The 72,089-nt window shown below is 45.2% G+C and overlaps 1 protein-coding gene across 1 annotated transcript; it reads right to left on the bottom strand.

Moving 5' to 3' along the window:
- Positions 1-47,028: 47,028 nt before the first annotated feature.
- BAMBI (BMP and activin membrane bound inhibitor) lies at positions 47,029-51,993 on the bottom strand. Its single transcript, XM_022580673.3, has 3 exons — positions 51,621-51,993; positions 48,155-48,442; positions 47,029-47,742 (listed from the first exon to the last, which is right to left on the bottom strand). The coding sequence occupies exons 1-3, from the start codon at positions 51,694-51,696 to the stop codon at positions 47,324-47,326; spliced, it is 783 nt and encodes a 260-aa protein (XP_022436381.2). The 5' UTR covers positions 51,697-51,993; the 3' UTR covers positions 47,029-47,323.
- Between the last annotated feature and the right edge of the window lie 20,096 nt (positions 51,994-72,089).

The raw sequence follows: 72,089 nt of genomic DNA, 5'->3' as shown, positions 1-72,089 counted from the left end.
TTGAGTTAATTTTTATATATGGTGTGAGTTAGGGTTCCAAATGAATTGTTTTGTATGTGGATATCCACTTGTACCGGTGCCACTTATAGGAGAGATAATTCTTTCCCCATTGGATGGCCTTGGCACCCTTGTTGGAAATCAATGAGCCATATATGTACGGTTTATTTCTGGACTCTTAATTCTGTTCCGTTGGTCTGTATGTCTATCTTTATGCCAGAACCACACTATTTTGATGACGGTAGTCCCTCCCTCTCTTCGGGGGATATATTCCAAGGCCCCCTGTGGATTCCTGAAGCTGTGGATACTACCAAACCCTCTATATGCTATGTTTTTTCTTATATATACATACCCAAGATAAAGTTTAATTTATAAATTAGGCACAGTAAGAGATTAACAAAAATAACTAATAATAAAATAGAATAATTAAACAATACACTATAATGAAAATTATGTGAATGTGGTCTCTCTCTTTCAATATCTTACTGTACATACTTAATGCTTTTTCCATCTTAACTAAACACTTACCACACACTGAGGCTATAACATTTGCAGCTTGAGGTGTGACAGCAAAACTAGCACAAATTTCCTTTTCCCTCTTCACAGTTTTACGGATAGGAGAATTTTTCTTATTGTAGATCTTAGCAAACTTAGCATATGATTTTTTTCTTTTCTTGCTAAATTGAGAGTGTTCACCTTCTCACCTAAAAGAAGCACTTTATGGCTTCCCTTTGGCACATCCAAATTGCCAGCATCACTACTCTTGTGCTTTGGGTCATTATTAAGTAAAATAAGGTTACTTGAACCCAAGCACTGTGGCTGCAACCGTTGATCTGATAACCAAGATGGCTACTAACGGGCTGGACGTGCTGGACAAAGGGATGATTCATGTCCTAGGCGGGATGGAGCTGGACTGCGCAAGATTTCATCACACTACTCAGAGCGGCATGGAATTTAAAACTTATGAATTGTTTATTTCTGGAATTTTCCATTTAATGTTTTCGGACCTCAGTTGACCATGGGTAACTGAAACCATGGAAAGCGAAACCATGGATAAGGGGGGACTACTGTACTATAACTTTGAAGCAAGATTTGAAATAGGGAAGTGTGAGTCCTCCAAATTTGTTCTTCTGTTTCACGATTGTTTGGGCTATTCAAGGTCTTTTACAATTCCATATGAATTTGAGAATTGGCTTTTCCATTTCCGAAAAAAAAAAAAGAGGCCATTAGAATTTTGGTAGGTATTGCATTAGATATCCAGATTGCTTTTGACATCTTAAGAGTACTAAGTCTTCCAACCCATGAATATAGGATGCATTTTCATTTATTTAGGTCTTCTTTAATTTTTTTAAGCAATATTTTATACTTTTCTAGTGTACAAGTCAGTCCCCTCCTTAGATTCCTCAGCATTTTATTCATTTGGATACTATTGTAATGAAATTATTTTTTTTACTTTCCTTTTTGGATTGTTCATTGCTGATGTACAGAAACACAACTCATTTCTGTGTGTAGATCTTGGACTATGTGACTTTGCTGAATTTATTTATAAGCTCTAGTAGGTTTTTTGTTGTTGCATCTTTGGGATTTTCTGTATATAAGATTTTTTATGTATTTGTCATCTGCAGATAAATATAATTTTACTTCTTCAATTCTGATTTGGATGTCTTCCTTTTTCTGGTCTAATTCTCTGGCTGCACATTGAGTGCAATGTTGAATTACAGAGGTGAAAGCAGGAAACCTTCTCTTGTTTTCTGATTTTAGAGGTAAATCTTTCAGTCTTTCACCATGAGTATGATGTTAACTGTTGGTGTTTCATAAATGTTCTTTATCAAGTTGAGGAAGTTCCCTTCTACAACTAGGTTTTTGACTGTTTTTGTCATGGAAATGTGTTGTATTTTGACAAACGCTATTTGCATCGATTGAGATGATCACGTGGGTTTTTTCCTTCAGTCTATTAATGTGGTATATTACACAGATTGATTTTCCTGTGTTGAACCAAACTTGCATTTCTAAGATAAATTCCATTTGGTCGTGGTAAATAATCTTTTTTAACATGTTGCTGAATTTGGTTTGCTAGTATTTTCTTGAGCGTTTTTTAATCTATATTCAAAAGGGATGTTGGTCTGTAGTTCTCTGTTTTTGTGATGTCTTTATTTGGATTTTGTATTAGTGTACTGTTGGCTATAGAGAATGAGCTAAGAAGTGTTTCCTCCTCTTCAATTCTTTGTTGTTAATTCTTCTTCAGATGTTTATTAGAATTCACCAGTGAAGCCATCTGGTCCTGGGCTTTTCTTTGTCCGGAGGTTTATGATTACTGAAGCTAATCAGTAATTAGCTTTTACTGATTAGCTAAAGGCTTGTCAATTTTACTGATCTTTTCAAAGAACCACGTTTTGGATCCATTGATCCTATTGTTTTTCTATTCTCTGTTTTGTTTGTCTCCACTCTAATCTTTATTATTTCATTCCTTTAGCCAGATTTGGGTCTAGTTTGTTCTTTCTCTAGTTCTTTGAGGTTTCGTTAGGCTACTGTTGAGATCTTTCTTCTTTCTAACGTAGATGTCTACAGTTAAAAATTTCCGTGCCCTGCTTTCACGGCATCTAATAAATGTTGGTATGATGTGCTTCCATATGCATTAATCTCAAAGTATTTTCTGATTTCTCTTGTGATTTCTGATCTGACTCATTGGTCCCTTAAGATTCTCTTGTTGAATTTTTACATATTTGTGAATTTTCTAATTTTCCTTCTGTTATTGATTTCTAGCTTCATTCCACTGTAGTTAGAGATGATAATTCTGTAAGATTTCAATCTTTTTAAATGTATGGAGACTCATTTGTGGCTTAATATATGGTCTCTCCTGGAGGATGTTTCACATGGACTTAAGAAGGCTATGTGTTTGCTGTTGTTGGGTATAGTGTTCTATGTATTTTTTTAGGTCTAACTGATGTATAGTTTGTCAAGTCTTCTATTTACTTATTGATTTTCTGCCTAGATATTCTATCCATTAATGAAAGTGAGCTACTGAAGTCTCCAACTATTACTATAGAACTGTAGAATCTATTTCTCCCATCAGTTTTGTCAAGGTTTGCTTCATATACTGGGGGCTCTGTTGTTTTGTACTTAAAATGTTTATAATTCCTGTATCTTCTTGATGAATTGAAACTTTTAGCAATATCTAATGGCCTTCTTGTCTCTTAAAACAGATTTTTACCTAAAGTCTATTTTGTTGGATATTAATATAGCTACCCCTGCTCTCTTTGGTTACAATTTCCATGGAATCTTTTTCCATCCTTCCATATTCAACCTATCTGTGATTTTGGATCTAAAGTTAATCTCTTGTAGACAACATGTAGTTAGAGCATGCTTTCTTATCCATTCTGCCAGTCTCTGCCTTTTACTTGGTGAGTTTAATCCATTTATACTCCAAGTGATTACTAAAAAGGAAGGACTTCTGCCATCTTTTGGTTTTCTATGTGCCATATATTTTTGTCCATCAGTTCCTCCAAAACTGGCTTCTTTTGTGTTTGGTTTATTTTTTCTAGTGCACCTTTTTGATTTCCACTTCATTTCCTTGTCTATATATTTTTTAGTTATTTTTTTAGTTACTACTGTATGAGGCATTCTAAATTTGTAACAATCTAGTTTGCATTGATACCAATTTAGCTTCAGTAACATACAAAAATTCTACTCCTATACAACTCTGTTCCTCTTGGGTTGTTATTGTCACCAATTACATATTTATACATTGTGTGTCCATTAACCTCACTTTGTTAGTGTTGTTCTATGCATTTCTCTTTTAAATAATATAGGAAATAAAAAGAGGAGTCATAAGCCAAAACTTCAATAATACTGTCCTTTTATTTACCTATACATTTACCCACCAGAGATATTCTTTTATTTATATAGCTTCAAATCTCTGTCTAGTGTCCTTTCATTTCAATCTGAAGGACTCCCTATAGCATTTCTTGTAAGACAGGGCTGGCAGCAATAAAATCTCTCAGCTTTCATCTGGGAGTGTATTAATTTCTCTTTCATTCTTTAAGGATATTTTGGGGGTACAGAATTCTTTATTGACATTCTTTTTCTTTCAACATTTTAAATATGTCATCTCACTGTCTTCTAGCCTGTGGCTTCCGATGAGAAATTGGGTGTTAATCTTATAGAGAACCCCCTGTATGTAATTAGTTACTTCTCTCTTGCTGCTTTCAAGATTCTCTCTGCCCTTGGAATTGACGGTTTGATTATAATTATCTTAGTGTGGATCTCTTTGAGTTTATCTTAAATGGAGTTCACTGAGCTTCTTGGATGTGTAGGTTCATTTCTTTCACCAAACATGTGAAGTTTTTGGCCATTATCACTTCAGATATTCATCTTGCCCCTTTCTCTCTCTTTTCTCCTTCTGGGAATACCATAATGTGTATGTTGGTACACTTGATGGTGTCCCAGAAGTTGCCTACCCTTTTCATTTTTCTTCATTCTTTTTCTTTCTCTTCTGATTATATAATTTCAATTGTTTTATCTTCAAATTTTCTAATGATCTATTCTGCCAATTCAAATCCCCTGTTGAACACTTCTAGTGAGTTTTCATTCCAGCTATTGTATTTTTCAGCTTCAGAATTTCTATTTGGTTCTGCTTTATAATTTTCATCTCGTTATTGATAGTCTCTATTTGTTCATACATTGTTCTCCTGGCTTCCTTTAGTTTTTTGGTCATTTTTAAGAGAGTTTAGTTAGAGTCCTTTTCTAGTAAGTCCAATATCTGAGCCTCCTCAGTGAAAGTTTCTGTCAATTCTTTTTTTCCTATGAATGGGCCATACTTTCCTGTTTCTGTGTATGCTCTGTAATTTTTTTTTAAAATCTGGACATTTTGAATAGTATAATGTGGTAACTCTGGAAATCAGATTCTCTCTCCCCAAGATTTGCTGTCACTGATTGCTGATAGCTGCAATTATCCATTTGCTTAGTGACTTTTCCAAACTATTATTGTAAAGATTGTGATCTTTGTCATATGTTGTCACTAAAGTCTCTGTTTCATTATCTCAGAAGCCAACCAGTGACATGACAGAGAGTTCCTTAAATACTTGGAGCCCAAAAGAAAAATCCTACTTCCCTGGTCTTTGCCATGTGGCTCTAGGCAAGGACATTCCTTGCCTAGCTAGGACACTCCTCTAACACTGTCAGGACATCTATAATTCTTCCTCAGCCTTCACCTCTTGATTTCATGGACCCCACTGATCCACCATAGGTGCAAGCATAGGGCCCTCTCAGATCTTTTCTGAGCACACACCCAGCCCTATGCATATATGTTTCACTCCAGCTTCCCCAGGTATATATGAGAATCCTTCCAAACCCTTATTCCTCCAAGAAATTTCCTCCTCAGTCTCTGCTTTTCTAGGCTTTTGTGTCCGTCTGGTGCTTGCTCCATCCACCATCCCTTACTCCAAGTGGCTATAGGTAGTATATGTCTTTTAAACTTTTTTTTTAACTAAACATTGTGAAATTCATTCATACTGTTGCATGTAGCCAGAGTTCAATTTTTCAGTAAATTCTGCTGCTGTCCAGAAAACCACTGTAGCCCCAGGTGGACAAAACAAAGGCCAGCCTCTGTGCCAGTCCATCAGAGAACTCCCAGACAGGTCAAAACACACAACCACATTACTGTAAGAACAAGTCTGCATTAGGTTCCTGGCACCAGCAAGTCACACCAGGAAAAAGAGCCGCTGTCCCCATGGCTGTCACCATTCTGGGAAACAGAGGATGTTAGGCAGATGAGCAAAAACAGGACAGTGCTTTCTTACTAAAATTCATCTGCCTTTTTCTTCATTAAACACTCCTTTGGTTGTTATAAATTTTTATCAGATTCCACAGCTCTGAAAAAGGTTTTCATATGCATAAATATACATTTTTAAAATAATAGCTTACTAAAGTAATAAACAAAACATTGACTCCTCTCCTGGAGCCTCTTTATGCTAATGCAGAGCATTTGGCTTTCCTGAGCACATGTCTATAGAATTTTTTTTAAGTGTAATTAATTGAATCTTCACCACCCACATCATTTCATGTGATTATCCAAAACATATGGCTTTCTTTTGCAGGCAAAATAAGGATCTTCCAAAGATGTGGAGCATTCTGGGACATTCTAGGTTTTCCAGTCATGGAAAAACTAGGATATTGTTATCAGACTTGGGGGTAAACAATCATAATAAAAGATGACCCTTAATCACGTTGGAGCACATGAGCCGCTATGAGCAAGTGGATTTACCTATATCTATCTACAAACATGGCTGATTTTGGAACCAGGCTGCAGGTTCTTATAGTACAAAATTCCAATCAACAAGCTTAACCTAAGTAAAGATGACAGTTCAGACAGAAGGGGTTAAATTTATCATTATACTTCTAGCCAAACATGCATCAACTGTGTATTCATTTGAACAGAAACCATATTGCACTCAGGAAGAAGTCAGCCTCATGGGTGTAGGCATATGTAGCCTGAAAATCATCACAAGAACGGCTCAGTAACTGTCCTGCTGCAAAGTGTGAGGACAGAGCCCTCTCAGAGGCACAGAAAGTGGTTTAAGAATAAGAGAGCTGCTTCTGCCCATTGTCTCAAGAATGCTGAGCTCCTGAGGAAAGGAAGGAGGAAGCAGTAGGATCAGGTGGTTTTCAAACCTGAGCCACAAGGCATGAGCTCGTTCTGCCCTTGTCTGGCTCCTTTCTCTGCCCTCAGATGTTTGCTCTCGCCCAGTTGGAACTGTGTATTCAGTTGCAGGTAGAATGAGTAGAGAACACTGAGGAGGGTTTTTTTAACTCTTGTTTCTCTAGGTTTCCATCTCTAAAGTGATTCAACCGAGGGATTTCTTACTTAGAATCAGCTCTCCCCACAAGAGTCTAAAAGAGACGTATAGAAATCTGCCATTCCCAAATCATGCCAGTTCAAGCTTCACTTAGGCTGTTGGCCCACTGTCATTCTCTGCCAGCTTTCAAGGTGACTGAACAACTGCTTTTCCTTAGCTAAAGCCCGACCTCAGCCACACTCTGACTCCCAGACAGAGAACAAACCACAGAGACCCCCATCCTTTTGGGCAAGGTCCATCGCAGTGAATGGCCCATGACAGACAAAAACTACCTGTGTCTGTCACAGGTATTACTTTATAGTGGACCATAGGTATTACCAACAGACTTGGAAGGAACCCACAGACTGACTTCCATTGATAACATCGTGCGAGGCAATCAAAGGATTAGCAAGAAGGAGGCAGCGTGACCCAAGCCCAGAATCCGGGGCCACCCAGCAGAAGGGATATCTTTAGGCAGGAGCCCAGAAGAGAGAGTCACTGCTGGAGGTGTCGCCTGGAACAGAGGAAGGACAGAAAACATTCTGTCTTCTCTCAACTCTTTACCCCCAAGCTCATGCCAGCATCTCCTATTGGCCACAACAGCCGGAAGTCAGCTAAGGGAACCTGGGACATGCAGTTCACTGCAACGCAGAGCACAAGGGAAGGGTGGAAAGTAGATGTGACTATTTCAACAAGCAAAGGACTAGCATAGACATGTAGAGCATTCATACATCTGTCGGGGGTGGGGGGTGGTTCCCAGATAGAAAACTCAGTTACAGGACTGATTCCACACAGGACCTCGGGAAACCTGCCACTTCTTCAGCAGCCATGGCTTGTACAAACTTACCTTTCCAAACCCTCTTCAAACCAGGCAGCTCACATATTTGTCCCCTAGACATGGAATGAATTTTTCCTGGGTTAGATCCTTTCCTCCAGCCTGGAATATCATTCTTGCTCTCCCTTCTTCCTTAAATCCAACGCACCTTTGAAAAAATGAAATAAAACATTGTTTGATGCAGGGAAAAGCAGACAAAAGGAATTAGTAAAGATAAAATCAGACATAAATTTTAAAGGAAAAAATCATAGAGCTAGTAAATATATCAAAGAGTTGGTCATAGGGGAAAAAATCCCTTTTTTCTATACCTGTTGGGTATGAATGTATTACGTATTCAAAAATTAAATTACCTATCATGAAATCAAGAGAGATAGGTAGATAGATGATATGGATAGATGATAGACAGAGAGAGAGAGAGAGAGAGAGAGAGAGATGACAGATAGACAGACAGGATAGTTGTAGAGCTGGGACCCAAGCCTGGCTTAGCTCCCTTGAAGGAGGTCCATAATAAAAGAAGAGACAGTCCTGTCTTATTCTTAAACACGCGCTTCTACCATCTCGGCTTGCTAGCACAAACCCATTTTTTCAGGGGGAATGGTCTCTTGAGGCCCCAACAAATGGGGTGGCCGGGCCAGCTTCCAACCACTTCTTTCTTTCTCTCACACCCACATCCAATCTGTCAGGAAATCATTTCTTCTGTACTTTCAGAATATAAGAGAATCCGACCACTTCCCACCACCTCCATCACAGCGTCGCTGGGCCACTGTCTTCATCTCTCACCTGGATCATCGTCATCCTAACCAATCTTTCTCTTGGCACCATCCACCTCTTGTTAACTGAGTATACTAGTCAGGGTTCTCCAGAGAAACAGAACTGATACAATAGACGTAGGTTCACAGCAGGAGCAGAGTATCATGAGGGATTTGACTCAGGCCAATGTGGAGCCTGAGGAGTCCTGTGATCGTCCATCTACACTCTGGAAGCCCAGGAAAGCAGCTGGTGTAGTTCCAGTCCAAACCCAAAGAGCCTCTGAGAGCCGGAGGAGGTTGCCAGCTCAGCTCAAGCAGGGAGAGTCAATTCACCCTTCCTCTGTCTTTCTGTTCTATTCAGGCCCTCAAGGGATTGGATGATGCCTGTCTGTATTGGCGAGAACAGTCTTCTTACTCAGGCTGCTGATTCAAACGCTCTCCTCTTCTTCAAACGCCCTCACAGACACACCCAGAAATCACGTCGTACCAGGTCTATGGGCATCCCTTAGCCAGTCAAACTGACATATAAAATCCACTGCCACACCAAGCGAATAGTAATCATAATATATTTTTCCCATAGTAGTAGATGCCAGGGAAAACCTCTCCCAGTCTCTTGTCCAGTATAATAATAGGATAACATGACAAAAGAACAAATGGTCCTTTTGATTATTCACCCTGAAGTGTCTTTATAAGCTGATGTCAGATATGGCCTTTTTGGCCGGTAGAGGCAGGATCATTTCTGTCTTGTCTCTACAGTCAGATTCTAAACAGCTTGGTAAGAGGCATTGTATCTCAGACCTTGTGCAAAACTCTAGGATTTGATATTGGGCTCAGGATATCACAGGAGATTCAACCATGGCATTTCTTTGCATTTAAAGTTGGATTGGCTTTTCTCTGACATCTGTCCTCAGACTTCTTGCTGTAGGAGACCTCACAAGCAATACAAAGGTTATAGCCACATAATGATAATTTTTATATAAATTTCTAGGGTTTTCTGGTGTTGAAAGTCAAGAAATATGGGTTCCTGCCCCAAAACTTTGAGAAATAAATGTTGCTGTTTAAACTTAAAAAAAAAAAAAAAAGAAGAGGACTTCCCTTGTGGTGCCGTTGTTAAGAATCCGCCTGCCAATGCAGGGGATTCGGATTCAAGCCCTGGTCCAGGAAGATCCCACGTGCCACAGAGCAACTAAGCCTGTGTGCCGCAACCACTGAGCCTGCGCTCTAGAGCCTGCGAGCCACAACTACTGAAGCCCACGTGCCACAACTACTGAAGCCCGCACGCCTAGAGCCCGTGCTCCGCAACAAGAGAAGACACCGCAGTGAGAAGCCCGCGCACTGCAACAAAGAGTAGCCCCCGTTCGCTGCAACGAAGACCCAATGCAGCCAAAAATAAAATGTAAATAAATAAATAGATTTATTTTTTTAAAAGAATTATAACAAAAATGAAAGTAAAAGGAAGGAAGAAATACGGGTTCCACTGGCTCCTTCATGTCAATGATTTATCTGCCCCCTCCTCCCATCTTAAATACAACAGAACAGCCCAGATCCTAAGCACAGTTCTCATGCTTTAAGGAGAGTCTTGAGAAGCGAGAAGGGGGCTGGAAGAGTTTGAATCGGCTTTCAAGCCTACAGAGTAAAGAGCAGTTTGACCATTTGCTTTTATTCTGGGTCTGAGTCCGCTGCATAATTGAACTCTGACCCCAGGACTGGCAACCAGAGTCCCTGCCCACCCCCAGCCCTCCCCAGAATATTCCAGCGCTGCTCCCACACACACACACACACACACACACGCACACACACACACACACACACACACACACAACAAGCAGGAAGAGCCCAGCTGGGAGGCCCTGTGCTGGGGGGGCAGGGCGCAGCAGCTCACACCCCAGTACAAAATCCATTGTTCTCTTTAGAAGAGAAAATCAGGCAAACTGGAGGAAAACTGGCCTTCAAGAGGCCTCAGGCAGGCAGCTCTTAAGAAACAATTACCTCCCACACTGTGGAGGCACATTTTTTTCTTTCTACTCTTTGGCAAGAGAGCCTTTAAGAAAAGTGACTTACTGTTGCCTAACAGGATTAAATTCTTAACTGAAGCATTTTCGTCTAATCCATCCACTACTTTCTAATCCCCTGTGAGTCAGAATGTAAGGAAAAGTTTCTATCTTGACTCAAAACCCACATTCTTAGAAGTCCTCACACCCTGGCACGCTTCAGACCCTCCTTGCTCAACAGGGCGACCCCACTGGCCTCTCCAGCTGGAGGCCTCGGGAACATTCACAAAGGCACTGGCTCCCCCAGTCTCTCTGCTCTCTACCACCCGACCTTGCCTTGGGCCTTGACGTTTCTCTTTTCTTTTCATTTTATTTTTAATGCACACACATCAGAGATGTTCCTTCTTGAGGCAAATAACATTCTAGGGGTCTTTAAAGGAAAAGGCCCCCTGGAGGAGGCTCCTTGTAGGTTCACTCCATGTTTCATTCTATGATACAGATTTTATTTTGAAGGTCTTAACCAGAAACATAAAGCAACATCAACTCATTCAAAATTCCCTATTATTAGAAATGGAGCCAAAACTGTATTGAAGTCAGAATTAAAATATCTAGATTTTTAAGCCCAGTTCTCCTACCTACCAGCTGAGTCACTTAATATATCTGAACCTCAGTTTTCTCATCCATAAGAAGGGGCTAATCATACCCACACAGGAATCTTCACAGATGGGGAAGATGACCACACTAGCTTCTGTATATGAAAGCATCTCATAAGCTGCAGTGCGCTCTACAAATACAAGGTACTCATATTTTCCACTCTGAATTCTGCTCTTGTCTAAATTGTGTGGCGTCCCCTTCGCTTGATGTAAACACAGACTGTTATTCTAGTGTGATCTTCTGCAGGGTCTACCCACCCATAGCAATCCCAGTTATCACAGATCTTCTGGGCCACCCTGCCGACCTCCAAAAAAATAATATTAATGTTATTGAATCCTAGATTATCAAGCGTTTTCTGTTTGGCAGGTGTTACTGCTGTGTTGGTATAATGTTAGACTATTAGGCAACATAAGTGCTTTACAGAAGTATTTATTTCTCTTGCAGAGCAGAAATTTGCACAATTAATTCACTGGAGAGATTCACATTGATATACACTACGATTCTTCCCCTTGAAATATTGCCATTGCAAAGCAAAAAAGTGAAATCGATCCCTACTAATTGAGAAGCATTTTGGAGCCCCATTGAGGCAATGCGAGGGAAGAGAAATTTGTTCTGAATTTCACAAGTGTTGCTAGAGACAGAGTTCCCGGCCTTGTCTGTGCTGTACTGAGCCCTTCTATTCCACAGGACACTCAGGGGCCCCGGTGGCTCCCAGCCTCAGACTGAAAGCACACAGACCCGTGAACCTTTCTGTAGCAACTTTTCACCAAGCCACTTACAGTGCTTGAGAACAAGAAAAAGCACGGTGACAAATGGCAAAAGCCAGGCCACCAGGCCAGCAGGTGGTGTGTCCTGAGGTGTTGGGGCCCGGGTATTCTTGCCCTCCTCCCTCTGGTTGGATCAGAGAACATTCTGGCTGACTTATGGCTGCATTTATCAAAGGACAAGATCCAGAACATCCCAGCCACACTCGTCATTCTTGCGCTCCTCTGTTGTGGAAAGACAGGCTTGCAAGTTGTACTCATGACAGGTGGAGGGCTGTGGCCGCGTGTGTCTTGCAGAAGTGGTTAATCCACGTATGGAAAGAAAGTCCTTCCTCTTCTCTGCCAAACCAAGACAATAAAGCAGCTCTCCTTGATCACCTTTACGAAAATATCTCTCCAAACAGCTTAATCCCAACTGTGACCTTTATGAAAGATAAAGGCGTAGGGAGAAAACCTTTGATAATTCAGATGCTCTGGAGAGAAGCCATTTTACGGGAAAGGCAGGTCCCATGTCCTTTCTAGAGCCTCCTATAGGTTAATAAAAGTTGCTCTGTCGAGGCCTGTGGGAAACCTGTTCTGATGTCGAGGTGACATAAATCACACGTAGCCTTGCCATCCCGTGCCTGTGCTTGGTGTTTCTCAGAACCTGTGTGTTCTCTTTGATCATCCTTCCCTCAACGATGGGCAACTCATAGTTATCTTAGCAAAGGCTGTCAAATATGCAAATGTAAGCTTCAGTCCCACATCTTTTCAACCTGATTCATCCCCAAACCTGGCTTTGGGAGGTTTAAATTAATGAGGTTTTATTGTCTTCCAACCAGTGAGCGCCAGGAATCCAGTCTATGTGCCGAGTATTTACTGTCAGATGGTAAAGCGCCACATGAATCATTGATCCGTGTGTCCTAAGGCATGTTCTACTTTGTAGGCTACATGAAATTACTAATCCCTACATCTTTTAAAGGCATAAAATTTAAAACCCACAGATTATTAATACCAGATTCTTGTTTATTGTTTCATTATTTCTGAAATTGTGCTCTGGAGTGAAGGTTTCCAAATATATGTGTATGACTGTGCCACCCTGGGAAAAAAAGACAAAAGTGAAATGGTCCTCTCACAACAATATGTGGCACAAGAAAAATCATTTCCTACGGAATCAACCCCTGTAACGATTATCCCCTGATGCCTGTTTTGCCTGCAGAGCTGGTAACTACCATCCTTCGCCATCCTTGCCGGCACATTCTTTGCTTGATCGCCCAAATCCTGCAAACAGTTACCGTCCACAGATGTTTCTTTTGAACTGCTTTTTATGATTGTTTTACCTGAGCCCATTTTTACCACAATATATTCTGTTCCCTTATGCAGAAAAGATGCCAAATGCCTGTGGACCTTTCTGCGTAGGAGCAGAGGAGGGGGAGAGGGAGGGGGTCTGTCTTGTCCCCTGTGAAATATGCAGATGCGGATAAAAGCCCGTCCCAGAAAACAGGGGCAAGTTTGCCTACGGAGAATTTTTATTTTTGATTCAAAGTCTACCATAAAACAGAAGGAACAGGCCTCTCCACATAGGGTCAAGCCTGAAGTAGAACAGGTGACAGCAGCGTCTTTTGGTCTACTTTGTAGAATTCTCAAATGTCCAAAGTCCAAAACTCCCAATTTAATGTCTTAATCTATTTTTTTCCTACCATCATTTAAAAGCATTTTTGTTGTTCATTTTGTTTTGCGCTGGGGGGAGGAGAGAAAAAGAGTTGTACTCTATCAGTCTTAAAATTAGACATAGACATAAAATTCAATTTCAAATTTTCTGCTGTCTAGTAATCTACAAAAATTCCTTTGTTTAAATTTCTGCCTCATCACAGGCGTTAATGCCACCATGTTCTAATCTTAACTTTCTCTTACGCCAAGTATTTAATGACCTAAGGTACAGCACTGCACAATTCCTTCTTGGCTAGCATCTGCATCCAGCCATTACATCTGTCGTTACCAGACTGTCAATGTCCGTCGATAAGGGCTCCCACTGAATAGCTGCTACAGGTCTCGGGAATAATTCAGGTTGTGGCTTGTGTCAGGGTTGGCAACACAAGTCAGTGGAGATAAACCCCCAACTAGATTTGATCAACAGGTAGTTTCGAACCTCATTTTCAAGCACCCAGACAATCTCACCCATCTCTTGTCTGCGCATAAACTGGAATTAAACCCACAAAACAACTTTTTAAGAAGATTAAAAGGAAGGTAGGAGGCTAAAATCTTAAATAAGGCTTCTTGCAAACCAGGATACCATGTAACTACCAAAAACATTATCCCATATGGAGAAAAGTGGAAGGATTTATGTATTGCCTCATCAAAGTTGAGAATATGGATTACTATTCCGTAGAGTCCATTGTACCTTACAAAGAGAGCATATCACTCGTTTGCATATAAAGTTCGCTAAGTCAAAATGGTCCCCTTAATAATGAATTAATAACATATGAAGATGTTTTACATGGGAAAAAAATTAATTCTTCAAGCATCAAAGGGAAAACTATAAGTGCAGAAATGTGGCCAAGTTCATCAACTTGAAAAGTTAATGAACGTTTGGTGGATTGTATTAACTTCATCTGTGCCCCTCCTCCAGAACGAGTTATAAACATTAACGGCTCTGCAGCTAAGGAACCAATCCAGCCTCTTAGTCATCAAGAAGGTGCGGGGGATGCGAGGGCGTGTTCTTTCTTCCAAGCTACCGGAGTAAAGTGATTTCACACCCTGAAAAATCCTCCAGCATTTTGAGGGGAAATGCCTGAGCCAAAGGAAAAGAAAGATATTTTTTAATTAAGAAGTCGATGTAACAGCGAAATGCCTTTGGTCCAGCTTCTCTCCCAGTCGCTAGGCGACGTGGGGAAATGCGTGAGGGCTCAGCTACCTTGAATAATAACCCAAATCCCTCAGCGAGCGAGCTCCTCCTGGGTGGGCTTGCCTAGAGCCCCTCTCCCCTCCGCAGGAATGCACGTTGACCCCTCGCGGCTCACCTAGGGGAGTCGTCTGCAGCCAGGGACGTCCGCAGGGGCGCCTTTCGCCGGGCGCTAGAGGGGCGGCGCGGAGGAGGGGCTTGGAGAAAGGCACCCGGGGCGGGATGCGCTTGGCTGGGACGCTGGGGAGAAGCCGGGCCTTGTTCGCTCCGTCACGTTTCGGAGGGATCTCGCCCCGGCCCCCTTCCCGCTGCTGGGATGGGACGTCTTCATCTAGCCTGGCTGGGGGCGAGGCGGGATCTCACCCAGGGCGGGGGACGCAGAGGTCGCGCCCTGGAAGGGGAGGCCCCGCTGTGTCTTCCAGATGCTGCGACGACCAGCCTGGGAAGTTTCCTTCTAAACTAGCCTTCCCCCGCCCCGCCCCTGGTACTCAGAGTGAAGGGAACCCATTAACTGAAAACGCAGCCCCAGCTGCTGCCGGCCTCCGGCGCCGGCAGACGCAGCCTGGCCTTGGGAAGCCCGGCCGGCTCCGGGGCGCTGGGCCCGTTTCAGGAGCTTGTCTACACAGCTCCCAGCAGCGGCTCTCATTACAAGGAGAGAGCCACGCAGACAGACAACCCTTTCCCTTACACACGGCAATTTGGGAGCATCTGTTGCTCTCTGCTCCTTTTTTTTAATCATTTGGACTGTAAAGTAATTCGAGGGAGAGACATTCCAAAAAGAAAAAGATCTGCAGCCGAGCTTTACTAATTCTAACGTAAGCACACATCTCATTTCAGGCTCTCCCAAAAACCCTGGGCAGGTACGATTTCAATAATCAAAGCGCTTTGCAGACCTTTTCGGAGGCTCACTCTGGCCCCTGGATTGTTGCTTTTGAACAGAGCTCACCGGTGCCACAAAGGGTGGGCTCCATCCCCCTGCCATCTCCAGGCTGCTTCTCTTCTGGCTCACAGCCCTGGTGTGCTCTGACCCACCCCGTCCCATCCCCCAAAGCACTGCATGAGCAAAGGAAAATAGTGTTTTGGGGGAAGAGTAAGGAGTGGTAATTATATTCCTAATCACATGTAATTTAAGAGAAAATGAGTAGCTGTGAGAGGCCATCGAGCTCTTGCCTCAGTGTAATCCCACAGTCTGGGACCACAGGCACCCCACCGTCACCTGGGTCTTCCAAAGCCACCCTCAGCTCAGCAGCCAAACGGTTAATTACCAGAGAGGCGCTACTCCCCAGCGTCTGCAGGCCTGACTGGGGAAACTGTCATTAGACAAGAAGGGCGACCTTTCCCCAGACCCGAGCCTTCCTCCCCAAGTGCGGAAGCCACCAGGGATGGAGGGAAGCACAAGGGTAGCAAACACAGATGCACACCCACTTTGGGCTAACGGTCTGTTCTAAGGACTTTAGCTGTGGAACACGAGTGGTTTGCACAATCCAGTCGGTGAACAAATGGATAATGCACTGAGCACCTAGTCACACGGCAACACCCTGCAAAGCAGTCATCTACGTTAGTTCACCTGGGAAGCAAGTGGAGTCCCTCGGCGGAGCTGCCGGAAGACCAGATGGGATGATGCAGGAAACCTGGACCACTGCCCTCTGCTAAGCAGCCTAGTAAGCGTTCCATGTTAACACTTCAGGGTCAGTGAGTCTAAGTTGTGTGTCCAGTGACTTCTACTTAGTATTTACAACAATATTATGAAGAAGATTCTATTCTTGTTCACATTTTACAGAAAAGAAAACTGAGATTTAGAGAGATTTGAAAAGGTGCCAAGGTCCACTTAGAAGTGGGATTGGAACTCAGGAAACTTGGCTCAGAGGCCTATTATGAAATCAAAACATTATTGCAAACTATTACATATAGGATGGATAAACAACAAGGTCCTCATGTACAGCACAGGGGGCTATATTCAATATCCTGGGATAAACCATCATGGAAAAGAATATGAAAAAGAATATATATATATATATATATATTTATAACAATTACTTTGCTGTACAGCAGAAATTAACACAACTTTGTAAACAACTATACCTGAATAAAATAAATTTTTTTAGGGACTTCCCTGGTGGCGCAGTGGTTAAGAATCCGCCTGCCAATGCAGGGGACACGGGTTTGATCCCTGGTCCGGGAAGATCCCACATGCCGCAGAGCAACTAAGCCCGTGTGCCACAACTACTGAGCCTGAGCTCTAGAGCCTGCGAGCCACAGCTAGAGAAAGGCCGTGCGCAGCAACGAAGACCCAATGCAGCCAAAAATAAATAAATAAAACTTAAAAGATAAAATAAAACAAATGTTTAGAAAAATCAAAACATTACTCTCTTTCTTTCTCTCCCTCCCTGATCCTGCCTCTTTCTTACCTTCTACGTATAAATATACGTATAATGTCAAACATCTTTAAATGAGAAACCTCACACAAACGACCTTGTTGTTATTGGAACCTAAGGATTATTACTTTCTCTCAAAGAAATTCTCTTTTCTGAACTCATGGAGCATTTACTATCTCTCACATTACATATATATGTGTGTGTGTGCGTGTGTGTGTGTGTATACATAGAGATTTATACAGCTATAAATCATCCATAGATTTTTTTTTATTACGAATCACATTTTATCTGTATGTGTCTTAATCTCCAAAATCGTGTCTGACCCCCTGGAGCAGCGTCATGTCTGTCCCTCTTGGTACACAGCCCCACACCTGGTACTTCATGTGCAGTAGGCGTGTGTGTTAATTAAATTCAAAACAAATCGATAAATATGCATCGAATGCCAGTGGAAGGCACACTCACCATTTTCTTTTCATCCAAGGAATTGTAACAGGCCCAGAAATAAAAAATAAAGAGAACTTCCCACATTTTTCGCACTTGGAACCCATGCCAGATGCCCTTAAATAAATATCATTCTTTACTTAAATGATGATAATCTTTTAGATATGGGGGGACATGTGATACGGAGGGGACGCAATATTCTGATGGGCACATACCATGAATAAGACACCATCCTCTGCTCAAGGAGCTCAGAGTCCAATGGCAGAGACGAGCACTGACGACACAACGTAGTTGGTTGACAGAGACCGAACAGAATGCCCTGAAAGTACAGGAGAGGGTCCCCTCTGCACTAAGAAGCTTGGCAGAGGAGGGGAAATTTTAATAGGGTCTTGAAGGCTCTATAAGAGCTGGCCTGGTAGAGCAGGAGAGAAGAGCATTCCAAACGGAGGCAACAGCATGAACACACAGGGAGAGTAATACTGACGAAGCACTCTCATATTCATCATTTCGTTGAGCAACGGACAAACATCATTATCCCCCATCTTACAACGCGGGAAGCCGAGGGCCAGAGCACTTCACTTCCCTGAACATTAGTAGTAGCAGGCCATTAAACAGCAAGCGCAGTGTTCCTTTCTCTAAGATAGACGTGAGCCTCTGATCAAAAGGAGGAAACGTTGTTCCTGAGAGGACCATCTTAAATGTTCCAAAGTCGGAATCTGTCAGTGCTGGAAGGGACAGAGGATGTTCATAATTTAATGGGGCTTAACCATGTTATGGCTGCAGGTAGCGGGGGAAGCGTCTCTGGCTGGATGTGACAGCTGCCTATCTCTATACCCAGGTGTCAGGAAGGAAAGGAGGACGACTTCATCCGCTGCGCTTTCAGGATTCCCCGGAAGGGTCTACACTTTGAAACAAAAGGTGGTTTTAAGTCCATGCCTTTCTTGGTTTTGGCCTCGGTCCAGCCAATAACAAGTTGACGTTACCCATCCCTCGCTCCCTCCTCAGCACCTGTGGGCGCTTCTTCATTTCTTCATTAATCATCCTCATTCAATGCTTTCAAGAGCTGGATAGATAGATACAGCGCACATTTTTTATCAATCGATGCAAAAATGAATTAAGCCCTTTATCACACGCCAGTGACACCGGAGTGGGTTTGATCTGGGTTCCACTAAATCAAAAGTAACTTGATTAAATGACCCTTTGGCCGTCAAACAGTGATTCCTCGTTCCAAAAAAAAAGCTAGCTCAAAAAAGTGTTGTTCTTCTCAGTTGATACCTCAGGAGGAAAATTCCATCGCTCTTCCCCAAATTCCAAGACTTTTTGCTTAAAATTTTACTTTCTGGGCATCAGAAAATTATAGCAAGGGTCTCTCTCATTTTAGCTTTATTGAACTGTGAAACTTGCTCCAAAGCTAAGTTTTGCCATTAAAAGATGCCACTGTCCCCTGCACACAGAGTAAACAGACCCTCCCGCATTGCTGGGAACCTGTCGTACAGACTTTACCGCTGTTCCAACCAAACGTCTCCAGACGGGGTCTAAGAACTTGCTCCCAAGATTAGAGAATGAGTTGAAATAAAATGTTTCAATTGCTCATCCACCAGTGAACCCATTTTGCGATAGGCAAGGCCAATCCACTTTTCTTCAGACGTAGAAAACCAGTATTGTGGTCCACATACTTCCGAGTTGCGCTTCCTCTCTTCGAATTTAAAAAAGCAATTCTCGTGTTCTTCTAGAGGAGACTAACATCAACTTCATACAGCAGCTAGAAACGTGATAAATCCACCAGGGCCACAGCGATTCCTGCCTAAACTAACAATTCATTTCATTGCTACAGTTCACTGCTGTTGTCATCACGTTCATGCCTCTAATTACCTGCCATCTGTTTCACGTTTGAAGTTTACAACACTTGCCCACTTTGGCTGTGCTAGTTTACCTCTAACGCCAAACACATGTTTATGTTTACCACATACCAGTTTTGCCTTCTTGGACTTAAAATTATGTCAATTTATAACCCCATTAATGGAAAACTTATGAGAAGGATTCGGCTCCTTTAATAAAACTAGAAAGAACAACCATTTGGATGCTGTTAAGTACAAGTCCATACCAAAGGCCAAATGCTTCAATTAGCTGTGCCCTGCTCAGATAAGTGGGCTTCTAGAAACACTATCTTGGCTGCTGTGTCCAGAGTCTTGGGCTGGAGAAGCCTGAGGATCTTCCATTTGCCGGGACTCCACGCTCAAACCCCCGTCTTCCGTGGCAAGATAAAGAATGATCAAAGTGAATCTGGGTGTGCTTTGTTCAAAATTCCCATTTGAACTGGCATCCTTGAACTTGGCATTTTTAAGGTCAAGTTTGTGAACAAAAAAGGTTTTCAACTTGGAGAATGAAAGCTGGCAACAGCTTCCCCATATATGGCTCCCTAACATGGGGTGCGTACATGTCTGGACATCTATATCTACTGCTGAATGGTTTCCAAAGAAAACTACAGATAAGAACATTATTTGGATCTTGGACCAGTTCTAAAGGGTTTCAGCTCTAATAAAAAAATTTTGAAAAAAAAAAAAAAACAACTTTGGGAACTCTAAGGGATTAAATTCTGCTTCCTTCCATTTAAAGGAGAAACTACACTTTCCCTTCAACCTACTTTGTGAATTGCAATCCTTTTGCTGAGGACCTGGTATCCTGCTCTCTTTTAAAGCCCTGCATCTATAGTAACAGGAAACCTGATCTTCAAAACCAGTAAATAAACAAGAGGTCTGATGACCTTTTGATGATCTTTCTGAATAGCATTCCTTTAAAACAAAAAATGGCCTTCTGTCTAGAGTAAACAAGGGGGCGACTGCTGGCCTAGAAGTCTGGATGATAAGAGCGGTAGAATCTTGAGGGAAATGCACTTTGCAGACTTCTTCAGCATGCAAAGATGAATAAGTATTGCATCTTCTGTCACTGCCTCTCCTGGACGGGCAATGGGGCCCAGGAGCATAAGAATTTTACAATAAAAATCACAGACATCGAATGAGATCAGAGTTTGTCCACTCATATTATTCTAAGAAAGTACTGGCCAAAAAGCCACTCTGGGTCTGTTGGAATTTTATGGTCCAAAGCGTTTTCCTCTCACCTCATGGCCCACTCCACCGACACAGAATCTGAGTAGCATCTCCATCCTGGGATGGATGGTGGGCCTGCCCATCTCCCCGCTCCTAGAGGACTCTGCCATTCCTCTTATGTGGGAAGCACACTTCTCTGGGTCCTGTTCACCTTGCCTACCTATGTAGAGCCAGCTCCCAGTCAGTCCCGAATAAAGATGTCCTGGGTAGCACAGTGCAAAAGGCTGGAGGGACGAGATGGAGGGGACGGGCCCCTCTTCATGCACTCGGCAGCTTGGGCCATGGGAAGGCGCACCCAGGCTCATAATTCATGCTTGCAAAGCAGTAACATTTCCTTTCATCTGGGATCCTTTCCTTACACCTTGGGGTTTTAAGTAGGAACCAGAAGATCCTTCAGGAGCCCATAGCCCTCTTAGAAATTCTGCCTAGACCTGAGAGACCCTCTTGGGCTGTGGGCCACTCAGCAGAATTCCAGTCCAGTACAAGTTTGAGCCTCACAATACTTTATGAGACACCGTATAGCACTGGAACCCCCTATAGCACCTCGAAAGCGCCCTTCCCCACCTTCCACTCTCAGTGAAGGTGCATTCACACACACACACACACACACACACACACACACATCATTCTTTAGAACCAGATCTCCCACCCAGCTACCTGCAGACTCCTGCCAGGGGGTGTAAACGGGTGAAGCTAGCCCTACGTCGCATTCCTCTCTTAGAATGGAAAGCTACGCCTCAGCTCCAGAGAACAGGGCCTTGCAAAATGGACCCAGAGATGGCAGGTCTCACACATTTCAAAGAAACGCTGGAAATTTGAATTTGTACATAAAATCTCCTGAGTTTAAACGTTTGCTGAAAAATACCAAGCGCTGTGCAAGGCAAACAAAAGTTACCAGGAAGCTGGCGGCTGGGCCTTGGCCTGTCAGTTTTCCACTTTTGCTTTCAAACCTGGAGGCGTTTTCTGGGAGAATCACACCTTTCAATCTCTCTCTGTTTCTTAATAATAACTATTGCTGTTTATAACCTACAGATGACGGATGTGATGCTTTCACATGCGTGATTTCATTTGAACCTGACAACAACCCTACAAGTCAGTTGTTTTCTTTCTTACTGTCATTTTCAGATTAGAAAACTGTGGCCCTACAGGCACAGGACATAGTGGTGGCCCCCAGACTCAGCTGGGCCTCGGGCAGACTTACCAGTTACTAACTGGGTGACGGTGGCCAGTGTCCTCTGTGTCCTGATTTCTAACATGGGGCTACCGTACGAAGTAGCACAGCATGGCTCATAAATGATAATGAATGGTGGCTATGATGATGGGACCAACCCCAAGGTCACAGAGCGGGGTCTGGTGGACCTGGGACTCAGGACTAGGTCTTCTAGCATCAAAGCCTTACCCTTCAAACGCGGGCCCACTGGCAGAGGCCGGAGAGGTGAGCAGCAACATTGCATCCTGCCAGGGTTGGTGCCAGCAGCTAACAAAATTCCTTAAGAGTGAAGATTTGCCCACTACTTACTGTCTTAGTCTATTCTGGCTGCTATAAGAAAAGACCATAAACTAGGTGGCTTAGAAACAACAAACATTTACCTCTCACGGTTCTAGAAGCTGGGAAGCCTGGGATCATGGTGTCGGCAGATTTGGTGTCTGCGGAATGCTCACTTCCCAGACTCCAGTGGTCTTTTTGCTGTAACCTCATGTGGCAGAAAGGGGCAGGGGAGCTTTCTCGGGCCTCTTTTATGAGGGTATGAATTATGTCTGTGAGGACCCTGCCCTCATGACCTAATCACTTCCCAAAGGGCTCCCCCCTCCTAATCACCTTGAGGGTTAGGATTTCAACATATGAAATGGGGGAACACAAATCTCCTTTCCACATAATTACCAATTGTGTAAATTGAAATTTGTATCCATTTCTTCTAGATCTATTACATTTTACATAGAAAGATATGTATAATAATACACTGATCATTGAAAAACAGCTTTCCAAACAGCTTATACAACATGTAACCATGTTGCTTTTTTTAAGTGTGTGTGTGTGTGTGTGTACCGGTGTGTACATAAAAAAGATCTGGAAGGACAAGTATCAAAGTGTTAACAGCAATTGTCTCTGGGTATTGAGATTACAGTGTTTTTTTCTAATTTTCTTCTTTTTATGTATCTGTAATTCCTAATTTTGCTCAAATGCTCATGTAATACTTTTGTAATAAGAAAAAAGTTACTTTATCTATTGAGAAATGTCTCTAGCATGGAATTTCTGCCCAGCGAAACGCCTCAGGTTGGAGTTGTTTACAGGCACCGTGAGATTTTTAGAGTTTGCAAAAACTTCACTGTTGGTGCCAACTAAAGCCCTATCCCATGACACTTAAAAGGAAGTAGAACACAGCACCCACTAGGAAGACTTAAAACTCCTCATTTGAGACTCCCCAAAAGATCCACTTCTAGAAACAGATTTTGTAATGGAGGGAGCTTCTCATAGAGAAGATTTGCTGCGAGCATCTTTGTGCTTGCATCAAGCATGAAAGCAGCCTGCCCACAAGACACGGTGGCCGTTCCCTTCCACATCTGTCTCTGTGTCCCAAATGACAAAAACAGCCCCCGGAATCAGGGATCCGGATATGGAGCTTGGCTTCTTCTGTAAGGATTCGCTCACTGGGGACTCTGAGATTGCCTTCAGGGTGTCTTTCAATAAAAAGAACGTGTGACAACATTAGCGAAGACGTGTCCTGAGCCCCCAGCTCCAAGGTGATGGGTTTGGGGTCCCTTTGGGGAAAGAACCAAGCTTCTCTGAAGGTCCCCAGCCCAAGCTTGTTGCTCAGAGATTCCCATCCTCAGGGTAGTTCCTCCTGCTGGATAAAGGCCTCCAGAAGGAGGACCCCATCCTCAGGGCAGTTCCTCCTGCTGGATAAAGGCCTCCAGAAGGAGGACCCCATCCTCAGGGTAGTTCCTCCTGCTGGATAAAGGCCTCCAGAAGGAGGACCCCATCCTCAGGGCAGTTCCTCCTGCTGGATAAAGGCCTCCAGAAGGAGGACCCCATCCTCAGGGTAGTTCCTCCTGCTGGATAAAGGCCTCCAGAAAGAGGACCAAGTTTACCCGCTCTGCTCATCCATCCACCCGTCCAGCAAACCTCGTCGCCTCTGGACACCTTCTATCACTAGCGCCACAGCCTTGACACCATCTCTGCCCTCCCGTCCCCACTCTGCACATCCTAGATCTAGAGCAGCTTCTTCTTGCCTTTTCTGAACCCCCCTGGGTCTCTTTGCCCTCATCAGAATTCCAGCTCTCAGCTAACTTTCAAAGAAGAAAATAATGAACTTGTTCATTCTGAAACCGCCAATGACCAATGCGGGTTTACTTGTTCTAGGGAAATTTGCTCTTAGAGGGAGAAAAAAATGGGAAACTAGAGAGAGCCAGGCCTAACCCTAAGAAAGAGGGGCTGAGGTTGTGCGTGTGGGTATCTCGGGTGGGAGGAGGAAGCTTTTGCCCACCTGCGTGGTCCAGGACCCTTGAACGCAAGCCACAGTGGGTGCTCGAGGTGCCCTGCCCTGGACACGGCCACTTCACGCTCGTGCTGCAAAGCCAGCTGCCGAGAGGAGGCTGAGGGCCCTTCTCGCTGCCAGGAGCTACAGCACACTTAGCAAGGCCTTTTCCGTCCACTCCGGGGGACAGCACGATGCAGGAAGAGCCACCAGGCTGGAAGCAGAAGGCTGCTGCTGACCCGCTTCTGCACCAAGTCAGCGACCCCGCGGGAGCGCGATGGTCTCGACCCTAGACCTCCACCGCAAGGCGGAGTCCCCAGACTCTTGGCTTCTATAGCAAAATTTTAAAAAGAAAGCTTTTTGGGAAAACTTTTATTTTGTGTCGAAAAAGATACTTTTAAAAAATCATCTAATAAAAGAAAGTATTTTATACCAAAAAGAGGAAAGAACAAAATCTCAGAGTCCAGATTGGTTCTTTGAATTGAATAAATGTAGTTGCTTGGGAAAACCCACTATGGCCTGAATATTGCTCTTTAGTTGGGAAAGGTAGACACTCTGGCCTGGAATGACCCCCGAGGGCCCTTCCAGCTTTGTACCCAAGAGAAAGGAAAATGAAAAAGAAAAGAGAGAACCTTTAGGGCAGAGTCAGAGCAGTTCCTTCGAAGCCCAGGAGGATGCTTTAGAGCTCAGGAAAATTTCAGGCTCTCCATTTCTGCAAAGGCTCTGCAATCCAGTAAGACTTTAAGAGGAAGGATTTAAACATCCATCTGTTTGCCTTTGGGGGCTCAGAGCCAGAGCACAGCTTCAAGCTGATGGGCCCATGATATTATACCGTATTCATTAGGCAATAAAGGATAAGCTAGATGACTATACGTTAGAGGGTTACTCCAGCCTCTCATTTATACAGCTTTTAGGAAACTCACTTTATATGCCCTCAGCTGGAATGGCTCCTCCAAAGCCATCCCCCAGACTGAATAATTGTTCATTAAATGTCTGCAGGAAGGCTTCCATCTGTAGTCACATCGCCATGCACATCTGTGGGAAAATATCTCTGCTCTTTCATTACATCTAAAATGTGATCACCCGATATGAAAACACAAAGAATGGTTACATTTTAAAGGTGAACTACAAAACTAAATTGAGAGTTGACTTAATCCCATTTTTATGGGCTGATTAATGTCCCGAGTAACCAGGCTGGGGAAGAAAGTTAATGCCTATTTCCTTTCATGGAATGCACCAGGCTTCTTGGCTTTTATCATGACAGCACGTCGCTGCCACTGTGAATTTGATACAAACAAGATTCAAAGCCATTGTCAGAACTTTCCTTGTGCCAAATGGAGCCCGAATGAATCACTCACCAAAATTCCTACCAGTCAAAGCTTCAATCCTTAAGGGAAATAAAAAGTAAAATAAATCAGAGATTGAGACATCTTCGCAAGAGGCTAAAGAAGTATGTTGGCTAATGTGTATCTTTGTGAGAGCTTGAAATCTGAATTAACGGTGAAAAGACGAATAAATTCTGCCTCCATAGTAATAATAATAATTGCTTGTCCAGTAGCTATTCTGTTCAAGGAACTGGGCCAAGCGCGTTGTGCTTTTCCTCGTTTAACCTCCTGAGATAGTGGGTACGAGCCCTGAGGAGGGTAAGCAACTTGTCCAAGGAGCAGAGCTAAGCCTGCCGGTGCACAAGCCCACGCGGGTCCCCTCCCGCTGGCCCCTGGGCTGTGTTGTCTCCACCTACCTGGGTCAGCTTAGCTTACCTGCCCTTGAGCAGCGGTTCAAAGAAGGCATCCTTTCACTCCTTCATTGATTCATCAGCCAAGAAGTAGAATTCTTCAGAGCTCCTTCCAGAGGCAACATAGCCAACAGCAACTTTCCTCCACACCCTTGTCCCCTGGCCCCCAAACTTGAAACATGGGGTTTTTTATTCCACCTTGAGGAAGCACGTCCATAACCAGCAGGCCACACTCATGCCCGTTTTGAAAAGTATCAGTTATCACCGTAGTATCACCAAAACTTCTTTATAGCTCTACGTGTTGAAGAACTCTTTCTCATAAACTATTTCATTGGATAAATTACCTCGAGCAGACGGTGGAAGCAAGGCGATGAATTATTCGGGTGGGGATTGGTTTGGGTGAGTGGCCCTTATACAGAGTACCCAGGCACACAGGGCACAGGAATGGCTCAGCCGGGTTGTTACGGAATTCAGTATGGTCACAGGTTACCGTCACTTGACTGTATAGCATTTTGGTTTCCAGGAGCTCCTACATTAGGCTAAATTGGGAAGGAGGTACCTACCATCTTCCAACATACCGGCCTTTGAACTCTGACCTTTTTTCTCCTCAGGTCAGTATCTCCAATATCTATCCCACCCCAACTCCTTCCTCTACCCTCCAGTCCCCTTAAAACTCACTTTCAAGAAAGAAGAACCTATTTGCACTAAAGTATAATAACTGGCAATAGACCAAAATGTTAGCTCTTGCCCCAGAATTTTTAATAGAAGTTCAGTGTCTTAATCTAGAGGAGTAATTTCTAAAGATCAACAGCCAGTAGGGTAGGGGAACAGAGAGGAGAGAGCAGCAGAGCTTCTGCAATTACCAGACACACAGCTGCTGACAGCACGTTCCAGTACCAGCCGGCACTCTGCCTCTGATCAGGGGAAGCACATCTGGCACCATGCAGAACCTCCAGGGAAGACCTAGCCAGGAGCCAGTCCACGGGCTCTGTCCACATCTCCACCTGCCCTGGAACTGAAGGGACCCAGAGAGCAGGGCTGCTTCAGGCTCACAGGGATCCAGCATCCCTGTTGACCAGGATTTGGGGCAAAAATAGACACAGACCACTGATGCTACCTGCCACTTCCACCCCAATTGGTTGTCTTACAACAGTGGCAAATGAGAAGAGGTTACATCAACTTTTTTAAATGAATGGTACCGTTAAAAAGAATAATAGTCCATAATATCTAGCATGTATTTAACATTTGCTATGTGCCAGGCATTGTTCTAAGCATGTGTAATTCATTTAATCCTCTCAACAGCCCTTTGGTGTAGGTGTCATTATTGTCCACATTTTATAGATGATGAAACGGAAGATCAGAGAGGTTAGGTGACTCTCCCAAAGACACACAGAAAGTGACAGCTGAGATTCAAAGGAAATGTAACTGAGTTCCAGTCCTAGCAATTCCACTAAGTAGCTGTGTGACCCTGGACCACTCACTCAACCTCTCTGGGCCTACGAGAAAAGGGCATTGGACTGGTTTACCTCTCGCCATGCTTAGCTCTACAATTTGATGAATCTAAGATCCTTTGAGAAGTCCTTCACAACACCCTTGAGAGCTGGAAGGTAATTCATTCTCTTGGTAGGAGGTGTGAACCAGATCCTCCTGTTTTAAAGCCCAGTGGAATCCCAGGCATGAAATGCATTCTATAAATGTCCAGTTGTTATCGCTATTACTACTGCTTTAATGGGAAACACCAGCACTGACTTCCCCTGCCCCCTGCAGGGCCCTGTCGTTTCCCTGGATCCTTTCTCATTCACCACTTAGATGATATCAAGGGCAAAGATGTTATTATTTGTGTAGAGCGTCTGGCTTTGGGCTCTCTCCCCTCCCCAAATGACCTCCACCTGCCAGCTCCAGTGGTGGATGATTTGTTCCCATACTTACTGCTCTTTCCATCCTAGGCTTGTAAAGAGGAAGACAGCGCCATGCCCTTCCAGCTCACACTCAACCGTCCGATTCATTTTCTCTTAAGTTTTTCTTCCCTCTTTTTCAAGCAGCATCTCTGCTTGAAGAGTTGTACCCTTTGGCCACCCGTGAAGATCCCATGCCCAAATGCCTCTTTTATGACTTTTATATAATCCAGGTGAATTGGGGTCTAACTAAACTGAATGCGAAGCACACTGTGTCCCATGTCAGTCCTGCATTTGTCCCACTGGGGCTCTCTCTGCTGGCCTCCCGCCATTTCTGCACCAGGTCTGACCAGAATGAAGTCCCCCTTAGGAGCCCCATCCAGCAGCAGTTAGAATCTGGAATTTATTCTGCCATAGTGATGGTTAATTGCATGTGTCGGCTGACTGGGTCACAGGGTGCCCAGATATTCGGTTGAACATTATTTCTGGATGTGTCTGTGAGGGTGTTTCCAGATGAGATTAGCATTTGAATTGGTGGACTGAGTAAAGTAGATCATCTTCCTCAATGTGGAAGGTGAATTTGCTCTCTCTCTGCCTGACTGCTGAGCTGGGTCATTGGTCTTCTCCTGCCTTTGGACTGGAACTCACACCATCATTGCCCTTGGTTCTCCAGCTTATAGACGGGAGCTTGTAGGACTTCTCAGTCTCCATAATCGTGTGAGCCAATTCCTATAATAAGTATAAATATTTTTCCTATTGGTCCTGTTTCTCTGGAGAACCCTGACCTATACAGCACGCATGACCCATAGGCTGTATACATCCGAGTGTGCCCTAAACCAGCCAACGGCGCCCAGGTGGCTCACGCTCAAGTTAGCTGTCCGTCCCTCTAAGGACTGGAAACCTGATCCCACCCCCCAAACCAAAATCATAATTTTGTATTTCACTTTTTGAAGAACCACCAAAACTGTTTTCCATGATGGCTGCGCCACCTTACATTCCCACCAAACATGCACTAAGATTCCAGTTCCTCCACAATCCTCCCCAAAAGTTACTTTCCACTTTTTCGTTGTTTTTTATTTTAATAATAACCATCCTAATGAGTGTGAAGAGATATCTCATTACGGTTTTGATTTGCATTTCCCTGTTGGTTAGTGACATCGAGCATCTTTTCATGTGCTCATTGGCCATTGAACACTTCATTTCTCACTTACCTGAAGTGTTAAAGCATCTGAATTTGTCCTGAGAAGAAATTTTTTTTTTTTACATCTTTATTGGAGTGTAATTGCTTTACAATGGTGTGTTAGTTTCTGCTTTATAACAAAGTGAATTAGTTATACATATACACATATCCCCATATCTCTTCCCTCTTGCGTCTCCCTCCCTCCCACCCTCCCTATCCCACCCCTCTAGGTGGTCACAAAGCACCGAGCTGATCTCCCTGTGCTATGCGGCTGCTTCCCACTAGCTATCTATTTTACGTTTGGTAGTGTATATATGTCCATGGCACTCTTTCACTTTGTCACAGCTTACCCTTCCCCCTCCCCACTGAGAAGACATTTTATTTTAAAGTTCAGAGTTAGAACGAATTTAATACACCATTCTCCCTGGGCCTGCATTTTTAAGTCATAAATAACAATCATTAAGAAACAGAATAAGATATACGGAAGGACTGAGAAACTCCATAATGAGTCTTCCCTTGCCATCAATCAATGAGATCTATGTATTCATTCAACAAATATTGACCTATTGAGAATTATGTGCCAGGTTATACTGTAGGTCATAGAATGATCACAGGTGTGATCAAACTGAATAAAGTTCTGTCCTCATGGAGCTTTTGTTGTAGCAGACAAACAATAAAGACAAAGAAAAGCATGTCAGTGACCGAGAGTGGGAAGCTAATCCAAATGCTGTTTCCCCTTTCGTGGAAATGCAGCCTCCAAGGTGGCCCCACTGATCCCTGACGCCTGAAATCCGTGTCCCTGTGGAATCCCCTCCCCTTGAGTGTAGACTGGACCTGGTGACTTGCTTCTAACAAACACAATACAACAAAGTGATGGGATATCACTTCTGAGCTTAGGTAACCAAAGGACTGTGGCTTCTGTTATGGGCATCTCTTTTGTTCTCTCAGCTGGCTCACTCAGGGAAGCCAGCTGCCTGCTGTGAGCTGCCTGATGGAGAGGCCCGCATGGCAAGGAACTGATGTCACAGCCACTCTGGTGAACTTGGAAACAGCAACTCCCCAACTTGAACCTTGCACTGACCGCAGCCCTGGCCAACACCTGGACAGCAGACGCGGGAGAGACTGTGAACCACAGGGACCCAGCTAAGCTGTCCTCATTACTCTTCCTGACCTAGAAGAAATGGTGAGATAATACATGTTTATGGCTTTAAACTGCTAAGTTTGTGGGTAATTTGTCCCTCAGCACAAGATAACTAATACACTTCTAATGCTCATAAAGCTATAGGGTATCTGATGTCACCCTTGAAAACTGGGTAAAAATAAACTGTATTCTTATATCCATCTAGAAAAGGATTGGAACCACACAGAAATAGCCAAGGAATAGTCTAATCTCTCCATGAATCCAGTACCTGGTGCCCTGCTCCAGGACTGGGAAGGAACAAAGCAAACCCACCTGCTAACACCCTCATCCTGAAGGAGACTGGTTGAAGCACAATGAACTGGGTGCTGTTACACATGAAGCTCTCATATGGAATTTCATCACAGAATAAAACTCCTTGGGGTGACGTTTCAAGGTCTATGAGACCAAGATTCATGCCCAGCAACCTCTCTCCAACTGCCAGGTACAGGTCCCCACGGTCTCCCTCACTACAGGGCTAGCAGCTCCCATGGGGCCTCGTGCACTGTCATTGGTACCACACCTGACACCTGGCCGCTGCCTCCTCACAGACCACTGAGTTCATCTTGGTCTCATTCTTCACTGCCCACAACATGGGAGCAGGGCTCACAAAACCCTGGGGCAAGGGTCCCAGGGAGCAGAGTTTCAGTGTCTTCTGCTTCTCCTCTAAAGCAGCTATCTCCAAATTAGGGGCTGGGGCACACAGGATGGCAGGAAGGAAAGCAGGGAGGAGTAGCATGATTTCTATTTTATTTTATTTTTAGCTTCACTAATATATACAACGTATAGATTGACGGTAGTCATGTGTATAATTTAGAAACAATTGCAGGATATTCATCCTTCTGGGTCCTCTGGATTCATCTTATTCGGAAACCTCTGGGCTTCCTAGATCTGCACATCTGTTTCTTTTCCCAGTTTAGGGACGTTTTCAGCTGTCTTTTTTTTTCAATAAGTTCTCTGCCCCTTCCTGTGCCTCTTCTCCTGTGAATATTGGTCCACTTGATGGTGTTCCATATGTCCCTTAACCTATTTCGCTTTTTCACTCTTTTTTTTTTCTTTCTGCTCCTCTGATTAGATGAATCCCACTGTCCTGTCTTGAAATCCACTGATCCTTTCTTCTGCTTGACCTAGTCTGCTGTGGAACCCTTCTATCGAATTTTTCAGTTTGGTTATTATACTCTTCAGCTTCGTGATTTCTATTGGGTACTTTCTTACATTTTCTATCTCTTTGTTGAAATTCTCACTTTGTTCATGCATTGTTCTCCTGTCCTCAGTAAGCATCTTTATGACCATTATTTTGAAGTCTTTATTGGGTAAATCACTTATCACCATTTCATTAAGGTCTGTTTCTGGAGTTTTATCTTGTCCTTTTTGGGGAACATATTCCTCTGTTTCTTCATTTTCCTTGCCTCTCTGTGTTGGTTTCTGTACATTAGATAAAGCAGCCATGTCTCCCTCTCTTGACAGGGTAATCTCATGTGGGAGATGAACCTCATTGTTCAGCCCAGCCTGAGCTCTTGGTTGTCTCTCAAACCTTTGTGATTGTCCAACCTGCCTGCTTTGTTCCCCGTAGTTGGGGAAGTGCCAAGACCCATTTCATTGTGGGCCTTTTCTCATTCACCTGATGTGTACAAATCACCTAGTTTCTGGACTTCTTTCAGAGGTAATTATTCCATGGGTAGGTGTAGATTCAGTGTGTCCATAGGAAGAAGTGAGTTCAGGAGCTTCCTATGTCATCCTCTTGCATTTTTTCAAGTCCACACGCCCAACATTCACCAATATAGGACATATTCTGGGCCATAAAACAAATTTTAACAAATTTTTAAAATTGAACTTATACAAAATATGTTCTTAGACAATAATGGACTTAAATAAGAAATGAAGTAAAATATATACTGGTAAAAATCCCCCAATATTTGGAAATTAAATAACACATTTCTGTATAACCCATGGATCAGTGAAGAAATCACAAGAAAAATTAGTAAATAGCCTTAATTAAATGGAAATGAAAACACAATATATAAAAATTCATGAGATACAGCTAAAGCAGTGTTTAGAGAGAAATTTATAGAATTAAATGCTTACATTAGAAAAAACATTCTTAAATCAATTACATAGGCTTCCACCTTAAGAAGACAGAAAAGGAGAGCAAACTAAATCCAACACAAGCAGAATGAAGGAAATAATAAAAGTTAGAGAATTAATGTAATGTAAAATTTTAAATAATAGAGAAAACCAAGGAAGCCAAAGCCACTTTTATATCAATAAAACTGATAAACCTCTAATCAAATTTAATGAGAGAAAAGAGAAGGAAGACACAAATTACTAATATGAAGAACAAGAGAGAACTTACTACATATCCTACAAAAGTTAATGGGATAGTAAGGTAATGTTACAAATAACCCTATGCCCATAAATTCAACTTGGATGAAATGGACAAATTCCTTGAAAGACATCAACTCCAAAGATTACTCAAGAAGAAATCGGTGATTTGAACAGTCCCATATCTATTTAAGCAATTGAATTCTTAGCCTTTCAATTAAAAACAAAAAACAACAAAAAACCTCCAAGTCCAAATTGCTTCACTGGAATATTTTACAGAACATTCTTAAGGGAGATAAATACCAATTCTACACAAACTCTTTCAAAGCAGCACTTCCCAACTCATTCCCATCTCTCAGCATTACCCAGATACCCAAACCAGACAAAAATATTGCAAGGAAAAATAACTACATACCAATATACATTATGAACATAAATGCAAAATCCTCAACCAAATACTAGCAAATTTAATTCAGTAACATAAAAATGACAACGTATTTGAATAAGTGGAGTTTATCCTGAGCTTTATGCAAAGCTGACTCAAAATTCAAAAAGCAATGTAGTTCATCATATCAGCAGACTAAAGAAGAAAAACCACATGATTATCTCCATAGATGCAGAGAAAGCCTTGATAGGACTCAACATCCATTCAGGATAAAAACTTGCTGCAATTTAGGGATTGAAGGGACTTTCCTCAGTTTCATAAAGTACATTCTTCAAAACTACAGCTACTATCATACTTAATAGTGAAAAACTTAATGCTTTCCCCCCTGAGATTGGGAACAGGGCGAGGATGTCTGCTTCCATCACTCCTACCCAACATTATAATGGAGGCCTTAGTCAGGGAAATTAGGCAAGAAAAAGAAAAAAGGTAATACAGATTATAAAAGAAGAAATAAAACTGCCTTACTCTGGGGTGACATGACTATCTCTGTAGAAAGTCACAAGGAATCTATTAAAAAACATTACTAGACCAAATATGTGAGGTTAATAAGGTCACAGAATACAAAGATAACAATCTAAAAAAACAACTCTGTTTCCGTATATTTGTCATGAACAATTGGAAATTGCATTTTTTAAGTGTATAGGAGTCCTAAAACAAATACGTTTGAGAATCACCGCTCTAAAGAATGCCACTCACTAGAGGTCATCGTTGCTAACTGCGCTCTTCAGGGTGAGAAATGTTTGACCCTCTTCCGCTTCATAAACTCCATCCACGTTTGGAAGAGGGTGAAACCTTTTCCAAAAACAGTTCTCTCCTGGTTCTCCGGAGCAGACTCTCAAACCATCTGTGATCTAAAGGCATTTTCTTCCCAACTTATATCACAGGCTGATATTTCATAAAATATAATCAAAATAAATGGCTGAAAGTAAATTAAAACCAAAGATATACAAAATGAAGCCCCATTTTTTTTTTATTAGATTCAACAAACACAAAATGACTCCATCAAATTGTTAAAGAAGTTTCTAGACGCTTACTCCCATTCTGTGCTCATCTCATTATGAAGATGCAAAACACTTCACGGACCAGCTCCAGCCACGGACCACACTTCAAGTCACCTGGTCCTACAGTTTTGCCAGTGCAGCCAAGGAAAATGAAAGGAGGTATAAAAAATGGCGAGGAACCCAAGAGTCTAGAAGGGCCGGCGTCTAACTTCGCTGCAAATCAATATACACCCTGGGGAGAGAGTCTTTGTTGGCACCCCTGCATCTCTTTACACCGAAGTCTGATCTCTCAAAGCTCTAGACGCCAGATTTAATTGCTGCTTGGGAGCCCCCGTGGGACCCTGGGGCTTGTTTTATTAAATGTTAATCTGTTCCTTTTGTTTCCTTTTTCCACGCCCAAGAAAAAAATTTAATTTCCTCCTAGTCTTCTAATATTCCTGTATGTTTTCCTTCTTCCCCCTCATTCTTTTTGTTTGTTTGTTTTCATTTCATCTCTCTCTCTCTCTCTCTCTCTCTCTCTCTCTCTCTGGGTGTACACGCAACCATGGGATACAGAAAACCAAGATGAGGCAGGTCTGCGTACGGAGCACATGAAGTCTTTTTGAAAATGGTTGTTCTCATTCTCCATCCAGAGCACCTTTGAATGTGTCGAAATAACCAACCAAGAATTTTCTCTCTCTCCCTCTCTTATACATTTAATTTAAGCAAAACTTGGAAAAGTTAAACATTGACCTTTTATATGCTAGGCATGCTGGTGACCCTTTGTCTGCTAGACTCCATGTAACCTAACATCTTATCTTTCTGATTCTAGCATTTTATCAGCACCTGACAAATCTTTTCATACTGCTTCACTTTAGTTCTGAAATATCAAATATTCATCCTTCTGTGAGAGGCTAAATGTCACTGGACTTTTTGATTATTCTGGCACGGAGTGCTACTCTTCCATGAGTTGAATTGTGTAAAAAGTTACCTATGTTGTGATCACTGACTGTAATCTGAAAGGAAATACTTTTCAGATAGCGTTATAAGTAAAGTGAAGGAAGATGTCAAAGCACAACCGTGAAGAAAGCTGTTTGAGTCTCTTGCTGAAAAAGACACCGTCCAGATATAATTACAGTGTCTGAGTGCTACTGAGGCTTTAGAAATACAATTTACATGAAGTCTGACATTATATGACTTTGCAAAATATATCCTGATACTATTCACTGAAATTGTACCAGGAACCCCCTGTTCTTAGCTAAGAATTAAAAATCAAGACTAGTAATAAATTCAACACATCTTTTTTTCCCTGCGAGTGTGTCTATGTTTCCAAGGGGGGAAAACAATCTTTCAGGAAGGTTCACTAATATAAACTACAAAGGTCACTCAAATCAACAGATTTCTGCCTCTTTTGGCTACAAGGGTGGTTTGTAAGAAATAACCAGAAGTAACAGAGGGGATGAGCCTTTACTTTTACTGCCTCTCTCTGCTCCTCCCAAAGGCCAGAAAAAGGCAAGTTAAGAGGGGCCTCTCCTTATCTCCAGAGTGAGGGGTCATCAGAGAGAAGAATGAAAATACTTTCCCCACTGCTGCCAGAACAACACATAAAACACGGGCTCTTCCCTCAAGGAATCAAACCTCGAAAGACGAGAAGAAATTTCTCATCCCCCAAACCCCAGAAATAGGCCAGGCAGACAATTCCTTCCTGGCTCCACTGGGAGGGATGAGGTGAGACTTGGCAGAAATAATGTGATCTGGGTTTCATGAGGTTTTGCCTTCCTGAAAGGTAGAGACCCTGTTTCACACAAAGTGCCATTGTCCAGCTTCCATTCAGAAATAAAACGTTGTGAACCTGATTTTATTTTTCTCACAGTCCCTCAGGACCTATTATTAGGGGAATGTGGCCGGGAACGCAGTCCTAGGCAGAAACCCCTGTTCCCGGCGTCCGCCTTGGGCAAGCCATCTAGTCAGTTTCTTCCAGCAGTGGGGTAGGCAGAAAAAGACCCCAATTTGCAATATTTAAATATTAAACACTTAGGTGTAGGTGAACAAGAAACATAAATATTTCTTCTTCTTGTTCTAACCATGACACAGCCTACTAGTCTTAACATTTCAGCTAACCACAGAAAATTTTCAAAAACAAAAGACAGTGTCATTGCTATATAACATTTGCCTTAAGTAGCGGAAAAGTACAAAGGCTAAGGTGATTTTTAAGCAGAATTCTGAGGTTTTTGTTTTGTTGCGTCTTTTTCTTTCCTTCCTTTTTCCTTTGTTTTTTTTTTTTTTTGGTTGTTGTTGTTACTGAACTTGTTTTGTTTTGTTTCATTTTTATTCAGGACATTAAGAGAAGTCAGCATGTTTGGTTCAGACTGCACTCAACACCGCCGCTACCACTTTTTTTTGTTTTGTTTTGTTTTTTGCGGTACGCGGGCCTCTCACTGCTGTGGCCTCTCCCGTTGCGGAGCACAGGCTCCGGACGTGCAGGCTCAGCGGCCACGGCTCACGGGCCCAGTCGCTCCGCGGCATGTGGGATCCTCCCGGACCGGGGCACGAACCCGCGTCCCCTGCATCGGCAGGCGGACTCTCAACCACTGCGCCACCAGGGAAGCCCGCCGCTACCACTTTTGATAATTACACTGTTCGCACTTTTCTCTCTACCCACCTTGGCCCAGATCCTAAGCCTGAGGTTTTCTGTAAATGTAAATTCAATCAGAAACAGAACTTCAAACAGGTAATGCTCGTATTGGCGGAAAAAAGGAAAGATGGCCCTAACCTTGTAACTGCTGTGTAAACCATGTTCTGTCTCCTTAAAGCAAATTTTATGGTTTCATTATAAATATTAGAGAGAGGAGAAATGATTCAAAGCCGATATTGAAAGAGTAATAGAACAAAAAGTATAAAAGAAATAAAAATACAGAAACACGAGAATCTTTCTCTTTATTTCAAAATAGTACCTTAACAGTGATTTTTATTTTATACTGCCTTTCCCAAGGAGCTCAGAAGGCCTTGCTAGCCGTGCAGAATTCCCACAGCATACTTCTAAGGTGGGAAGGAAACAGTGTTATTGTGACTCTCATTTTACAAATGAAAAAAAAGAAGCTGAAAGATGGCATGATTGACTCAGTCTCACTAGTCAGTGTGGAATTTTTGAACAAATGGCTTCTTTTTCAAAAACTAAGAACCGACTTCATCATAGTTGCACCATAGTGAACAGGGGCCAAGAGAAAGATGTTAGCAGAGAAACAGCAGTAGCTGTGGTAGCTTTTATCGATCCCTGCGCTGTGCAGGGATCATCGTGCTACCCAAGGAACGGGCCAGAGCACGCAGGAAGGCTCTGCAGCCCCTCTCCACGGGCTGCCAAGGCTGCGGTGCGTCCTCAACCAGCCTGCGGCCAGCACCGCCCAGACCCCACCTTGGCACAGGGCATCAAGGATCCTGCGGCAGAAGCCCGTGGGCTTTCTGGGGTGCACATCCCCACTAGGCCTGGCCAGGGCGGGGTGCTCACCCCCTCTGACAGCCTGGGCTTGAACCACCCTGCCAGGGGAGCCAGGGGCTGACAGCCTGACCAGCTGCCTCTGTGGGCCAACAGTTTGGCCAGAAAACCTGTAACATCTCATCCGACCAGATCCAGCTGGTGGTTCCTGGGCCTATGAATTCAGGTAGCCTCCAGCCACGGGGAGCAGGCACGCTTGGGAAGGCGCAGGTCTCCTCGTTTCTCCCGGCTCTGCCGGGAGCGCCCCCTTGGCTCCTTAGAGAAGCCTCCCCGGTGGGTGTGGAAGACTTATTTCTCCTTCTCACGGGCAACTTAACAGGCTGGAGGGGACTGGAAATGTCACTGCAGAGAACCAAAGAGTGGCTGAGCCTAAATTGTTCTGCCTGCAGCAAGAATTAGAGCAATTATAACAGATTTCAGTGCAAACCGTCAGACCGGGGCCCAGAAAAAACGGACATCCGCTTTTGTGATGAGCTCAGGGGCCACCAGAGAAACTGCCAGTGTGCCCTCACTCCCAGTGGTGCAGGTCGCCTCCTTCAACCACCGTCTTGGCCGTGAGGACTCCAGCTTACTTACCTCTGACCCCCTAAGTGCACAGGGTCCATCCTACATTATCATTGGGTAAGGAACGCCCACCAGGAAATGTAGGGTTAGATGTGTCTAGGTGAGGTTAATGAACATGTGATTCTTGAGTGTGAAGCCAAGTTTGTATCTAAGCAAGAGTCCAGTGTTCCCAGGCCCAGGCAGGCAGGGTGACTCAGGCCTGGTCCAGCGCTGGTTGGCCAGCTTGACATCATGGCACCAGGGCTGACACAGAGCGCATCCCAGTTAAAGCCGAAGTGAAAGGTCTGTGTCCAATCATATTACTGGAAGACAAACAGGCTAGGCAGAAAAGCCAAACCTAGAGACACGCTCACAGGAGAAACATGACATTAAGTCAGAGCAAAAGGGCTCGAAACCGGCCTGATGCAGAACCCAGAGAGATGGCCTGAGCTGTGGAGTGTCACAGACAAGACACCCCAAGCCTAGGGGGAGAGATGGGGGCCTGACGTTAATCACTAACAATGCAAGCCACATCCAAGCGGGTCTGAAGAAACAAGGGGCAAAAGACCTAGGATGGGGGGAACGGTTCCAGAGCTAAAGAGAGACGTGCTGCACCTGCCATCCGCCTCTGACACGCAGGCGGTCCAGGAAGAGGCTGGCACTGCTTGAAGGCGCTGTGTCGACCGACATGGGACCCACAGACAGAGCCCTGGGCTGGGGAAGCCCCGCTGATCTGTCAACTTCTTAAGTGACGTGCCCACGAGGCTGGCCTACAGGAACACTCAGAGACACAGGACGACCGGTGTCACCACATTCCTCATAAGGAAAAATAAATGACAAATTGGTGGATTTATGATTGGTTCTCCTATTATCAAAGCTGCAGTGTGTTTTTTTTAAATAAATTTATTTATTTATTTTTGGCTGCGTTGGGTCTTTGTTGCTGAGCGCAAGCTTTCTCTAGTTGTGGCGGGCGGGGGCTACTCTTCGTTGCGGTGCGCGGGCTTCTCATTGCAGTGGCTTCTCTTGTTGTGGAGCACGGGCTCTAGGCGCGCGGGCTTCAGTAGTTGTGGCTCGTGGGCTCAGTAGTTGTGGCTCGTGGGCTCTAGAGCTCAGGAGCAGTAGTTGTGGCGCACGGGCTTAGTTGCTTCACCGCATGTGGGATCTTCCCGGACCAGGGCTCAAACCCGTGTCCCCTGCGCTGGGAGGCGGATTCTTAACCACTGCACCACCAGGGAAGTCCCTGCAGTGTGGTTTTAGGCCAACAGATTCCGTAGAAGCACAGATTCTCATGAGAGCAGTCCTCACTGAGCTTATGGAACCCAGGAATGGTCCGGAACAAAATCTTAATATGCCTCTCGCCTTCCTGTGGAGGTGACTCTCACCAGCTCGGCACACGGACCCCCGAGTGGCAAAACAGGGGGCCAGGCCATGTGCTTGTGCTACCTGGGCTCGAAGCTGTGGACTGTGGCTGGCCCCTCTGTCACTAGGTCAGCCAGGCAAACTAGAACACTCGGGAGGTGTGTATTCATTAACAGAATGTGCAAAAACAGGCATTTGTTGTCAGGGAGCAGATAACATGCCCTCCCTGATCGTGGAGAGTGTTACACAATCTGCTCTGTGCTGATGTAGACATCATAATGGTTCCTAATAAGTAAACTTTTCCTACAAGGGATATTGTAGTTTCCATATTTTTTTCAATTAAAATGAAGTACTTTCCTACTGTCTTGAGCAAACTATAAACATGGAAGGTTAACCTGGACAAATTAAAGACACACATATAAAAACGACGGCACGTCACTGGATCTTTGAAACTATCCAGTCTGTCTCTTGGTCTGTAAAGTGGGCATGTGGACCCCCGGGCACCTGTGCGTCTGTTCTAAGCATTGTGAGCGTTTATGAAGGAACAACGTCTCGTCGTAATGGCTAACATTTACAACTCCACAAAGGATTGAGCTAAACCTTTATTTTCATTATCTTGTTAATCTTCCCAACAGCCCAAAGTGCTGAGAACGTTATTATCTTCGCGTGCCAGTGAGGAAACAGGGGTTAGTTAGGCTGAGGCCCCACCACAGGTAACAAGCCAAATCGGGATGCAAACCCAGGTCCCTCACAAGCCAAAACCATACCACCAAGGCCCCCGTAAAGACGATTAAAACGTCCGGACAGCACTTTGAACGACTGCTTTTGACTAAAGCAAGTTCCCACAAAGACCCACCTAGGGAGAGACTTCATGGCAGATCTTCTTCAAGCCCAGGAAGGAGGGGCCTTTTCCCAGAATAGGTGGGGAGAGGAAGTCAAAGGAAATGGCCAATTTATTTTTTTCCAGACACAGTGTTTATGTGATGGATATTCTGAAGACAGGAGTTTTCCCCTTTCGGTCGCCTGCTGCTTTGGTGGCTCAGGCCTAGCCGGGAGCAGGGGTGGAGGGGAGCTCCACCACCGGAGAGCCGGCGGCTCCCGGGGGCCCCTCCGTCCAGGTCAGTCCAGGGACCAGCGGCCACTTGCACTCCCGAAGGCCAGCGTGAGCGAATGAAAACGCCGAGGGTGTCGGTCACTGCTGGACTTCATTCACTGCTGAGGGCCACGAATAAGAGCCCCATAAATCTTCCCCCACCAAGAAAAGGCCGGGCTTCCCACGTTGGGATAAACAAACTGAACATTTCAAAGCCACCTGTTAGGTACTCACCCCAATTTGCATACAAATGCCAACCAACAGCCTCCTGTGGTTAAACAAGGTGGGTGAGGACGTCGGGGTTTATGGTCCACCTCTAGTGCTTGTCACAAGCCAGCGCCTGGAAAGACTGACCTCCTAACCTGCTTCACAAGCAAGCGTCAGGCCCGGGAAATGACCCTTGACATTTAGCATCCCGCAGGGACGGACAACCCCCTTCAGACGGCCCCCGCCAGCAGTGCCACCTCCGTGCTTTGACCTCCTGTGACATCGTAGCGGGACACAAAGAGTCCCAGGGGAGACCCGCAGGATCGCTGCCACGGCAGGTTCTGCAGAAAATTTGCCTTTGAAAATGCTGGCCGACACCAGTGCTGCTTTTGAAGAAATGGCGTTCCTCTTTTCCACACTTCATTCGTATTTCTAACAAACACTGCTGGAAGCGGGTTGACGTCGCTTTGAGCCAGGACTCATGGAAAATATAAATACAGGTACATATAAAATGTTTTTAAATGAATAAAAGGAATATGGGAAACTAGAAATAATATAAGGATTGGAAAGGCATGAATGATCACCCGCTACACATATATCTTAAATTTACCTTTGGTTACTCATCTATGCATGACTAAGTTTCTTAAGAGAAATAATATATATATAATATAATAAACTATATAATAATAAAAAACAATGAAATATAAAATATCAACTACATTATGTATATTATATTAACTAGTAATATATTTATATGATATAATATATTAATAAAGTTAATGTTATTAATGCTATATTAATTATATCATATGTTGTATTATATTGATTATATTAGTATAATATATAATAGTATAATTATATTACAATAATAAAAACTATATAATAATGTAATAAAAGAAAGCTTTACAAAGTCTAAATTTATAAAACTGTAAATGGATGCACCGGAACCACTTGACTTTTGAAGTAAAAGCATTTTCAGATGAAAATGCTAAACGTTTGAAGGGGGCAGGTAATTTATTTATAACTTTTGGTGTGTCCTTGAATAAAAGACACAGCAGACTACTCTTTGCTTTTATTATAGCATCTGGTCAGAGGCTCATTTCCAGGAGAAGAAAAAGAATTCGCCAAAGTTGCCCCAGTTGCGGATGAAATAGTGTATATCCACCTGCAAGTTCCAGATCCCTGAGCTTTGTGACGAGCACAGCTCTGGGGCACTTATTCCTGACTCCTTAGAGAAACCATATTTGACGAAAATCTTGGATATTTAAAAATACTAAGATGAAAGTACAGCTCTTGGTTTCGTGGTGGGGGGAGGATATACTTTCTGGTGAGAATCAGTTTCCTTCAATTAACCTGGAGGCTGTGCTAACGTTAAAAGGTGGCTGAGCGGATTAGGCCACGCCTCAGTGCTTTCTCCCTTCACTAGCAATCTGCTTTCCTTTAGGCTTCCCAGAGAAAAAAATTACACATCTGGGAAACTGTAGTCTGGGGTAGAGAAACAAACAGAAAGACAATGTTTCTTTATTTACTGACAGTCTAAATTCAGATGCCTGTTGACAAGAAGCCTTGATCTGTCCTTCATCTCACTCTCTCCTTGGATTGTGGAAACCTACAAAGGTGACTGACGCTAGCTCCTCCCCACGAGGAGTTCACAGTTTAATCCCTAAATCCAGGTGAGAAATAGCCCATTCGCCAAGGCAATAGTTAAAGTCTATGGTATCAAAATTACATCCACTGCATTTAGTGAAAAAGGTTTCCACCTGAATGTCTAATGCTTGAAAAGGCAGAAACGGCTTGAAGTGTGGTGTTTCTCCACTGTCCTCAAATGCCAAGGGGAAGAGACCAGGGGTAAGGAGTTTTCTGTATTCCTCTTGGTTTTGACTGCTAACACAATTTTTGACCCATTAGGTTTGTAACGCGAGATCTTTCAGAGTAAACCCACACGACAGCCTCTGACCTGATTAATTCATCACAACTAACACAGTCTTCAAGTGTCTAAAAACAAATCACTGACAAATTCCAACATCTACTTACACGCCCCCCTGAAATTTGTTAAATGTAAAATCACTCCAGGATTACAAAGACCATTTGGCTGTGGCATGGCCTGTGTGTATACATACGGTGTGTGATAAACAGTTATCCACTCGTCTTCCCAGGGTTCTGCTCAGGCCCAGTCCAATAGCAATAGCTGCAAGATACAGCAACTAAATACAATTTGAAATAGCCCCCAGAGGCCATCTGGCCGCTGGCTGCTAGGTAGACGAATCTCCCTGAAGTCCTGAGGAATCTCCTTAAATGCCTTGAGATGTTACCTAACTGCTCATTCAAAGTGTCTCCAAGATTGCTCATCAATACCTATCTGGTTATCCACACTCATATTCACATAAAGGGCAACACTTGCGGCTGTAAGGTTGGTAGCCCTCCCCAAGTAACAAAATCTTCTAAAGGTTACAAAGCAGAACCACTGGAAAATTGTTGCCTTGCTGCAAGTAAACCCTACTATCTGGTTAAACTCAGCTCTGTCCCCCTTCCCAATTCTATCTCCAAATTTCTGGAATGGCAGACAAGCGAACGATACCACCGCACTGCAGAAGCGTGCAGTGTTAGCAAATTAACAATTAGAGGCTCTAAGGTTGTGGTTAGTCTAAAACTGTACCTCAAATAAAGAGTTGTCAAAACTTGAAAGAGCATTTAATTTCATTATTGCATTGGATCTCAGATTCTCAGATCGAGGGTCTGTTTTTTTGTCAGCAGTGAGGGCAACATCCACAGAATGAATTGGGTGGAAGGAAGGGAATAAGTTGGTGTTGCAGCAGTTCTTTTTCTCATGATGACTGTGACCCACAGAGTAATAACTAAATTAACTTCATCCAGGGAAATTAAGTAGATTGTTTACTAAGTAGTGCGTCCCCCAAAAACATTCACAAAGTCCTCCAAACCAGTGGAACCGCTGTATTTTGTCGGGAACACCTATGGGGCAAACTGTAATTGGTAGTAGCACTTGCTCAGAATGCATCAGACACAAACTGTTCAAGCAATTCTGACGCACTCTGTCACCTAACTTGGCTTTTGTGGTTTTCTCAATGGATTAAGTGCCTGGAGCAGCTGAAACTCTGAGAGAACTTCCTTCCGTCAAACATCCAACAGGATAGGTGCGCACAATGAAAACGTTCCTATCAGTGCCGTCCAGATTATCGCAAAAGGAAACAACTACAAACCAACATGATTTGTAGCTAGGAGAGGCTAAAAGCAGTCAATTGAAAGTGAATATTTAAAAAGTTAAATCCAGTCTGCAGGCAACTGAAGAAGGGCTTGCAAACCTCAAATATGCAAAGATCTGAAATACTAAAGAGTAAAATGAAAATATCCCCTGTATAGGTAACAGGTATCAGTTCTCCAATTTTGAGGATTTGGGGGGGGGGGCGGGACTTGAGTTCATCCAAGACTCATGTATTAGCAGGAATACCGCCTCCTACACCTCCTCACAAGAATCACATAAGGTGTAATTACAGCCCCCGTTGTGTGGGTAACTGAACTGAGTATCCAAAGAGCCTAAGTAATGTGCCCAAGTTCACACGTCTGGGAACAGAGGAGCACAGGAACCCAGGCTGTGAGACCCGCAAGTGCTCTGGTCTGCTACCTTGGATGAGTTCAACCTCATCACACCACGTAGCTTTTGTATGTTTAAAGTTATTTGGGCTAAGAGACACAGAAGAGGAACAATTAGAGGCTCTAAGGAAAAAAAGCTCTCCTGGCCCCAAAAAGGCTAGTTCCAGACTCATGATACTAGATGCCACTGCTTTCAAGCTTTTAGTCTATAATCAAGCCATATTGAAACCAGATTTACAAGCTCTTCAGAGGAGAGCTTTGTGATTTTCTAAAGCGGACATGTTTGGTATTTTAGGAGGGAGGTCAAACCCCCTATGGTGCAGTGTTTTTAATAAAATCAGTTCAGCAGAAATTAGAGACACACCAGTCAATTCCTAGGAAGCCTCTGAGCCATTCAAAATAAGGGAGGAAAAATCACATAAAAGATGTAACCACGGACAGATCAATTTTTTCAAAAGGGGCAGAAATGTTTAAGGGGTGTACGTACAGAAACATCATGGCAAATTTGGTCCCATTTGTCTCTGGTTTGGGCAAATTTCCACTTAGAAAGGGAAAATTACTTTTGGGGGGAGTTCTATGTCAATATTAAACAAGGACCGTTCCTGGTAAGCCCAGCCGTGTCCTGACACCTCAGAGTAATGGCAAACACCTCTATGAGGGAAAGACAAACAAATCCATCACCATCCTTACATCACCAAATCAGCTAGGTCATTATTTCATGAAGGGTCCTCTATCTCCGCTCTTGGCAACCTCTACACTCTCGTAGGGAACCAGAAGTAGACACTATATTTAGTTCTTAGAAAAATCAAAGTGGAGAAACCTGCAATATTTTCGTCAAAAGTCCAAGTTATGTGCAGATCCAACTTTAAAACTGGTGGCAAGAACGTGTACAAATACTAAATAAGGAGATAGCAAAGGGAGAGGGTTTGTTATTACGGAAAGAGACAGGTCCTGCCTATTACGTGGCTACAACTTGAGGACACCACCGTCCCACCAACAGGGAGGTGTAAACAGCCTCCTTTACGCAAGAAAGAACAGGAAGCAGCTCAGCCCAAACAGAACCACGTGGAGACACTTTGTATTCACCTGCCACTAAACTTCCCTGACCTTAGCACCAGCCCAGATGCAGGCCTTCCTGGAGGATGGAATTCACTGATTTCAAAGTGCTTCCAAGAGTATAAATTTCAATCCGTCGCTGTTCTATTTATTTCCTAATGAATTCCTGAGTTCCTAGTTAACTGGTATTTGGAAGAAATGGGGTGAATAAAGAATAAGAGCGGGCCAAGCAAGGGAACAGGCCACTTCAGAGTCATGGGACTTGCATGACGCGCTCCCTGACGTGAGGACGCAGAAGAGGCAAGAAGACTTTCAACCTTCAGGCTACAAAATTACTGCAATTTGATCTAAAGCTTGGAAGAGGCGGTGAGGGTGGAAATTTCACCAACTGGCCATTTTGATCCATTCTCTTCTCTTAGGTTTGGAGAGTTAGGCCCCCAAATTCTTTGACTCCCTCAAAAATGGACACACATAAAACGTAATACCTTTTATAAATTGTAAGTCATGCGTGCAAGAACTGTCAATCTCAAAAAGCACAACACGAATGCCATTTATTAGAACGCATATTTATTCCATAGCCTAATTTGTTTGGGGCTGTGGTCCACTAGCTCCTAAATAACCTAGGTATTCATTTTTAGACTAGTCATTTCAACTCAGGTTCTTCCATCTACTGGGCGACTGCACCTGTCTTCTTAAGGGACCCAAATTATACTGATCATAAAATATCCCGGAAAAAAATGCAAAAAATCCTTTAACATTCGTAAAAGAAAACCCCACATGTACTCAAATATGCAGGCTATAGGTTAATTTTTAAGCAGAAGTTTCAAATATACAAAAGTATTGAGAAAAGAACCTACAAATTATTCTCACATTTAAGATAGCAAAGACCCATCTGGGGGGAAAAAGTAAACAAACGTGGCATGGGTTTAAATTCAGGCTGGGCTATATTGCCGAAGTCCTCCAGGAGTGGGAACACTGTTACATAGTGTGTTAGTGGCTAAAACCAAGTCTATTTGATTATATAAATAAAAGAATCATTTGGGGAGGAAATTGTTATTTAAATCTCGATATATAACGTTCACTCTTGAAAATCTTTCTGAAGATTGAGAAGTAAAAAAAATAATAATAACACTGTGTGGAAGGAAGGCTTAAAAACTAGGAACATGGTACAATCATGTTTGGCTAAATTTGGGGTCCAAAATATTAAATTAGGTTTGAGACAGAATAAACTGATGAATTAAGAAGTAAAAGTAGACAGTGACTAACTTTACCAAAACGAAGTTTCATTTAGTAAAAGCTTTTTTTCCTTTTTTGATTAGAGGTAGACACATTTAAAAACATATCCCAGAGCACCTAGATCAAGTTGATAAATACCACTCTCTTTGCTAAGGCAACTTCCGAAATTGATCAGTGATATCTGACCTGGTATAAATAAGTTTCTGATTTCTATTAGATGAAAGTTAAAAACCAGCATTATCCTAACAAAAAAATGTGGGTAAGACACTGAATGATGGGCAGTACACATTTAGAAATTCTCCACACTGAAAGAAAATGACACACGTGCCATGTAAGAAAAAACGAGATCTTGGTCTTGTTTAAAAAAAAAATAAAAATGAAAAAGTTTAGCCAAAATCTATAGTTGAGATCCTACTCTGGGCAATGACAGGTCTTCATTTGTATCATTAATATGTAGTTCCTTACCTTTCCTGCTTAGTTTTTAATTTATGACAAGACACCGCAAAATTTCAGACCAAAAAAAAAAAATACATATATATATATATATATTTCTTTTTTTTAACCTCTATGATAAATCAAGATGTAGGAGCTTACATAGAGCACACTTTCTTTTATTTAGGTACTCGATTCCAGCTCCCTCTGGATGCAAATAACCCTGGTAACAGTGTACAGAGTCTTCTCTTTGCTTTTTATACTTTTAAAGCAAATAATACATTTTGACTGTATTTAAGTCTGTGCAAATAATCCTTCAGAAGAAATATCCAAGATTCTGTTTGCAGAGGTCATTCTATCTCTCGAAGGTCACGACGCGAGTTTGTTTTTCTTCAGATAAAGTGCTCCCGGCCAGCAGAACTCAAAGGGCCCCAGAGGTCCAGTTCCGTGAGACCCCGTCATACGAACTCCAGCTTCCCGTGCCCACTGTACATGCCCCAGTGCACAAGCGACAGGATCTGGTCGTGGCTGAGGTCAGCCTGTCTCGTCTTGTCGCAGGTCAGACAGCAGTTCTCATGGCCGGTCACGGGCACCATGCACTCCAAGTCTAGCTTTGCCACCTGCCCCTTTCTGGAGTGGTGTCCGTGAAAGCTGTAGTGCAAACGGGACAGCATCTGCTGCCGCTGGTCCTGCAGCCTCTTGCTCTCGCTCCGCAGCATCCTCAGGGCCAACATAATCAGCAACACTAGGATCAGCCCCCCGGCGATGGGAACGGCGATCACCGCCACGCGGAACCACAGCTCTTTGGAGGACGTCAGCTCCTGCACCTTGGTGATGAGGTTTCTGCTCCCGTCATGCTGATACCTGTTCCCTTGTCCTAAAGGAACACAAGCAAAACGATCAAGCCCTCCTGGAGACATTCGCGGGCACCCCTCCGTTTTCAACGTGGCACCCCATTAAAGAGAAGCTTACACTTCAATCAATATTTAGAACAGAAATGCTGCCAGTGTGGCAGAGAAGCTTCCAAAAACACTTGCTCACGAACTGTCATTACTGGTTAGTAATGGTCTCTTAGTGGCTTCAAAATGTTGGAAAAACAGGCAAAACCTATTATGCAGACAGACATCTAACGCTCACGCAGACACGAAAGCTACCCAGTAGAGATGCCCCTTTGCACCCAGCCATGCTTCTCCCTCTGCTAGCCCTGATTACATTAACAACAAAATCAGTAGCAGGCAGGCACAAGCCTAGAGACCAGGCAAGGGTTCGGTCAGAGGGCTTCTCCCTACCTGAGGCCTCCCCCTTGGGAGGGGCGAGGACGTCCTGCAGCCCCCGGTAATTGCACATGTCCTCGTGGCAGCACTCCAGCGTGGGTGCAGTGCTGCCAGAGTGGTTGTGGACCTGTCTGGCTTGGCAGACATCCGCTGTGCTTGCGAGAGAGTCCAGGCAGCCATGCGTGAGAGGGGAATTTGTGTTCTGAGGATCAAGAAGCTTGGAGAAGCAGGCGCTCAGCTCAGACTTACACATATAACCAGTAGCCACGCAGTGGGCGGCATCGCAGTAGCATCTGACTTCACCTGAAAACAAGGGGAAACTGCATCAGACTGCTTCAGAGACCAGACAAGGCATCCACTTAAACAACCGCTCAAGCCCCAATCTCAAAGACACTCACTTTAGAGAATATTCAGCTGAGGGCTTCGAAGGGCAGTCCACGTGGACGGGGAAAGCCCTTTGTGCAAGCCGGTGCTTGAATCCCAAGCCAGGGAAATATCATCTTAGAAATGTATTAATCCACGTAGCAGAGAAAAGTTCAATTTAGGGTAAGTTAGCGAATAATGAAAAATAACACTTTTGTTTCTGAAGCAAAATAATCACCCCCATAATTTCTCGTACCGTAAAAGGTAAATTACATTATTTACTCATTCAATCCTACGTGACCGTACAACATGAGATGCTACGCTTTTAGATTCTGTCACTCTAAGTATCTGATTGCCGCTGCTGAATTGGTTACTACCTCAAAGGGCTGCACCGAGACGTAAGAGCTTTAGCTAACATCTCATAAAGCTACTAACTAGAAACACAGCAATCTAGAAGTTGCTCCGGTCAGGGGGTCTGAAAACTATGAAACTGGGTAGCTATTTGCAACCTCTCTAGAAAAGGCAAACTTTGCCTATAAAGATCTATGCGTGCAGGGGAGCTTTTAGTCAGTATATTGTAAAACAGGAACTAGGCAGTTTACAATTAGTGGTTTGCTTGCCAAAGTCAATTTCTTTCAGCCCAAATGGAAAGTCATAAAACTGGGAGCAGGGAGGAGGGGGTAAAACTGCAAAGCTCACTCCTCCCCCCCTCACCGCCCCAGACTCCCCAGTTTTATGTGTAAGTCAACATGGGATCTAAAAGGGGAAACACTGAAACTGAAAAGCCTCTGCTGGTTGAATGAAAAATCCTTAAGGAAACCTCAAATTTTTCTATGGGAAGTGATTAAAAGTTTCCTTTATAAAACTTAGTTTGTGAGTTGCAAGTCACAGCGCAAGATCTGAGGCTTCCACGTCAACTTCTCGTTGAAATTATCTGGCTCTGGGAGCGCTCGCTCACACGCTATCTGAGCCGGTGGACCGCGGCCACTGTCACCTGCCACGGCTGAAGCTGCTGTGAACTGAACTCGGGTACACACCTCTCCCCAGCTTCCTCCTCTGAAGTTCGGCCTGGTTACAGAAACCACCGCCCTGAAACTGAACACCAACACCAACACGGGGCACTACCGCTTTACACACCTCTTCCCAGCCTCGCCTTTCTTCCTGCCTCCTCCCGTGAGTGCCTGAGTAAGAGGTCTCGTTTAACTATCCAAATTCCAGGGCACCGGACCGAGCGCTCAGCCTTCACCAGCATCTGCTAATGCTTCAGGTCTAAAAATGCAGCCAAGTAAACACAGATCTTTGGCAACCTGAGCGCCACCCCGCAAAGCCGGAGGTCTTGCTCCTGTCCTGTGCTGCTGCTGTCCTGGTCTGGGCCCAGGTCCCTTCTCCAGTAAGTAGGACCTTCCAGTCAGAAGCCTGCTTCGCAGAAGCTCTTTACTCCTCTTTCCAAGCTTCTTGCTCTTTCGCATAAAGCCTCACTGGTCTTAAGTGGTGATGACTGCAGATCCCTAAGTCTGACAATTTCCACAGACAGATTGAAAGTAGACATAAAACAGATTAAAAGTCAGTTTTGATCCCAGTCACTTCAGAACTCGTGCAGAAAAAAAGCTGAATACAAGTAAAATGCTGCTTCAATGTTTACGAGAGCCTATTTGAAAGACTATATTTTCAGTGACCTGAAACAGTCTAATAAAATCTTGACAGGTAACTAGGAAAGCTCTAACAACTTTTTTTTTTAATTGGAGCCACATTTGAGCAAGTTGAATGGACTTTTGTGTTACTGTATTAAAACTCTATTTCTGCCGTTTCATAAAGTTTCTTCCTGTGGCACGTGGAAGGCCAGGAGGGGACTGGTATTTTGAAACAGGGAACAATGCTCTTCTGTCTGCCCCCCTTTCTAGTTACTGTATGTGGTGATTAAACAAAAATGTCTGCTTCAGTCCGGACGGCTACAGGAGAGACTGCGGGCTTCTTCCAAAGCTTTTGAAGTCCGCAGCAGTCAGAAACCTCTGATCCCCTAATTATATCATTATCAGGCACATAGTTTCGGTATCTGCGACTTATGTCAGCCGCAGTCCGGCCCCGTTCGGCCGGCCTTTGATAGGGCCAGGAGGCTCCCCTCTGCACCCCGCGAGGGCTGTTATTTAGGGTTGATTACAGCCTTCCTTGCAAAGTAAATAAATACTGTAGCACATCATCCTCGCTGGCCTGGCTTATCCTTCAACCTCATGCCTGCTACATGGCAATTAGAGGAAAGGGGGCGTGGGATGCGGGGTGGAAAAAGCTAAAAATGCTTCCTATTTTCTAAAAAAGTATCTGTTCGCAGAGCAAACAGCAGGGAGAGTTCCTGGCGAGGGAGGCTGGGGGACCTTGAAACCCAGAGGCAGTTGTTTGGGTTATTTCGACCTAAACGGCGAAAGCCTGCAGGAAAAAAGAGAAACTGACCGCTGCTTTTTTTTTTTTTTTTTTGAGTAGCGTTTATGAAATATGAGGTGAGTGGGAAACACGACCGCTGACAGAGCCCCCCACCTCCCAACCCCTGAGAAGCAACACAGCCCACACTCCTGCACACACGCACACCCCTCGGACGGCACACACGCTCGCGGGCTCACAAGCACCCTCGCTCGAAGACACACACACACACACACTCACGGACAGAGACACTGCAGTACAGACACGCACTCGCAGCAGAGACACACTCAAATACAGAGCCGCGCAGACCACCGAGACACACACTCACGACGGAGACGCGCACACGCGGGCACTGGGCGGCGGGGGCGGGGTCCGCCGTCCCTCCCGGCCGCCTCCGCCCCACAGTCGGGCCCCGCTCCCCGGCTGCAGCGCTCGGAAGTTCACGACGGGCCGACCTGCACTAACACTGACAACCACTCGCCCGCAGGCTGTCACTCCCCCTCCGCGCGTCGGGCCCGGGACACCCGGGGGCGGCCGCGAAGCCACCGCCGCGACTTCTAAGGACGGGCAACTTGTCGCGACCTGCGGGCCCCGCGAGGGAGGCCACCTCTCCCGCCGCTAACAAAGCCCTGGCGGCGGGCGCCCCGGGACCCCGCGGCCCTCCCCGGGGAGCGCGCGCCCAGCCGGCTGGCCGGCGGGCACCCACCTTTGGTGAGCAGCACGGCCATGGCGCAGAGTTCGAGCTGCAGCCAGATGAAGATGTAGCTGGAGTGGCGATCCATGGACGCCCCCACGGCCGCGGCGCCCCCGCCGGCTCCCGGAGCCGCGGCGCAGCTGCAGCCTACGGCTCCCGGCGCGCGCAGGGCATGGGTGCTGCCCGGGGCGCGGGGCCGGGCCGCGGCCGGAGCATGGAGCGCGGCTGGAGGGCGCGCGGGGCAGGGTCCGACTCCGCAGGGCGCCCTCCTCCGCTCGGCGCGGCGGTCGGGGTGGGCGCCCGGCTCCGTTCCCCGCGTTCGGCCGGCCACTCGGCGAAGGCGCGAGCGCCGGAGCGCGCAGACACCGCCTGCCGCGAGCTGCCGCCTACACCCGCCCGGATCAGGCCGGCTCCTCGCCGTAAATAGCGCCCCGCGCTGGGAGCCGGCCGGCGCCGCCCCGCCCCGGCCGCGCCGGCGCCGTCCGATTGGCCGCCGGGCTCCAGGCGCTCCTCCCGCAGCCAGGGGGCGGGGCCGGGCGCGGGCTGAGGGCGCTGCCCCGCGGCTCCGAGCGGCGCCGGCGTCTGGGCTGCGGAGGGCGCCGGCCGTCTCCCGCGCTCCCCCTCGCGGAGGCCGCGCGCCCGTGACCTTCGGGAGCGGCTGGTTGAGCCGGGCCTCAGGCCATGCCTCGGGCCCCCGCCTCCGTGACCCTCACCGCGCTGCCTCGGGCCGGCGTGCGCCAGCGCGTGGCTTCCTTTTCGTTCCCCGAAACTCGCGAGTGACCCGCGCGGCCGCCTTCGGACCCCTCCCGCCTCGCGGCGCGTCTCGGGAGCTCGGGGGAGCGGGGGCGGCCCCCGGCGTGGGCCCCGCGGGCCGCCGAGCGCCCGGGGAGGGCGTCCGGGCGGGAAGGGGGCGCGTTCAGCCCTCCCCCCGCCCCTTCCGCGCGTCCGCCCCGCCGAGTGATCAATAAGGCCCAGACAGGCTGTCGATCTGCAGGGGCCGCCGAGTTCTCCCGGGTAGACGGGACGAGTAGCCGGCCACAGACACTTAACGAGAATTAGCAAATCCAAAAGCGCCCGGCGCCAGCGAGACGACACTGGCCGAGACTGACACTCAATTAACCACCCCCCCGAACGGTCGCAGGCAAACACACCGGCTGACCCTGATCAGTACCAGCCCCGCGGGGAGCGCCCTTCTGAGATGCTAATTCACTTACTAGGACTTGGGGGGTTGCCCGCCACAAAGTGCCCAAAGGCGGTCCTGGGAGGGTTGCTGTTGTTTTTCTATTTTTGTGGAGAGGAAATTCAGTTTAAAACTCTTATCTGAGGGAAGCTCTTTTCTCCCCTCCCTCCCAAACCTGGGGTTAACAAAAGTCAACCATTTGCAAAATTTCCTTTTAGGATCAGCCAGCTTTTTGCGACCTGATAAAATGTCAAGGGGCGGGGCGAGGGGGAAAGGCGCATTTAATGCTAAGGCAGGAGAAGCAGTCAAACCCTTGAGGACTAAAGAGTGCAGAAATTAAGACTAAGAAGAAAAATATCTCTATATTTTTTGTATACATATATATTTTTGTGTGTATATATATACACACACATACATATATATGTCTCGACTGAAAATCAAGGCCAACCTTGTAAGTTAATGTTGTAAAGTCCACAGAGCTGCAGGATGTAGTGAACGAAATTGCCTTTGAAAAATAACGTGTATATGCAGAAAAAATAAAATAATTTCATAAACTGATGTTCTGCCCATTACCTCACTGGATCAAAACTGCATCTAAAAGGAGAGGAGCGCCAGCCCAGCAGAAGTTTTAAGAGGCAGTTAAACTGGTTAGGGCACCAGGTAAGCAGCAGCGGGCGTTTCTTAAGTGGGGGGCTGCCCAGCAGGTCCCGAGGGGAGGTTTGGTTGGTACTTCCTGACATGTGAGTATTTGACAAGTTAACAGCTCTAAGGGGTTTATGCAGACAATACTTGTCCTGTAATGACACACTCTCTTTTAACTCTAGAGGGTCCATTATTAGCCAACAGGAAACTTTTCGAGCATATTCGTTCAACTATTTTGGAGCACCCACTGCAGGCCAGGCTCACAGCTTGCGGGGTCCAAAAGATGCCAGAACCTACATGGTAAATCACAAACAAGGGATGACGGAGATGTGCACAGTTATGATGCGTAAAGACAGCAGCGATAACTAGCCCAGGAAGGGAAGCAAGTCCAGAAGGTCTTCTGCAAGCAGTGACATCTGCCATGACGCCTAAAGAATGAAAGAATTGGGAGGGGACCATTACAAGCACAGAGGACCACAGGAACTTAGGCGTGAAATTCATTGATCGCAAGGGGGCATAGGGGTGGTAAGTAGAAGATGGGTAGTTGGGACTACAAGCAATTCTTTGTTGCTGGAGCATAGATGTGAAGCAAGGAGTGGGCGGAGATGCACCAGAAAATAACCGTATCTACCTGTGATGCAGATAAAAATGCCTGTTTAATGGAAGAGGGTCTAGGGGGATGCGCTGATGAAAGTCGTATTGTAGTGAACACTTTGAATGCCTTCCCAGTCCCCTTCAGAGAACGTCCCCTTTCGTCCCCTAGGCACGTCCCCTAGGGCACTGTGCCCCCCTGGCCATAACTAGTCACACGACCCCAGTTGGACCAATTAGGTTCTCTCTTCGGGGTCTTTAGACTGAGGTGCTGGTCAGTCTCTAGAGGTCGCTTCGCGAGAGACAAACAAATTCAGAGTCCACCTGTCTGCAAAGAAAGAAAAAAAGGACAGAGATGTGCAGGGTGGCAAAGATGTAAGTCCAGATGGATTCCCAGTCCTTGGCTTAACTTCTGGTCCTTAAGTTCCATGTCAGGGTTAACTCAGGCTCCTCGATAAGGTCCTCTTGTTACTTAAGGTTCTTTTACCTTCAACCCAAAGGGTTCATACTCTGATACTTACATTTTACTGAATTAACATCAGTTGTTGTTATTCCAGGATGTGTACTTTTTTTGTTCCAAATACGATTCAGAATAAGAACATCATGATCAGACAGTGATTCCGCCTCTTTTATTTTCATTATTAGTTTAATGGGCAGGCTTTTTAAATGGCTAAAAATTCATTTTAAGAGAAACAAGTCTGCACTTTATCTAAGGGTTTTGGAGCAGACATGGACTTTTCAGCTAAATGAACAAGAGTGTTTGAATCAATATGGAAAATCAAAATTTGTTTAGGGATAATATGTCAACTATGAGGCCATATCAATAGTTGAAAGAATAAGCAACCATTTTAATTCAATTTAAGGCTCAAGGAAAATTGCTTCTCTACAGAATTTTACTTGTGTTTTGTATGTAATTTGGTTATTACTTTCCCACAGGTAGGTTGATAAGTAGAGGGGAAAATAGTAAAATCTAGTGGGATTTTTTTTTCATTTAAATCAACAAATGAAATCAATGAACAATTTCTTTTTACTCTTATGAAGGAAATTGTGAAAATATAAGCTGGGAACCAGCTATCTATACCCAAGAACAGAAAGCTGATTTTAGACCTAAAACCCGAAATAATTAAACATTATAATAGTTTTATTTTATTACCTTTGAACAGTGTTCTAGATATGATATATATGAACATATATATACTATATAATCACAGCATGCCACTATGATGCATTTTCATGGTTGTCCTATACACAGAAAAACTCTAAATTTTATTTTTCTTATAAATAGGAAAAAAAAATACCTCAAGGGTTTTTATGTCCCAAGTCATTTTGTTAACAAAGCTGTAAAGACTCTAGCAATCTCTGCTTACCCAAATAATGCCATTGTTCCCCAAAATTATATGTGATACACCATTTCAGCAATTCCTCTCTCCACGATACAGATGAAAAATAACTTGGTACATTTTGTTCAGAAGCAGTTGTGTTCAAGTTCCCGGCTAGCATACAAACTATTGCAGTCTAGAGATAGACTCTAACATTTCTCCCTGTTATACAAATCTTCTACCAACCAACAATCCACAGAGGTTAGATAACACTTTGAATTCCCAGGAGCAGTTTTGTTTTTTGTTTTTGTTTTCTTAAAGTCATTTGTTCTCAGAAGTTAGGAGTGCAGAGCTAAAATTTACTTTCTTTGGAATATGGTCAAAGGTGAGAGATTAGCCCAGCCCAAAGGAATGAGTGTCTAGTGTTTTCTTTTCTTTTTTCCTCCAAAATGGAAAAGGAGATAAGGACAGAGTGCAGAGTCCAGGACATAGTGTGATAGGACCTAGAAAAAAAGGGGAAGACTGAAGCCCACATTCCCAAATGCCCATCCTCCTACAGACTAGCAAAAATGCTACTGAGTTTTACAAATACCACAGAGTATCTGTTGTGTTGAGAATTTTTAAAGCAACTAACTTTAGAATACAGTAAGAAATGGATTAAAAGAACATCATGAACTTAACAATGGACATTATTTATAATCAAATAGTATCAAATATATTCTGTGTGATCCTTGATATAGCCTTTGTTCTACTGACTTATGTTAATGTAATCTCCAATTAAGCCAGTAGAACTTTTAGAAATTATTCAATAATTTCTGCTAGTTTTGCCTATCTGATGTCAAATAACGAGGTTGATTCCTTTTTGCTCTTTTAACTAAAATGGTAAATTAATCTTTTAAAGCCGAGAAGTTACCTTAAATTCCTGCTTAACGGAACATCCTTGACCCAGAATGCTGTTCAGATTCAAGCAACGGACAGTATTTGGCGTTCTATCTCCTTAGCTGGCAATACTTGTCTTTTTTTGGATTTTTTTTTTAATGTTCATGTACAAACCATTAAAATTAAAAGCTCTGATATTTTCATTAGACAATCAAACATTTAGGATCTTGCTTGACGCTGGCTGAAACCTTGCATCCTGGCCCACCGCCCAAAACCGGCCTGTGTCCCCACTGCTCCACCTTTATCCAGGCTTACCCGGGGGGTCTATGTTCCAAGACCTTCAGTGAATGCCTGAAACCTCAGATAGCACTGAACCCAATATATTCTGTGGGTTTTCTTCCTATTCATACATACCTACAAAAAGGTTTAATGTATAATTTAGGCACGGTAAGAGAATATCCGAATTGCCAGCATCCCTCTTCTTGCCCTTTGGGGCCGTTATTAAGTAAAATAAGGGTCACTTGAACACAAGCACTGTGGCCGCAACAGCCCATCTGATAACTGAGAGGGCTACTAAGTAACTAAGGGATAGGACACAGGGAACAAGGGGATGATTCACATCCCGGGCGGGACGGCGCTAGACACCACGAGATTTCATCACACTGTTCAGAATGACATGCAATGTAAAACTTATGAATTGTTTATTTCTGGTTTTTTCCATTTAATATTTTTGGACAATTCATCAGGTAACTGAAACCTCGGATATCAGAATTGCAGAAAAGGGGGGACTGCTGTAATGACTGCTCCTCAATCCATCCTATTCTAACACTGGATCTTCCAAACTGCAATCTCATTAACAGAACAGAATGAGGTCTTTTGCAGAGGAACTTTGAAATTACTGGTATTTGCCATCATGTTTCTGTCCCTGCCTCTGTTTTTATTTCGCAACAGTGTCTGAGGAAATAATTAGCTATACAGTATTTGTTTTGCCGTTTACAAAGTATCAAGATGCACATTAAATTTGATGTATGTGTTCAACCCATGAAATGAAATGCCATCCAAATGAGCATATCTTCTAATATTTAATGCATTTCAGTGAAATGTTTCCTGTGGGCAGAAGTCATGAAGAGAGCTGCAGGGTTGCACTGAGATCATCACTGAACAATTCTTGTTTTTATCCTTGATATTAAGGGAAGAACTTACAGGGCATTTTCCCCCATATTCGATAATCTTCCTTTGTTCCATTTGGTCACCTAACACATAAGCTCTTATTCTGCTGTGAATTTGTTTAAACACAAGTAACCCTTCACTGGCCCATTCATAGTTTGGTGTCACTTACCTATATTTTTAGCCTATCATTTCAAAGATATCATTTAAAATATGCACATTTATAGCTCAGTCAAACTTGTTTAATTAAAAGAATGAGAGACCCACTTGTGATGACTTAATTTAGGAGGGGTTTCTTGGGAGGATACAATAGGCTTATTGTCAGGATACAGCCAGTTGGTAATTTACAAGCATTACTTATCTTCCCGAGAAGCCAGTATCCCTGAAACCGGAAACTAGAACACTTGGGTCTCATTTTCCCAGGGTTCTCTTTGCTTCTCACCTCTCTACCAAACAGCTGGCATACTTTCCCTACTTCTAGTTTTTGCTCTTCATAACTTCTGCTTGCTTTTATACAATCATAAGCCCCCGTTACACAGGTTGCTGTTCAGCTTAGGGAGAGATCATCTCAAAATGCTCAGTTTATGGTCCCATCAGCTAGGGCAGGGTCCTGGCTGATATAAAACACGACTGCGGCCCGTCATCAAGGTCGTGGACCAGGAAGACCGGAAAGTGTGGGCAGGCCAGCACCATAGGGCATTTATATATATATATATATATATATATATATATATATATATATATATGGCACATATATGATACACACATAAAAACAAGGTTATCGTTTAACTCGCCTTTTTATTTTTTATCTTTATTTTTTGTTATTGTTAGAATTAGGCTTGAAATAAAGATTCACACATTGTAATTGATTGATATGTCCTTATAAGTCTTTACATTTATCGGTTCCACCTCCCCTCTGTCTTTTCTTTTTTCTCTGCTGGTTACTTATGGGAACAATCAGATCATTTGTCCTATAGGGTTTTCTGTGGTCTAAAGTTTGCTGATTGCATCTCCATGGGGTCACTTAACACGTTCCTCCTTCCTGCTATTATTTCCCGTGAACTGGTTGTTAGATCAAAAGTCTCCATCAGGTTCAGGCTCAGTTGGTAAGACCACCTCCCAGATGATGACTGTGCCTCTCTCGTAAGTTCATTCTGTCTCTTTGCCTCTATTTGTGTGACGTGAAGTTACAGATAATCATTGCCTACATCCATTATTTCAGTGGGGAATGCAAAACCGTGATATTCTATTATTTTATGTTCATTTATTAGCTGGAGCACTTCTATAAAGAGAAACTTCCCCCTCATCATTAACTCGCCTTTTTAATAAGAAAAGTATTAGTGAGTGGAATTAAGATCATTCCTTTAAATTCTTAATTTTAAAGTGTGAGTTTATCACTTGAGTGTTCGCTGTCATCAGGATTTTAGTTCCCTGACCAGGGGCTGAACCCGGGCCCCAGCACTGAAAGCACTGAGTCCTAACCGCTGGACCGCCAGGGAATTCCCTCATCAAAAATAAACTCAAGGGACTTCCCTGGCGGTCCAGTGGTTAAGACTCTGCACTGCCACTGCAGGGGGCATGGGTTCGATCCCTTGTCAGGGAACGAAGATCCCGCGTGCTGCACGGCACGGCCAGAAGAAAAAAGAACAGAGCCTCAGTGCTCCTGTGGCTACTGTCAAGTGGTCTAACACACATGTAATTGAAATTCCGGGAGAGGGGCTCAGAGAAAATATTTAAAGAAATGAAAGTTGAAAAATGTCCAAATTTTAAAATTAAAAAACCTAATGTAACCAAATGAAGGTGGCCCATCTTACGTGGACTAAAGACTGAGAACATTTCCAGAATCCAGGACTGAAAAACCACTTTGAACTTGGATTATTTTTAATAGACAACCATCTTGAATATCCTGTCTTTTCAGTTGACTGCGGCAACTAAAAGAGCTTTTTTATCAGTTTCCTGAGAGAGATGGGTATTTGGGGTAAATAATCATCTGGCTTTCTCCACACAGGTAGTTTGGATACCGGAGGCCAAGGTGCCTTCCAGCCTGTATGTAACACATGAGCCAAATCTTTCAACTTTACAACCAAAAAGCCAAAGTAGTCACTTGCTTCCTTAGAGTTCCACCCACTCTGCCCTACCCCATACCACTTAGCTGTTCCTCGTAAAATCACAGGAGTATGAAGACAGGGCTCTAAAGAAGCAGGATTGTTTTCATCGTTACTAAATTTTCCTTTTCTATCTGGCTCCTTAAGAAGTTTATAAACGCTGAAAGACCAGAAAACCCATTTATCACTCCTTTATTCTCTTTGATGCCTTTCACAGTGTGGTCCTGAATACGTCTTATTTTTAAGAAGCAGATGCCAATGAGCGCATTTCCAGTGGAAAGGATGTAACTTTGTAGATGAGGAAACATCACTAACCAGGAGACTGAAGACCTGAACTTGTACCTAGGCTCCATCATTCACTGTGTGATCCCGGGAAATGAATTGTCCCCTTTGTGCCCCACCTCCCCCTTCCCGTAAAGGACAACAGTGGTGCGTGGCCTAGCTGCCTCTGATATTCCTGCAAGAGGAACGTGAGACCATCTCATGAAGTTTTAAGTGTGAAACCCTATAGAAATGTTACATGATTTTCCTTAAAATCAAAGGCTTTATTCAGATCCATTTTTTAATCATCTGGATACACTGATGATTGCTTCAGGCCTTTCCAGCTGGTTTTAGGATTCTCTTCTCCCTGGAGCTGAGGGTCAGAGGTACAAACGATGCCACGGCCAAGCCAGGCTGGCAGGGTGATGTCTCTCTAAACACAGCAAGACTCTTGCCAACAGAGTTTACCTCCCATGAATGTAAGTAGTCCAAGAATCAGCTGAGACAAATTGGTGGGCTAACTTATCATTACACAAGAAATAGAGCTGCTCCCAGGAGCCATGATTCATGCCTCTGGTCTTCCGGGAAAGACCAGAAGAATCTTCCTCCTTAGCATAGGACTCCTTTGGATCACCCGTCTCCAGTTCAACAGCATTTTTCAAAAAAGTCTGATGCTGTTTAACGCACTGTCAGAAGAAAGCATTTCCCAATAAAACCCTGATTGATTACGGATGTACTTGCCACGAGCTACTCACGAGCCACGCTCTTTTTTATGGATGATCAATAAGATTACTGAAGAGCCTCCTGTCCTCAAAACGCTTTCAACCCCGCCATCCTTTTAGGTGACTGTCTAACAAATGTTTGGAGAAACTGTGGCGGGGGGCGGGGAGGAGAGGGGGTGCTGACATGCCGACGTTACTTTTTCCCTAATCCTTCAAGTCTTCCCCGGAAGCCCTGCAACGTTTCTGGAAATAGGTGAGTTCAGGCCCTTGATAGACGCAGATAATGCAGAGAAAAGAACCTATGTTTTCATATTTTTATCTCGAGGTGTAATCAAAGCCCTTCCAGGTCTAAAATCTTTTCGTTTCTATCACGCAGCGAGGAGTCCAGCAAGACAAGGGAGATAAGGGGGCGGGGGGGGGGGCGGGGGGCGGGTGGTAGCCGCGGAGGGGGCGGGGGGCATCTTCCATCTTGACAGATCCGGGAAGTTTCGGGAGCGTTAACCCCAGGCTCTGCACATTTGTACTGGTTCCCGGTTTACTGGAAGCAGAGGAGTACCTGGAGATATTAGCGTGAGCAGAAAATAAATGCTAACGCAGGTTCCTCTGAGTTTCCGTTGCAAGTAGAAAAAAGTAGCAGGAGCATCGCCGTGTGGGCCCGTCGGTGGGACGCTAGTGTCTGTTCTAGGGAGGCCTCGGGCCGCAGGGATCGGACAAGAAAAGATGGACGAGGGGAGGCCGAGGCTGGGGGGGGGGGGGTGGGCCCCGGGGAGGGCGCGAGATCCCTGGGGGAAGCGAACGCGGAGAGCCCCGCATCCTCATCGAAGGTACCGGCGCCGAGGCCACAAGCAGCTCCGCCGCTTCGCGCGGCTCTGCAGGGACCCGGCGCACCGCAGCAGCGCCGGTCCTCCCGCGGCCTCGAGGTCAGCGCCCCTGCGCCCCCGCGGCCGCTCGCCTGCCGGCTCCGGCCAGCTGTCCTCTGCCGCCCCGCCCCTCCCCGCCGCCTCCTCCCTGGTAAACAAGCGGCGGGCAGACTCTCCTGGTCTGGACGGATCCCCCCAGGCTAGAGTCTGCAGGGATTGGCGATGCGACCCTTGTGCCATCGCGCCCCATCAGGCTGGAGTTCTCAGTCCTGTCCGCACCAAAACCTCCTTCCCTGTCCCCTTTAACGCAGGGAACAGATGTGGGTCTTCAGAACAAGCCCGGGGCAGCGGGGGAGTGAGGACGGTGGTGGATGGGATGGGAAAGGGCAGTACTGTTGTCTAGCTCTTGGTCAAAATGGGCTCCGGGAGTCATTTAATTATTGCAAAGCAGTCGAGGGTGATGGAATAGACATTCCTGAGTGGCACCCTGCAGCTGTAGAGACGAGGCCAGGGGAGTTTACGTGTGTTTGGAAAAAACACGGTTTTATATAAATGTAGTTATATATATTTTTTCCTGATTGCAAAAGTTATGCATCATTGAAGGAAACTTGGAAAACACAGAAGAGAAGTGTGAAACTTCTGTGGCCAGGGCAGGTGGCGGGGCACTGTCCCTGGTCCATGTTCCTCAGGAGCTCCCAACTCAGAGAAGAGGAGAGAGGTGTTCCCTGCTCCTGGGGCTCTGCGTACGTAGGGCTCCGGCCAGCAGTGTGTGGTTTGGGCCAAACATGGACAAACCTCCCCAGGCCCGTTTTGTCATGCATCAGGTATGACCAGTAGAGTGAACTCTAAGATCATTTCCAGATTCTGTGGAAGAGCCTCAAAAGTGAAATCAGGGTCCAAAGCAGCGAGCGCCACCTTCTCTATCGAGTCAAATAAAGTGCAATTACTACCTTTCAAGAAATGCTTTACAAAGGCCTCCAAAAAGCAGCCATCTGACCCTACCTATCACTTAGGAGCTCTGTCCCTTAAAAACAGATGCAGGTAATAGCACAGGTGTTTGACAAGGCAACTTGGTGCCAGTGCCAGTTGAAAAAAGTCCACCGCCGAATTATGACTGTCCTACTGGAAACTGCACTGACCAGACCACTCTAGAACGTAAGCTTAATGCAGACGGAGCACCTTAAAAGGTCTTTGAGAAGCGATCAAGTTGGTAAAGGCACTCAGTGCCATGCTTAACAATAAATGCGAAGGGAAAACTTTCAATGATAAAAAAGGAGACTTGCTTGTATAACTGCAGAGGGCGCACCATGGACCAGTGGGTGCCAGCAGTAAGCTGTCAGGAACACTTAAAAGTAAGGAAGACCTTGCTAGCATGATTGCTCTTGGGAGCCGGGAGGGGCGGTGGTTCCCCAGCACTAGAGGAAGTCGGGTGAAGGACGTGTGAACCAGTGGTTGGAGCAAGAGACCCTTTAAAATCTCTTTCAACACTAAGATGCTAGAGTTACAGCCACAGGTTCTGGTCACTTTCCAGAAGTAGGGAAAATGCTGGGCCCTGGAACTCATGAAGGACTAAGGACTGAAGAGTCAACTCAGACTGTGCCAAGCTGTTCCAGACCAAGGACTTCCCGCTGCAGGGATGAGTGAGGGCTGAGGTTCAGCTCCCATCCCCAGAACCACCGTGCACCCTGGGGTTTGCCCTGACTGCCTGAGAGGAGGTGCCTTTTTCTAATTCACAAAAAAAACAGTACGACCCAGCCCTTACTAACCTGGCAGGTCTAGTTCACTGGCAGGTAATCATAGCGCAGGCTGCAAAGGGTAGGTGGACCACAGGAAGACAGCTGATAACTGGGCTTGCGATCCACACAAGACCAAAAGAGAAAATCTCAAAACCGTTTCAAACTCATAGACATTCTCCCAAACCTGCATTGTGTGTTACTGAAAGGCACTTCTTTTCTCTCTGTCCTGACAGTCCATCTTCTTTCACTTGACAAGTGGCCAGATTTAACTTTCTATGGGGATAAAGACTCAGCAGACCTTAACAAGCTTCCTCCAAAATCATTTCATATCCATAGCATAATTCGAGACCCCCCCCCCAAAAAGAAGGCAGAGGAGGGCGGAAGGAGAGATGGGGGAAGGGGAGGTGAGCTGGGGATCCCACATCTTTCTTCACGGTGGTGCTGTAGTTTATTTTCCCAGCTTCTGCTAACACGTTATTTTTTTTCCATTCTTTTTTTAAACTGAAGTAGAGCTGATTTACAACGTTGTGTTAATTTCTGCTGTAGTGCATAGTGATTCACTTATACATATACATATACACACATTCTTTTTCATATTCTTTTCCATGATGGTTTATCACAGGATATTGACTATAGTTCCCCGTGCTCTACAGTAGGATCCATTCTCTATACTCGTTTGCATCTGCTAATCCCACACTCCCACTCCATCCCTCCCCCACTCACCCTCCCCCTTGGCAGCCACAAGTCTGTCCTCTGTGTCTGTGAGTCTGATTATGTTCCCTAGACAGGTTCATTTGGAACATGTTATTTTAAATTCTTGATAAGTCTGCCTTGAGATGCTCCTGGGACCGGGCCCTGCAGAACCGGGAACAGAACCGCCAAGCCCAGGCTGTGCCCTTCCTGCTGCTGAAAGCTCTGACCTCCCAGCATCCTCCCCGTGCGTCACAGCCCCTGAGGCCAGAGCAGCAGCGCCGGGAGCAGGGCCTCTGCCCCAAACCACCACCTGCTCTTTTCTCACACGTTTGGGTTCTTAACTGTGCATCATTCAAGTTATTTAATTGTGTTCACTCTCTAGAGAACGTAAAAACTGTTTAAAAATGAAAAAGGAAGTGGAAAACCCACCAAGGTAACCCCTTATTCCTAAGCCAACACTGGAACATACACAGCCATTATCAGTTTTGTTTTCCAGAGAATAAAGATGCACTGTCTTTGCAGCCCAGAGCTTTCTCCTCTTGGAGGGGACACACCCTCTGGCCAGAGGGGGCCGGCCTGGGCTTGGGTCTTTCTCGCCCTCTAGTGACCAGAGGGAAGCAGCACCCACCTGGGAGGACAGGCGGCTGCCCTTTGCTGTTGACACAGAAAGCGAGGTCCTTCTAGGGGAAACTGAGACTCGGTATTTCAACGAACGTGTCTCAGTGTCATGCGGTGACCTCAGTAAGAGGGCTGTGAGCCCTGTTCCCAGAACCTTCCTAGGGCCTCGGACAGTAACAAATAATCTCCTCTGGGCATGAGGCCGGGGAAGCTGGTGGCAGCAGGTGAGGTGTGGACCACGGCTGTGACCACCGTTCTGAACAGAGCACCCTTCCCTGTGAGGGGCCTGTGTCACCCGCCAGCAGGCCAGGGCGCCTCCCAAGGAGGAGGTCATATTCTGGGCCACCCTGGTTCATTCTTTGGTTTTTTTGTATTTTTGCTGTAATTGCATTTACTGAACAGAACCCCCGGGAGGCATTGCCCTAAACCTCTGAGTCCTAAATGTGTGCATTGTTCCTACAAACCCACAAACTCTTCTGGCCAACTTCAACCTTCAAAAGCAAACAGAAAACCTCCAAACACATGAGTAAAACAGAGATCCCCTCCTCTCCTGATCCAAGCAACACCGAAGGAAGGTGACTGACATTCCCCGGCACTGAGGGTGGCAGCGCGCTGCGGACGCGGCCTGGGGCCCCACAGCCCGCCCTCACGTGACCTGAGAACCTGACTCTCATTCGGGTCGAGATCAAAGCCAAGAGGCTAACAGGATAATTCAGGCTCCAATCCCACATGACTTGCCCGTCTAGACTGATCAAATTAATCAAACCGTTCCTCTGGTACTGAGTAAGAGCTACGTGAGGCCACGTCAGCCTCTTTTAAATTAAATCACGGAAATGATCACGTCTGTCTCTGACTTTAGAGCTGAGGAAGTCGAGCGGAGGTACACCCTCCACCCCGGGGGTCACAGCAGCTGAGCCTCCCACGGAGACTCTAGGCTCAGGGCATCACCGTCCGGCCCGTCTCAAAGGGAGAAGCTGTGACGGGCCACCACATTCACTGTCCGTTTCTCTTTGAACCAGGGTATGGGTAGAAATTGCGAGCGTTTCTGAAAGTCCACAGCAACATTTTGGTGATACTGAAAGACCAAATTACCTCTTGACAAAAGGAGCAATTTGAGGGAGAGGGGAAAAGAAGAAGAGAGAACTTTTGCTGCTCTGAGTAGAGCTGTTTACAAGGTGATTGAATCACCGTCACACCCAGACCTCACTCACCTCCTACGAGCCTGAAGTGAGGATTTCTGGGAATGGGTTTGGGGTCGTCCTTGGATTTCAGCTTTCGCTGCAGGAACCAGCCTGCCTAGGTAGCTGTCAGTGACCGTTTTTCCTGGTGCTTGATTCAATTTGCAATCTCCCTCTGCTCCGACCTTGGCCTTTTACTGTAGAAAATGTTCCCTGATCCTGACCCTGACCTCGGCGTCTTTAGGTACATAAACCAAAGCAACGAGAATCATAGCCTTCACACCAGCCAGGATGCCCACGCCCACCAGGGAAGTGGTTTCCAGGGAAGGGACCCCTCAGGGCTCCTGACTGAGGTCCATACCTGATTTCCCTCTTGAGGAGGGTGGTGGGAGCCCCCCCAGTCACTCCTGGAGATGACGTCTCTTCCAGGCCACCAGGAAGGTATCCGCGACCTCCCCTGGGGCCCTGCCCTCGGGGGGCCCAGCTTCCCACCTGACCTTGCTGCTCCGCGGGGTCCCTCCTCTGAGGAGCAAGTACTTGGAACTTTGTGATCGGGATGCAAGAAAGGCAGTGGGAGAAGAGCCCCGGGCCGAGCGTCACCTTGACCCCAGCTCTGGGTTTGGATCAGCTCTCACTGAGCCCCTGGGGGCTGCAGAGTCCTCAGCTACAAAATGAGCCACAACCTGAAAACTGGCTTCTCGAGCCCCTTGAGGCTCTAGAATCCAGAGCCTCCCTTGTGATGGCTGCTCGTGTGGCGGAGGGTTAGTAACAGCCGGCAAGGTGGGGTCCTTCAGGTGGAGAAAGACAGGTGTCACGGGGTGGTGCTCACGCGTGGAGTAAAATTGAAGAATGATACAAATGAGCTTACTTACAAGACAGAAACAGACTCGCAGATTTTGAAAACAAACTTACAGTTACCAAAGGGGAAACTTGGCAGGGAGGGATAGATTAGGAGCTTGGGACGAACATGCACACACCACTATGTATAAGATAGATAACCAACAAGGACCAGCTGTAGAGCACAGGGAACTCTGCTCAATCATCTGTGATGACCTATATGAGAAAAGAATCTAAAAAAAGAGTGGATATATCTGTATGTATAAGTGAATCACTCTGCTGTACACCTGAAACTAACACAACATTGTAAATCAACTAGACTTCAATAAAATTTTAAAAAGAAAAAAAAAAAAAGCGGGGCCCTTGTTCTTGGTTTCTGCAAAGGCTCCAAGACCTAGTGCACGGTTCTCAAACGTGAGCAAGTGTCGGAATCATCTGGAGGGCTTGTTAAAACAGACTGATGGGGGACTCCCCTGGTGGCGCAGTGGTTAAGAATCCGCCTGCCAAGAAGGGGACGCGGGTTCGATCCCTGGTTCGGGAAGATCCCACATGCCGCAGAGCAACTAAGCCCGTGCGCCACAACTCCTGAGCCTGCGCTCTAGAGCCTGCGAGCCACAACTACTGAGCCCGCGTGCCACAACTACTGAAGCCCGCGCGCCTAGAGCCGGTGCTCCTCAACAAGAGAAGCCACCGCAATGAGAAGCCCGCGCACCGCAACAAAGAGTAGCCCCTGCTCGCCGCAACTAGAGAAAGCCCACGCACAGCAACGAAGACCCAATACAGCCAAAAATAAATAAATAAATTTATTTTTTTTTTAAATTAAAAAAAACCCAGATCGATGGGCCCCAAGCCCAGGGTTTCTGATTCGGCAGGTCGGAAACGGGGCCTGAGAACTTGCATTCCTAGTAAGTTCCCGGGTGTTGCTGATATGCTCCTGATGCTGCCACACTTGGAGAACCTTCGCCCTGAGCTTCACAGGAGATACCAAGTACCACCCCCCAGCCCCCAGCCCCAGAAGACGCGGTGAGAGACGGTTGAGGGATTGTACACCTGCTCCACCAGCAAGACGGAGGCTCCTCCAGACAGACACTGAGACCTACACCTGCTGCCAGGTTGCCAGATACCCTATGACCTGTCTCCTGGCGTTAGCCTCACGGAAAAGCATGTAGTGACAACTAATATTTATGTAACGCTTTACAGTCTCTGAAGAGTTCTGCTTTACCTCATTTGTTCATCCTGACAATCCTATGATACAGAGAGGGGAGGTATTATTATCCCCATTTTCAGAAGAGGAAACTGCAGTTCCTAGTGGTCCTGTCTTTGATCTGCATCACAAAGCTAAAAGGCAATGGAGCAGGGACCCGGGACCCACCCAAGGCTTTAGAGTCACTTTACCAAGCCACCCTTCCAGATACTCTTCTGGGTAACTGGGGCACTATTTCTAACCAAATAATTATTTCTTTGAGGTGCTAACTTGGTATCACCTTAACACAGGCAAAGCCATATTATTCAGAAAGCCCTTTTCTCTGGCCCAACTGTCATAACCCAGTAGAAACATGAGCGAGAAGCCGTACTCTTGCATTAGAAGGTCAGCCACTCTAGTGAAATAGTAAATTAATTTAGATCATATTTCAATCATCATTAGTATCAAATAGTTTTTCTGCGTTGCCCCATGTGCTAGAGAAGGGCTCCCCGGATAAGACTGCCAGAGGGAAAATTTGATACTTAGTTCTCAGATTTGATTTTTAAATTCTCTTAGCTCTTTCTGGATTCCTTTCTGTGTTCACTTAACTTGGTTAACAGCAAGTCCTCGGAGACAGTTGGCAGACAGGTGGTATAAAGTGATGGCTGCAACTGGAGGGAATGAAGGCACCCTCCCCTGTACACACCCTTCACCATCAATGGCGATGAACTTCCCAAGCACGTCCATCATCCCTTCGGGGAGCGCTGCCTGTGATGAGTCTTTCATGCTGGAAGCTCCAGTGTAGCCACAGGGAATGTGGACCTATTTTTTAGGATAAAGGAACCACACCAAAAAAATCACCCATCATCTTAAATGTTTCTACTTGAGGACAAATGGACTGTCTTACAAGGACTTGACTGTGCTTGTTGTGTTATGAAACATTGACCCGGGATAGAGCTTTTGCAAGAGAGATTAAAAACCTTGCTCCTTCCTGAGATTCTCACCCCATCACAGGGTCCTGCATCCCTCATTAGCAATGTGGCAAGGCTGGGTGGAGCATAGGCTCTGACCGGTGGGATCTCCCAAATCACTCGTTACCGAGAGAGTTGAGCTTTCTGTCTTACAATCAAATCCCTGTCCAAGCAAGCCTAAGGCCCTGAGACAAGATTCTGAGCAGAGAGGGAAGGACAAACATCGCTGGCCTCCCGGCCGACATGAAAGTTGGATAGTGTCCAAGCACCAGTCGGAAAGAGATGGGCCTGGGAGAACAGCAGTGGCCGAGCAGAGGAGGGCAAAGGCTGGGGTGATGTGTGGACTGGGGTGTGAACAGTGCTAGCCATAGGGAAAGGAGCAAAACAATTAGTAAAGTAAGTGTTTAGTAAAAGCTTATTAAAGGAGTTTCAGCAAAAGGATTTCTAGCAAACTGGCTGAGAGCCACCCAGAGATGCCAACTGGTCTCTCCCTTGACGTCTTCCTAGCCTGGGTTTTACAAACTCAACCAACTACCTTCTCACCTAAACTTGGTAGCAGTTATGCCTCTTCAACTATTACCTTGGTTTAGGATACAAAGCGCTGGCTTCTGAGTTAACGGTTCAACGAGGATGCTTTTCTGCCTGTAAACCTCCCTGGCCTCACACCCGCTAAGTGTTTCTCCCCCAGGGTTTAGGGGGCAGTGGACTGGGATAAGGAAGGCACAATTGGACCCCAAACGCCACCTGCACCCTGGAATGCAGGGCCGTGGGCTACAGAGTGCCTCCCTCACTCCTGCTACAGGATCGCCCTTCCCTCCCCACGCCCGCCAGCACTGGAGAGATGGGATGGCCAGGACGGCGTGGACTGCAATTTCCCCTAAGGCACTTCTGTTCCACCAGCCAAGGCCCACCAAGCAAATGGCAAAGTATATTGACACTTGCTGTCCTGCCCAGACTGACCTTTGAACACATGAGAAAATGAGTAACCACAAAAGAGTTAGGTTATCACAAGGTTCACTCTCTTCTAAAGTAACAAAAGTCACAGCCAGTGTGTTGAAGTCTGATACCCTCTCCCCTTCCCCCTGCTACAGGGTCCTCAGTAATAACATTACGAGCTCAGGCTGGAATGTCAACTTGAACTTTAGCATTTGTGGCACAACCAACCATTACTCCGTTTAAGCAGATTTTTTTATTTGATTGAGCATTCCAATTTACTCTGCACTTCCTGAGGCCCTTGGGTTAAAACAACATGATCTAATGCAATGAAAACCAGCAAGAAAATATATTCCTTACTTCCAGTAGCACCAGGCCGATTGAATCCACCCAAGCACACTTCAACGGTGTCAATCAGCCTGGAGGTGAAATGGTTTTCTCTCCTTTCTTTATGTCCACACATTCAACTCAGAAGCCCGCCCCCCATTCCAGTCTTTTGATGGTATATAAACGTTCACAGTTTCAGGAATAACCCAGCATCTCTTGGAGCTAAAAGGTAGTGTCACTGAATAGTTTTGAGGCATATTAGGCCAAGAAGAAAAGAAGTTCAGCCTTCAATAGTTAATTCTAATTCTATAACTCCTGCCAGGAGTGCGAGGTATAAGAACTTTATAATATTCTTTTCTTTCTTTTTAATATTTACTTATTTATTTATTTTGGCTGCCTCGGGTCTTAGTTGTGGCATGCAGGATCTTTCGTTGCAGCACGTGGGCTCTTCAGTGTGGTGCACGGGCTTCTCTCTAGTTGTGGTGTTTAGCGGTTATGGCGCATAGGCTTAGTTGCCCTGTGGCATGTGGGACCTTAGTTCCCCAATCAGGGATCGAACCGGCGTCCCCTGCATTGCAAGACAGGTTTTTAACCACAGGGAAGTCCAAAACTTTATAATATTGTTGAGGACATAAAACCAGGAAAGGGATCAGGGAGAAGTTGGTACTGACTTGGGCTTTAAAGCAAAGATAGGACTTAGTAGATGAAAAGGAGAATAGAGGATGAGCTGGCACACGGGGCCACACAGTGAAGGAAGGTACGCACAGGTGAGCATGGCATGCGTGCACTCAACAAGTGTTATAGGGCATGTTCTGTGTGCCAAGAAATGGGCCAGGTCCGGGAGCCATCGATGAACACAAACATCTCCTGGAATTTGCACTCTCGTGAAGGCAGAGAGACAACAAAAAATAGGTGAGTAACATGTGGAGATGCCAGATGGTAACAAGTGCTCAGGTGAAAGGACAGAGCCAGGAAGGGAGTGGGGAGCTTGAGTCACGGAGTCACTCTTCCCACAGAGTGACCGAGCGATGCCTCTCTGAAAAGTGACCGTCTTAGTAAGTCCTGGGGGAGGTGAGGGAGTGAGCTTGACAGCTCGATGGGGGAAGAGTGTTGTGCACAGAAGGTATAGTAGGTGCAAAGGCCCTGAGGTAGAACTACATGCAAAGAGTGAAAGCACGCATTCTCAACAGGGAGACATCATCCAAAGGGGCAGGAAATTCACTCTTGGAGGATGAAAAAAACTTACTCTTTTAATGTGTAAAGCAGGGGTCCCCAACCTCCAAGCCATGGACTGGTACTGGTCCGTGGCCTGTTAGGAACCAGGCCGCAGAGCAGGAGGTGAGTGGTGGGCGAGCGAGCGGAGCTTCATCTGCCACTCCCCGTCGCTCTCATGACCGCCGGGACCAACCCCCCCCAACCCGTCCATGGAAAAACTGTCTTCCACGAATCCGGTCCCTGGTGCCAGAAAGGTTGGGGACCGCTGGTGTAAAGCACAAACACAGAGACGGTAGATAATCAAATGTAGTATATTTATGGCATTAAGATTTCATGGGGTGGTGTAAGAGGGTCATTAGGAAAATAATATCTGAACAGGCATTTCCCTTCTGCTCCCAGCGGAGGCAATAACGAAAAAAAGTCAAGAAACAGAGTTTGAGGGACAGTAAAGGGGCCGAGATGGCTAGAATGGGGTGATCAAGAGGAGGAGAAGAGAACAGAACAGATACAGGAAATGGTCTGATAGGTCATTGTAAACCCTCTGACTTTTACAATGGGAGGCATTGCATCACAGAGGAGTGATGAGACTTAGCTTTTCAAAGAATCCCTCTGGCTGCTGCACTGAGACTAGACTGTGGGATGACCACCGCGGGTGGGCGCTGTGGCCCGGGTGACAGGTGAGGGTGCTCTGTCTAGGATGTCCAGGTGAGGTGGTGGGAAGCAGTGGGTTCTGTGTCTGTCGAAGATGAGACGGACGGGAGACGCATGGATTGAATGTGAGGGTGAAAGAAAGAGAAGAGTCGAGCACGACTCCAAGTTTTGGCCGGAAGGCCGGGAAGGACGGGCCGAATGCTGACCAGGAGAAGGGGGATGTGGAAGAAGCACCAGGAAGAATCGCCACCGTGTTCGAGGGGACCACTGAGAGAAGAGCAGGAAAGGCCGTCGGGAGGCTGGGCCTGGTGTGGGTGTGAGACGCCTATTAGGTGCCCAAAGACACACGTTGAGGAGAGAGTTGAATCTCGAAGTCTGGGGTCCAGGGGAGGGGCCCGGGCTGCAGATATAAA

The sequence above is a fragment of the Delphinapterus leucas genome, chromosome 2 (genome assembly GCF_059928025.1).
Source record: "Delphinapterus leucas isolate spDelLeu-1000000601 "Yukka" chromosome 2, BTC_Dleu_Yukka2, whole genome shotgun sequence".
Classification (NCBI taxonomy): domain Eukaryota; kingdom Metazoa; phylum Chordata; class Mammalia; order Artiodactyla; family Monodontidae; genus Delphinapterus; species Delphinapterus leucas.
Note: the sequence above shows the minus strand (reverse complement) of the source record. Positions and strands in the feature narration are given on the sequence as shown.

What these genes read in the sequence shown, in the direction of transcription:
- BAMBI (XM_022580673.3), bottom strand. Translation starts at nt 51,696, where the DNA reads ATGGATCGCCACTCCAGCTACATCTTCATCTGGCTGCAGCTCGAACTC. An exon ending in GGCCGTGCTGCTCACCAAAG is followed by an intron (nt 48,443 to 51,620) that starts GTGGGTGCCCGC and finishes CCTTGTTTTCAG; the next exon opens with GTGAAGTCAGATGCTACTGC. An exon ending in TCCCAAGGGGGAGGCCTCAG is followed by an intron (nt 47,743 to 48,154) that starts GTAGGGAGAAGC and finishes GTGTTCCTTTAG; the next exon opens with GACAAGGGAACAGGTATCAG.